This window comes from Canis lupus, chromosome 38, assembly GCF_048164855.1.
Source record: "Canis lupus baileyi chromosome 38, mCanLup2.hap1, whole genome shotgun sequence".
NCBI lineage: Eukaryota > Metazoa > Chordata > Mammalia > Carnivora > Canidae > Canis > Canis lupus.
The window spans coordinates 17,200,341-17,272,429 of NC_132875.1; the positions used below are offsets into that span (position 1 = coordinate 17,200,341).

The window sequence follows — 72,089 nt, forward strand, 5'->3', positions numbered from 1 at the left end:
CTACCCACATCTTGCCCACAGGTCCAAAGAGACACTCATAGTTCCTTAGCACAGGCCCCACTCAGACAACATGACAGCTCACTCTATCGAGGTAAGCAGAAGAATTTATTTTTTAAGGGATTACCTAATTAAATCAAGCCTACCCAGAATAATTTTTATTATTTCAAAGTCAAATGATTAGGGACCTTAATGATATCTGCAAAATGTCTTCAACTTTTAATATAATATAACCTAATCACAAGAGTGATATCTCAACATATCCACCACAGGTCTTGTCCACAATACAGGGGATTGTATGTGGAAGGTACACTAAGAGCAAGAACTTTAAGGCCATGTAATGCCTACCATCTATTATGAGAAAGAACCTGCGTCACTTTAAGGGTCCTGCCCTGCCATTCAATGCCTGGCCCATAGTTGACTTCTGCTCACAATGCATTGGCTATAACTAGACTCACATCTCCACTGAAACATAGGATGCCATAAAATTCAATCCTCCCATATTTCTGAAAATGCTAAGTCTAAAAATGCTATGTTTCTCACATAGCCTACAGATAGAAAAATGTGTATAAATCACTAACTATCCACTATCTTGAAAGAACCATCGACTCTGGGCAGCCTGGGTGGCTCAGTGGTTCAGCGCCACCTTCAGCCCAGGGCATGATCCTGGAGACCCGGGATGGAGTCCCAGGTCGGGCTCCCTGCATGGAACTTGCTTCTCCTTCTGCCTGTGTCTCTGCCTCTCTCTCTCTCTCTCTCTGTGTGTGTGTCTCTCATGAATAAATAAATAAAATCTTAAAAAAAAAAAAAAAACATAGACTCAAAACCAGTGATGTGAGAAGGCAACATCTTAGGTTTTTTTTTTTTTTTTTTTCATCTTACATATTAGTCTGGATGTAGAGTACAGATCTGGAATATGGAAGAGAAGGAAACAACCTCACTGAGGTTAAAGAACTTGACTTTGGTCATTCTGGGTATTAGTGATAGAGATACCAGCTACCATTTAACCTAGTTTGCTTATGCTCTGTCCATTGTCCAAGCCATTTTTAATGTATGTAGACTATGCAGGAAATTGTTATGTTAATTGCCAGAGTGCTGGAAATTTGAAGCCAGGATTTTTTTATGCTTGATAAGTAATAATCACCTAGTCATTTTTTTTTTCATTGATTCATTCATTTACCAAATAGGTATTGACTATCCATCACATATCAGGTATTAGCTTTTAAGTAGAGGTAAAACAACATTAAGATACAAACAAGTACTTTAATTTTTTTCTTAAATTTAAAGATAAATGTGTAGAAGACCTCTGAAGTTTCCTAATAAGAATTTTTCATAGTTTTTAATTGTAAAGGCAAAGACAAGAAACTATCATACCTTTGCTCTCCCTTTCCTTATTAGTATGAGAACTCTTTTATTCTGCAGTGTAGGAACATAACTATGTTCTGCCTGCAAGATGTAAGTAAATGTCTTAGAGTCTCCAGTTTAATAGCCAAATATAATTCTGATACCCCTCTACCAATCAATGTTCTTGTCATCATTCTTAGAGATTTCAGTACCAACGAAAATGATTTGTGCAATATCATGACTTCTCAATTTCTTAGTCTTATCAACCCCAAAGATCTGTGTTTTCTCCTGATCTTGCCCAGTCATCCACATCCCTATCTTGATTCATAGCAAGAATTTATGTCTTAAGCTTCTTTTCATTTATTGTTAAAATGTCACATTACTTCCTTCCTGCATCTTACTCTCAGCTGATGTCCCAACATAATCATTGAGCTTTTGCACTTATTCAGTTTGCTTGGGTACTTTTCTCCACATATCAACATGGCTGGTTTCTTCTTGTGATTTGCCCACAGAACCAAGAAAGAACAATGACTCTACGTAAGCTGGAGCCACAGTTGAATGAAGCATGACCAAAAGCCAAAAGGGAGAAATGGAATTATATCCAAACAAAACCCCTGAAGTTAAAAAACAATGCAACAGCTTTCTTACAAAGTAAACAATAGTTGAATAGACAATTCTGCGACTAAAAGATAAGACATAATAACACCTTTGTGAGAAAGATCGAGAAAGATTGGGAAAGAAAGAAAGAAAGTTGATGAAGATCCTTATTCTACAGCAACAGAGATGAGCTGTGGAATTCCACCTCAACTATATAATTGATTGCAACCCAAATGTTAAAAACATGTTTATTGATCTAGAAAAATGTCCCTCATATGTTTTTAATGAAAAAGGCTTATAGAAATCTATATAGTATACTCTCCTTTTTAAATGCCAGAGAAACAGTGGAGGTCCATATCCCAATATTAAAAGTTAATAACTTGGAATAGAAAAACATGGGCAATTTATTCATTTTCCATTCCTGAATTTCATATTTTGCTTTAGACTGAATGTATTAATTATGTAATAAGAAGTCATGAAGAACCACTAGTTTGAAATAAATCATTCAAGTGGTCCATATGGATCCTGGCATATGAAAATTATACATTGAGATATAGCAGATGAGAAGGACAACTCAAGATCAAGAGTCATAATCCTCATTGTATGCATCAGCTATACTCTGATAGAAAATAATATCCATGTGGCCAGCCAGAAATGTAAGAAAATAACAAGTTCATTTTGTACAGAATTCTAGAAAGATTTACTAGTATAATAACAATTTTTTAAAAAAAGCATTCTCCTAAAGGCATTCAGTGCCCAGTCATTTTTATAAGTATTAAAGCCCAAAATAACTTTGATAGATCTTATAGAAAGATAGATAACTACTCTGATATATTAGTGTTTATTTCAGTTCTTCATACTATCAATTCTGAGAGAGAATTTACTTACTCTGAGGTATCTTTCAGGGATGCCTTCAAAACCTAAAAATAATTATATTAGAATTATGTTTTTATTGATTTAATTTTTATTGTAGATAGAATTATTATTCTACCTTTTTTTTTTTCAATTTGACTATTTATAGGATACCTGGAATATAGGCTATTACCAGAAAAGAGTGTGGTGACAAGTCGAGGAACTGAAATCTTATAGCCAAGGCTGGTTCCCTGGGAATACAACCTTTGCAGTGACACAGGGCCCAGTGCTCAGAGTGTCCCCACACTTGGTTTAATGCTCGATGTTGCCATCTTTAAATTTTTTTTTAAGATTTATTTATTTATTCATGAAAGACACAGACTGAGAGAGAGAGACAGAGACACAGGCAGAGGGAGAAACAGGCTCCTAGCAGGGAGCCCAGTGCGGGACCGGATCCCGGATACTGGGATCATGACCTGAGCCGAGGGCAAGTGCTCAACCGCTGAGCCACCCAGGCATCCCACACATCTTGAAATTAATAATTTTTGAAAAATAAGCACTTGATTTTATTTTTCCCCAGGCTCCACCAAATTGTATAGCGGATTCTGCTTATAATGTGTTATAACTTGTGATCTACATTGTTCTGGGATGAAAAGTCACACAATCAAACACAAAAGATTAATTCATTGGACGTCAAATATACAGGTATTAGAGATAACCTAATGACTATATGGTTATTGACCAAATTTTGTTTCGAAATTGCTTCAATTATTTATTTCCTGTTATAAAATAACACTTTTGTGAAGGATTTAAAGTAATGGAATCAGGAAGTAAAGTAGAATTTCTAGAATTGGTTGGATTATTTGAACATGACTTTGTCTATGTTCAGGACTTGTGACCATCAGAAGCTGGCAGTTATAGGCAGCCCCTGGATCTTTGAGTGGTAAGAAGCACCTGAAGAATTTTACATTTATTCATTGCATGCATTTACCCAAGTATTTGTTCCTGCTTCTTTAGCATTTTTCAAAAAGTCTTTGGAAAGCAGGCTATAAACTGACAATGGTAGTCTTTAAAGAGAGCTTCTTCTTCTTTTTTTTTCTTTTCTTTTTTTTTCTTTTTTTTAATGTGAGAAGAAGGTGAGGAGAAGAGATTTTGTTTTTCTAATAAAAACAGCACAGCTTGGTGAATATGATACCTTCTCATAAACCCATAAAGAACTGAAAGTTTATGCAATTTTAAAATACCTCAGGAAATGTTCATGAATATCTTTTAATTCCAAGTCATTTAACTTGCATTTAAACATGCTAGCCTAGCAAAATCATATTGGTAATTTCATTGGTACAAATGAAATAGATCTGAATGCAGTGGGGTTTGGGGAAAAGAAAGAAAATTAAAATTATTGCCTTTAGGAAATAACACTTTTATAACATAAGAAAATTTTAATAACTTTAAGTTTATCTACCAAAAAATCTTTTTAAAGAGTTTGAATCCAAGCAATTAGTTGAGCTGGAGAGACTATTGTGAAAATCCTCATTCTTTTACATAAGAGCTGACTTAGGGTATGTGGTATAACCTCCCTTGGGAGCACATTGTTTATCTAATTGTAAATTTTTTTTAAAGATTTATTTATTCATTCATTCATTCAGAGAGAGCGAAGAGAGAGGCAGAGACACAGGCAGAGGGAGAAGCAGGCTCCATGCAGGGAGCCCGATGTGGGACTCGATCCTGGGTCTCCAGGATCACACCCCAGGCTGCAGGCGGCGCTAAACCGCTGCGCCACCGGGGCTGCCCTAATTGTAAATTTTTTAATGTTATATGAAGATTAAGTGTGAAAATATATGCAAAATGATTGGCAGGTTGATGCACAAAAGATGCAACTCCTTGATCTCTATTTTTATTTTAATAAAATAATTTATTCATATATAACATGTATAAACATTTGCTTATCAGTTTATTATCTATCTACTCAATTGGCATAAAAGAGAACCCAAGGTACATCTCTCCCTCTTCTCCGCTCCCCTCTTAACTCCTAAACCTTCCCCCAAGGTCTGACTTGTTCTTTTTCTCAGTCTCTAGCCTACTTAATTCAGTCCTGTCAGGTACTGGCAGGGTATGAAGGGTTTTAGCAACTCCAGGTAGGAGGGGAAGGAAAAATGATAAATTTTTCCCAATCCAAATTTAAAATGAAACAACTAGTAGGCAAATATATGTTACTATACCTATTATCTACCACTTAGCATTAACTTTGGTATGTTAATATGCTAAAAAGAGTCTCTGTTTTTCTTTTCTAAACACCCCAGAGGCTCCCTCCTGTTCTCCTAGATTGATAAGCCATGGCTAGAAGATAGTGTGGTAGTACCCTGCTCTGAGAAAGAGATAATTCTGCGAGTCAGAAATTCTAGAACATAAGCATATAGAGAAAGATGTATATATAGAGTATATTTTATATAATCAATTAGTTGGTAAGTGAGATATATCTTGGACATTTAATGGATAAATGCACTATTCTGAGGGAGTTGGATAGTTTTACTGCAGGAAGATGAACAAAGCAAAGTGAACTCTATAAATATTGATCTCAGTGGCAACAGACACGGACTCCACACTATTTAAATCTTCATAGGGTCCAGACTTCCCACTAAAAGTACAAATTATTTACACTAGATATCAGACTAAAAGCAGTAAGGCTTCTTACAAATATTATTAAGACAGCCTTAAGGAGTCAAAGAAAATAGCAGTGGAAAATAATAATTGATTGTATAGTAGGTTTCCTCTTCGAATCTAAGCATGTAAGTACTAGGGAATGTATTAGGAAAAACTGCTCCATATAAAATTTTCATTTGTCTAAAAATGACAAAGACAAGCAGTTACACTCTAAAAAAATTACTTGAACAATTTAATGTAGGAACATTTCAGTGTGCTTTGTCATTAGGACAACACAGTTTGGATCATAAATTACATGCCTGTGAAATGTTATGGTTTAGTGAGATTATTTTTTTAATGTCACACAATGCATTGATATTGCAATCTGCACTTGTGTTTATGTGCTGTTTGTGTAACAGAGGCCTTTATGTTACTTTATATATAGAAACTGTTTGAACTTTTTCTGTGTGGTTAATTGCCCTGATATTCTTGAAGGAAGAATCTTTATAAGGAAGCTCCCTTTCGATCCCATAGATGCTACATCAGGGACTGTGCTAAGCTACCTAGGTCCCAACTTTGGGGACGCTCTCCATTCTAAGCAACATATGCAGATTCAGATACCAGCTTCCACTTCCACATTTTGGGAATTTAGGAAATGTGTGTCTTTTTTGGTCAAAATCTAGTATTTAATTAGTTCTCAACAATTAACCAATGAAAATAATAACTAAAAATTTTTTAAAATCATGAAAAAATATCCAAAATGTGAAATACCTTCCAAAGTAATAATAGTATATCTCCATAGGTGTGTATAATATACACATTAATAAATATTCCAAGACACATACATACACACACAACACTCACACACATAAGTGAAATAACATTGTTTTCTAGGAAATCAACAGCAACTATTTTAGATATTAATTATAATCAGATATGCAAGTGGTCTAGTATAGCTTAGTATGTTTTAGTACACATGTTGAGCCTTATTCTAATTGATTTATGTATTAATTCCTCATGTAAATTATTTCTACCCTAAGAAATTATTCAGTGTGGTTAATATGCATGTTAAAAAGTCTTGATGGGAAATACAGAGAAAGTAATCTCTTCCTCTGTCAAAGGATTTGCATTTAAGATTAGAAAGTAATAAAGAGAACTTTTATAAAATAATAAAAAAATAATGTTATTAAAGGAATTGTCAAATGAAATTCAAAATACTAAATTAAAGTGACTTGGTCACACTCTTTACAAATTATTCCTTTGTTTAAAAATATTTTTAAAGCAATTATTCATTAATTTTACAAAATTGTTGGCATAAAATAATATTAAATCCTGTAAATGATTTTATACTATCTAGAAATAAGTAATTTATTTTTTCTCTCACTCATTTCCATGTAGTGTTTCCATTGATTGGGGACAAATAGGAATATGTACACCTAGAATATTATTATGAAACTTATCCTAATGCTTATATCTAAAATAGCATATGGTTATGGTCTAGCAATTCCACTTCTAAGTATATAAGCAAAGAAAATGAAATCAGTATCTCAAAGAGATCTATGTACTTCCATATTCATTGTAGCATCACTCACAATAGCCAATATATGGAAACAACTTAAGTGTCTATGAATGGATGAATGGATAAAGATTTGTATATATACAAAGAAATATTCAGCCAAGAGAAAAAAAGAAATCCTGCCATTTGCTACAACAAAGATGGACTCTGACGGCATCATCTTAAGTGAGATAAGTCACATAGAGAAAGACAGATACTGTAGGGTATCACTTCTTTGTGGAATCTAAAAAAAATCCAAGTCATAGAAACAGAGTAGCATAATGGTTTCCAGGGGCTGGATATTGGAGGAAATGGGGAAATGTTGGTTAAAAGACTAATAAGTTATGGGAATCTAATGTACAACATGATGATTATAGTTAATAATACTATATTATGTACCTAAAAGTTGCTAGGAGAGAAGTTTTTAAATGTTCTCACCACAAAAAAGAAATGGTAGTTTTGTGAGGTGATCAAAGTGTTATCTATGGTGGTAATCATTTTACAATATGTAAGTGTATCAAATCAACGTATACACCTTACACTTACACAATGTAATATATTAGTCATATTTCAATAAAACTGGAAAAATAAAATAACATGATTATAATAAAAAATTAAAAGGTAGATTGCTTGCATTCACCAGCTCATAGTTATTACATGTGGCCTTAAAAGCATTCATTCATTAATGTAGGTGGTGCATGTTTGCATTCTTATTCAGGATGTGACATCATGATAGAGTGATAAAATTCCATAAAATGTAAAATTATGTAAATTTTACTCCATGCTATAAAAAGTACTGTGATTTACTTAGTCTTTCAGAAACTTAAAATACATTCAAAAGTAAGTTTGATTTGAATTAAGCTATAAAACAGAATCTAATTCTTTTTTTCTTTTTCTAAATTCTAGATCTCCATGTGAGCCAAGACCCATTTTTAAATCGCGTTCAATAAAATTGCTAAATTTATGTTATTTTCCAGTTAAGAATGATGTTTACAATCTAAGACAACTATCCAAAGTACAAATTGAAAATTTTACGTGCTAACATCTTTAAAATAATACAAGATGCATTGCAAGCATTAATATGGTCTGTGAGATGTTCAATGATTTCTCCTCTCCCTACTTCTCTATCCTTATCTCAAGTCCTTACTTAGCCCCTGCTTCCTTCTTCATATCAGGGTCTACAGAAACAAAAGTCTATGAAGGTTTGACAGCTTACCAAAATGAGTTCCCAACAGTTGGTCTCTCCTCCCTAACTCCTAAACACACCTCTGAATTCACCTGCAGCTATAGAAAAACAGTTTTTGGCATGTTGATAGAATTTGACTCTACATACTGCATCTCTCTCACACACAGCGTGAGCACTAACTCTAACCCCATATAAGCTTGCTAAGGGTAGGTACAGCTGAAGTTCTTAAGAGTGATTGCTTCAAGGGTGAACTTCACCCAATGGCATATATGGAGGGATGGAAGTCGGTAAATAAATGCCCCAGTGTCTCCATCTTCTTGTGGACCAATTTGGAAGGTTGTTCTCCATGGTTTCTCAGAGATTCCCAGTCTGGGCTTCCGTTGCCCAAAATGGAAACTACTTATTAACACATATCTGTTTGCTTTTCTTTCTTATTGTTTCTTTTTCAACCTTTTTTTTTTTTCATTTATGCTTCCTGAGATCATCTCTCAAGTATTTAGTCCCAAGTCCTTGTTCCCAGGTTTGCTTAACTTAGAAGGAATAAGCAATAAGGAATAAGGAATAAGGAATAAGGAATAAGCATTGATTCTGAAGAATCAATGACCAACATCAAAACATTTGATTTATTTTAAACAAACCAAGGTGGGGGTGGTGGGCTCTAGAGGTGTAAAGCCCCTGTGATTAAGCTTTCTGATACTGAATCGTTATAAGTTCCCTGCATATATCATTTCACTTCATGTTTCTGTGTCCTTTGTGCTATTTTATGAATGAATGTCTTTTCTCAGCTTTTCTGTTTTTAAATATTTTTAAGATTTATTTATTTATTTTAGAGGAGACTGTATATAAGTGGGGGGAGGGGCAGAGGAAGAGGAAGAGGGTGAGAAGCAGACTCCCAAGGAGCCTGACTTGGTCCTCGACCCAGGACCCTGAGATAATGACCTGAACTGAAATCAAGAGTCTGTTGCTTAACTGAATGAGCCACACAGGCAACTTCCCTCAGCTTTTCACTCAGGTAATTTCTTATCCTCAAAAAGCAGTTCAGAGACTCTGATAAGCTCAGAGCCAAGCTTCTTCCATAGAAACTGGCATGGATTTCCTACTTTAATCCTTAACACATTATATTGAGGTGATCTGGGTAACTTCTTTGAGAACAGGGGCCACAATGTATTCCCCTTTGAGACTCCAGGATTACACAGTGCCTAGTATGAACTTGGCACCTATGATAATAAATGAGTAAATACATTTTTTCCCAAAAAAAACACTTACATGGCAGGCAATGTCTCTTATATTAACTCATTTAATCCTGATGACACCCTCTTGAGGTATGTACTATTATTGTCACTATTTTAAAAATGATGAAACTGGAACAGAGTGAGGCTAAGTGACTTGTAGGTCATATAGCTAGTGATTTATGAGACCAGGACAGGCTGAGACTAGAATCTATGTTATTCACAGCTCCCTGTCAATGCTTCTCTTGATTTAAATATCAAACCATAACGTCTAACCAATATAAACCATAATTTCCTATCATTTTGTTACAGATCTTGGTATCTAATCTGAGATAACCCTTATTCTATGTGTCTACCTAGTTTTGAAAAGAAGCTAAAATTCTTTCTCAAATTAAAATATTATTTACATGTTTTTTCCTAAACATCATATGATTTGTAATCAATGTAGATTTCCTGTATGCCAGAAATTTACTTAAAAAATTTGTTTAACATCCTATGAAACTAAGATGCTCTGTTTAGGTGTTACTGATTGTTAGAGGTCTCTACTCTTTTAAGAAAAGATTCAATGATTATTTCTGAAAAGTGAATGATAAATGATCAATTCTCAATGCATCGTTTAGCTATGTAAATAAAACTAAAATGTTAGGCTCCTACTACAGATGCTGTTAATAGCAGTAGACTTGGTAAATTTCAGAGAACAAGCCTCAAGTGACACTGCAAGTCCTGTTTCACACTGTGTGCATCCTGTTTCCTGTCGAATGTGGCTATAATGGGCACATAAACTAAAATTTACACACTATTTAATCTGCAAATGTTCTGTGTCCTTTGCCTTTAGCAATGGAAAGATGCCAGTCTCTTTTTCTTATATAATACCCTGTCTCTATCAGATTTGAAGCAATTTTATCTATCATGGAATTATAAATTTTTAATGTCATTTCTGTATTTGTAGGCTCCTAATAATCTTAAATTCAGATATACAGTTAAAGTAAAAGTATACCACAGTCATCTGATCAGAAAAGCCTACAAGATGTATCTAAAACATATTCCATTAAAAACAACTATAAATGTAACATCTACATAAACTTGAGGAAATATTTAAAATTTAGGAGTCCTTGGCCAAATGTCAACTGAAAGATGAAATGTCCAAAAGAATTATCTAAATGAATAAGACAAGGTGAGGAGATTCATTTTGTTAGTCAAACCATATAATTTAACATTGACCTTTACTTTGTTACTAACCTAAATTTTCTGTAATCTCATTTAAGTCATTATTCTAGGTATATGAGTTATTTGCCACATTCTTCTGCCCTAGGTAAATCTCAATAAGCAGATAGGACTTTTTAAAGGTGATGATTATTTAAAATTTCAACTTCTCTTAATTTTTTTTCTTTTTTTTTAAGATTTTATTTTATTTTTTTTAAAGATTTATTTATTTATTTATCATAGACAGAGAGAGAGAGAGAGAGAGAGAGGCAGAGACACAGGAGGAGGGAGAAGCAAGCTCCATGCCGGGAGCCTGACGTGGGACTCGATCCCAGGACTCCAGGATCACGCCCTGGGCCAAAGGCAGGCGCTAAACTGCTGAGCCACCCAGGGATCCCCTCTTAATTTTTTTCTAATGAATATTCTAGTAAATAGTTGCTTTACCAAAAAGTACAAGAGAAAAAGGAAATTTAAATGAAAGGTTATGACCATACATACATACAGTGTGATATTTGCCCATTGGTAATTAAGTTTGTATATCTCACCAAATACATTATTTTTATTTTTCTAAAAGTTATTTTCCAATTGTTTCCCATAAAACACAGTAATCTCTCCAGCATAGAGAACTTCTCAATGAAACAACTTTAGGTTTCAGGTAGAAATTATAGTATTACTATAAATACCTATAAATTATTCTTCACTTGTATTGAACTGGGGTTTATCATAAGTGGGCATCCTATTTTTTGAAGGCTTACAACAGGAATAAAATGTAAAGGCACACTAAGCTTAACAGTTTTAAGAATTTGATCAAGAAGTTATGGGGTAATTATCAAGTGGCATCTAATGAGCATATTTTAATTTTGTAAAATAAATTAACTTTAAATTATTTCTTTATCTTATACTAGACAACTACCAGAGATGGGAATGAAAAATCAATTTATTGGCACATTTCTATTTCAGAATTTCTAACACTTTTTCCTTGTAAGTTTCTGGGTTCTTGCTTCTTTTTAAGTGTCAAAATTGAAGCAATAATATTTTGCATTGCTCTGAAATATTTGAACAAAAAATGTGTCGTTGTTGGAGATTAAGAGGATAGATTGGAGAGGTTTTTGATTTGTCAGAAGTAGTTTGCAGTTAACAACAAAGGACCTATGAACCTGAATGTATAAAGCTGCATAAAATGAATAGGCAAATAACATCGTATGCTTCATGTTCCTTTGACCAAAACATATGCATGTATCATGATAAATCGTGTATATATTTACTTAAAACTTTAATTAAACCATAGTACTTTTTGGTGTGATATATTTTTCAATCAGTAGATGCTGAAAGTATCACAACTAGCTTGGTATAAAATTGCATTGATATTATACAAAATCTTCATGTTCAAAAGCTTGAGAAACACTGGAAGGCTTGCCACCAAGGGGATAATTATTTATATGCTTCAATTTCAGAGTGTTTACTGTCTATTTTGATTGTGATGTAGAGAATAACTTTAATATGTTACTGTAGTGAAAGAACTCCTTTCCACTGGGACAGGTGAAGCACATGAATGAATTATAAAGACAAAAAAAAAAACCTCCTCATTCCACATTTACATTTTTACTAGAGATCCAGACTGTAATATTTAGGCATCAAAGAGGCCATAGAAGAAAACTATTTGAGCAATGAAATATATGAAGACACAAAATCACTTTTACTTTCAAAATTATATATTCTCATTAACCCAAACTCTTAACTATCAGGATAATTTAATTTTACCCTCATTCTGTTTTCTGGGCTTTTCTTATTATGAATTATGTCAAGGAAAGAGACTAATGGCCATCCAAAGATGCCTAGGCCCCATCCTCAAAAACTTGTGGATATGTTACATGGCCAAAGGGAATTAAGATAATAGATGGAATTCAGATTGCTAGTCAGTTGAGCTTAAAATATGGAGATTAGCATGGATTATCCAGGTGGAACCAGTGTCATCACAAGGGTATTTAAATGTGGAAGAGGAAAGCAGAAAAGTCAGTATCAAAATGATGCCATGGAAAAAGACTCAATTGGACATTGTAAGCTTTGGACCAGGATCCTGAGCAGCTTCCAGAAGCTGAAAAAGGCAAGAAAATGGATTTACTCCTAGAGTCTCCAGAAAGGAGCACAGCCATGCTGACAATTTGATTTTAAACCAGCCAGGCACATTTTGGACTTTCAACATCCAAAACTGTAAGAAAATAAATCTGTGTTGCTTTAAGCCACTAAGTTTATAGTAATTTGATATAGCAGCAATAGGAAACTGATAAGGTATGCTAAGGTGTATGCATTTGATAAATATGTAAATTTTCATGAACATAGAAAGAATTAAAGTGAAATAACAATGAATTAGGTTAGCCCTCTCCCAATATAATTGCTTAAGCATAATTACTTTTTTGATATAAAGAGAAGAGATGCCCTGCTTCTCCTCAGAAAACACCATTTAAGCCAGTAGAATGAGGCAGAAATCTGGATAGGTGCATCAGGTTGATGGGGGTGAGCAAAACACTGGGCCAAGAACGTTCAGTCCAGGCCCTTTCAGGACCGCCTGGTCTTTGACTTGATCATCACAGCCCTGATTCTGCACAGACATGGGTAAAACAGCTAAAGATATCACATGATTCATAAGCAAGTATGAGTACTTCATGGGAGATTTTAGGACTTTCTGTGGGAGAAGAATTCCTGGGTGGGGGGAGGTAAAGTTAAAAAGGAAATGATGGATTTATTCTGGAAAAGGCAGTAGAAGCTCTAGGTAACTATAATTTTGCTATTTAAAAACCCTAATCTTCAAGGGTAGACAGGGCTAGTCATTTGATTTACATTTGAATTTTTCTCTCTTAATGGATTAATTAGGGAGAAAAAAACACAAAAGAAACCTTTGTTCTGAAAAAAGATAGTTTAGAGGGAGGTTAGCTGATAACTTTGACAGAGCCTCTTAAGGTGAGAGGGTAAGTACAAGTCTTAGGACTAATATTCATTTTGTCGGTAGCCCAATTATGACTGTACAGTCCAAGTTGGTTAGGCTGAAAAAAGGACTCCTACAATCAAACTTAAAAGGGAATGATAATAAACCAAGAATGTAATTTATGTCTTCAAAACCAGAGCACTTCTTCCTTGTGTCTTCTGTCAAGAGCACTTCCTTCTCAGTGTCAAGGCAACTGAGGTACTTGAAAACCTGCTTTTCCTTGATGGACAGAGAATAAGAACAAAAGAAGTACAAGTCCTGATAGAATATTTTATCTGGCCGTGAAAAGCTTGATGAATCATTCTTGCTCACAAACCTAACTTTCCAGTAAGCCAAATACTAACATCACTCAAAATACTATTTGTCTCAATTTCTTGGACTTGCACTAACCTGGAAAGAAAATGTCAAATTTTAGTGTTTAAATTGTTAGAGTAAGCAGTTAGTTAAATTCTAACAGGATGCCTGGAGGGCAGCAAGGAGGAAGTCATGGCCAACTCTGAGAAAGTCAGAGGCCTGTCTTGGTAGCACTCTAAAAGCAAACCACAAACCAGATCAAACCAGATGGGACTAAGCTGGCTGACAAAACATCCTGGAAGCCCTTGACCAAACAAGGAAGAAAAGGCAATAACTCACATTACTGCAAGAGACTACCCTGCTTCCAAGAAATCCCCACCTGAAGTGATGAATATTCTATCTCCTTGCAACAATTATCAATAAAAGAGGGCCCCCCAAGCCCCAGCATGCAGCTCTCCCCTGAGATCCCTGCTTTCCTATCTCAAGAGTATAATTTCACTTTAATAAACTTCCCTGCTTGTACTGCTCATCTGTTGTTTGTCCTTGAATTCTTTCTCCTGACAAGATCAAGAGACTTTGGCAACATCTTTTGGATGGCTGTGTTGAAGCCACAGGGCCCAAGTCTCCCCAGTCCATCCGGTAACAAAATCACTTTTATGAACTTATATGAATTATTTAAACACAAAGTTTTGAAAAATGTCTTCAAATACAAAAACACAATTTATTTGTTTATATTATTTTTAATTTTATTTCTGTATTAAAGATAAAATCTGGTCACCTGGAATTTGGGAGTCTTTTGTCTTCATTAGGAATTCAATTATAAGCAATATTTCAAGTTGGATTTCTGAAGATTGTCTGTTTCTCTCTCTCTTTCACGTTCACTCTCTCTCTTTCTCTCACTGTTTCTCCCTAGATACACGGGTACTTTGATTATTATCAGTATCCTTCTCAATTTTGACATCAGATCTATATCTTAGACATACTTTATTTTAGCCATCTATATTCCAGTATTAAAAAAATATAGCAAACAAACAAGCAAAACTCTTTTGGCTAATGCTTGGGGAACATGGGTATGAATGTTGCCAAGTTCCAAGAGCAGAGTGAAACTAAGACCAAAGAAGGTTTTCGTTAAAACCATTTCTCAGAGGTCACTTATTCCATACACTCCCTAAAAATGACGACATACTCATCACAGAAGGAAATGCGGGATCACAGGTAATCACTGATAAACACCAGCACGTCCATTCAAGACCACAAAGGAAATGTAGTAACATCAAAAGTACAGTGGCCATCTTTACCCTTAAAAAAAAAAAAAAAAAAAAAAGTGGTGTGAGCGAATATATGCATGTGGAGCTGGGAGGGAATTTCATTATAAAAACACTCCAGGACTCTGTGTGAAATGTTCATGAAATTAAAAATAACAAAATTATGTAGAAATTTCCAACAGAGATGCCTACAACTACAATATACATTTAGTCATTACTGGCCTCCTCTGATTGAGACACTTAACTATAGCAAATATGAAAAATCACCATAATCAAGCTAAAACACTTATCCACCCCTCTAAATAGTTACCATTGTGTGTGTGTGTGTGTCCAAAAGATTTAACATCTGTTTAGCGATATATATCATCACCATGCTGCTCTTTAGATATCTAGAACTCATTCATCTTGTATAACTGAAGATTTGTACCTTTTGAAGGTTCAATATAATTAACTGAATTATAGACTTATTTGGATTTACCCAATATTTCCATAAATATCCCTAAATGCTTGTTTAGTTTTCCCTTATCCAATTACTAAAATTCAGCATAGTTTCCTGTATATAAATGCCAGTTGCATTCATAGCTTCTGGCATTTCCACCTTTCTGAGTTTTAGGAGCTCTTTAAATATTAGGGATATAGGGGTGCCTGGCTGGCTCAGTTGGTTAAGCATCCAACTCTTGATTTTAACTCAGGTTGTAATCTTGGGGTTGTGAGATCAAGCCCCCACAAGGGGCTCTGTGCTCAGCTCAGAGTCTGCTTGTCCCTTGCTCTCGCATGTGGCCCCTGCCCCCACTCTCATACACACTCTCTCTCTCTTTCTTTCCAGCTCTCTGAAATAAATAAAGAAATTAAATCTTTTAAAAAGATATTAGGGATATTAGCCCTTTCCACGTATTTTATCATTTATTTGTCCCACAGTTTGTCTTTGGCATTTGATTATGGTTTTTCAGTTTATATTTTAATAAAATTCTGTTTTTATTTTAATATACCCAAATTTATTAAATATATTTAAAAAATTGAAACATTTTTGGATTTTGAGTTATATTTAGGAAGAATTCTATCCTCTCTCAGATTTTAATGAAATCTAATTAGGTTTCCTGTTAATCCTGTAAAAGATTGTATAGTTTCATTTTAATATTTAAATCTTTGGGGCATTTGGAATTTATCATCTTATAAATAGTGAGATAAGGATCTATATTTATCTTTTTTTAATGGTTATATATCTGTCACATCATAATTGTTTTAAAAATGCCAATCTTTTCCCATCGATTTAAGAGGCTACTTTTTATTAGATGTTAATTTTCTCTAATATTTAAGTCTACTTCTAAAGCTTGGATTTTTTTTCCTTGGTCTATCAGAAAATACAGCAATCAGATTTTTTGAACTGTGGAAACTTTATAATTTGCTAAATATAATCTTCTTCTCTTTGTTACAAGATTTTCTTGGTCATTAATATTTATTCTTTTTGTCTGTGTCAATCTTTAAGTTAATCTAACACTGGGTTGGCAGGCAGGGGCTCTGTCTGTATCTTACTGAGCTTAAGACTGTGTCTAATTTTTAAATTAAAAATAAAGTCTTTTTTGTGTTTCAGGAGTGTTTTAAAGTTTTGCCCCAGATGCATTTAACACATTTTTGTTATTTTATGTTATGTTTCAAAAGGGGGAAAATAAAGTCTAGAATATTATTTTTTGTAAATTATCTACAGATGGGAATGTTAGAAATCGTATCACAGTGGTAAAGCGATATAAATACTATGCATCAAAAAATAACTGAATTATTTTTAAAAAACAAGGACAAAAAGAATAATAAAGTGTGGCAAACACTGCTAATTTTAAAACTAAGGATTAAAGTGTATGGGAAATTATCATATTCTGTCTACTTTCAAACTACAGTGAACATTGTATTTTTTTTCCAAAGATTTTTTTATCAGCAAAAAATTTCAGTAATTTAAAAATTCCTTTACAGGATTTATTGAAATCTAACAATTTTTTTTGCTTCCCATAGTGACAGTTGAGAAATTAAGTGTGTTTTACTTCTTAAAAAGCTTGAAACGAAGAAACTAACTTGAATGAGCTATGAACTAATTCAAATGAGCTACTAGTGATGCAAACTAGATCAATTGTACATCAAAATAAATATTGTGGTACTAGATTGTAACTAAAAATATAAATATACATAAGTTTATACTGATAGAGTAAATTACTGAATAAATAAATGGAAGAGAAGAGATAAATCTTCCTTACAAAAGATTTAGAAACATGTATTTGTATAAATACTCCCTCCTCCAGGAGGTAGAACTTAATTCTTAATTCCCCCTTCCACTTGAGCGTGGGCTGAACTTAGTGACTTGTTTCCTAAGAATAGAGCTTATAAAGGTCAGAAAAATAAGTTTTCCATGGAAATATCTGGCAAACTACCTCACCCATGATCAAAGTTAGTATCATCAATGCAAATCATGTTGATAGTACTTACATACTGATATATTGTGATGAATAGGCACTCCACTTCTTTGGTATTCTTTTCCTAAACTCATTCAGTCTAATTTAGTCTAGTGATGAGAAGAACATCAGATAAACCCAAAGGGAGAGATATCCTACAAAATACCTAACCAGTGCTCCTCAAAACTCCCAAGGTCATGAAAAATCAGTAAAGACTGAGACACTGTCATGGATAGAGGCAACTAATCAGACATGACTAGTAAATACAATGTGGAAAAAAAAAATAAGAGCAATGTGTAATCTCAGCTGGATCCTGGAACAGGAAAACAAAAAGACAAAAAATAAAAAAACATGACATTAGTGGAAAAAACTGAAATCCAAATAAAATCTAGTTTAGTTCATTGTATAGGCATCAATAGGGATTTCTTAGTTTTGACAAATATACCTGGTTGTGTAAGATGTTAACAATAGTGGAAACTGGGGAAATAATATATGAGGGGGACACCTGGGTGGCTCAGTGGTTGAGCTTCTGCCTTTGGCTCTATGCATGATTTCGGAATCTGGGATCTCGGAATCTGGGATCGAGTGTTCCTGCGATAACACTGCTTCTCTCTCTGCCTATGTTTCTGCCTCTCTCTATATCTCTCATGAATAAATAAATAAATAATCTTAAAACAAAACAAAATTTAATATATTAAAAAAGAATATATGAGGAACTCCTATACTATCTTTATACATTTCTATAAATCTATAATTCTTTCAAAATAAAATGTTTATTAAAAATAAAATGAATAATCTAAAACCTTACAATATATTATTTGAGTCCTAGCAAAATTAACAGTTGAGGATCAGAAATAACCCTTTGATGGATCTTCAGGTGGAGAAGAACACCATCAAACTATGTAATAGGAGAGCATATGAAGTGGGAGAATTGTCAGGGGACTAGGGACTAGAAGAGAAACAGACTCATGGTAGTCTTTTGTATCTAGCATTTTTAAAACTCCAGCTGCAGGTTAAATCCCCAGTGGAAGAGAAAAAGGAAACTTGTAAGAGATTAGTAAAGTCACAAGCAAAAAGGAATGCTGGACATGGGACAAAAGAGTAGAACATTTTCCAAGTCAAAAGTTTTAGTCACTTGCAGATGAGCTTAGAGAAGGCCTGGGAGTTATAAAAATCATATTCCAGTTTCAACTCTGCCAGTAATATGCTGACAGTTAGCGAGTCATTAAATTTTTCTCATTCTTGGTTCTCTCAACTATGAGTTGAAATCCATCCATAGCTTTGATTCTATGAATTTACAAAGACAAGTTTTTCAATCCCTTTGGATACATTAGATGAAGTTTTATATTTGACAACGATATAAAAATTAAAATATATTGCAATCTAAAAAGGAAAAAATATTTTGGGTCAATATATAAAGGTTTAAATTCACATTTTGCTAAGTCCTTGGATATGGTCCAAGCTAATTTATCATACAATTACAACGTAGGCAGGTTTGACCATAGATAGTTAGGCCTTTAATTCCTGAAGTATTCATCATGTTTTCTGTAATAATACCTGAAAGTATCATTCATAAACAGAAGAATATGTTGAACTGCACCATGAATGTGCAATCAGCAAGATTCAGATGGTGGGGAAAATTATAGCTCAGTTTTTCCACAGACAAATTGTAAGGAAAAGAAGAGAATTGATGAGGGACCTAGTAAAAGAGAGTTAAAAGTCACAGTAAGTTGAAAAAGGAGAGGATAAATATAGTATCAAAGGATACATATCTAGGTTATAAAATTAAAAATGAAATGATCTTTTTGAAATTCAGGATAATAGTTACCCAAGAGAAGACAGAGGGCTGGTAATTGTGGTGGGACACATGGATGAAGCTTCTGGGTGGCTGGCAAAGTACTACTTTTTACCTGAATAATGATGACAAGGGGGTTAACATTTTAATAATTTTATGGCATGCATTTGTTTTGTGTGTGTGTTTTCAGCATATCTTTATGTGTATTACAATGTATAATAAAATGTTCATGTGTCAGTAGCAGAGTGCTCTGTGCTACATTTACAAAAATAGGTAAGAAACTTTTCTTATTGTCAGATGCTAGAATCCAGTAGACAAAAAAAAAAAATACAGGGGCGCCTAGGTGGCTCAGTCAGTTAAGCATCTTGCTTTCAGCTCAAGCCAAAATCTCAGAGTTCTGGGATGGAGCCCTGCATTGGGATCCCTGCTCAACAGGGAGCCTACTTCTCCCTCTCCTTCTGCCCTTCCCTGCCCCTGCTTGTGGTATCTGTCTCTCTTTCAAATAAATAAATAAAATATTTTTTAAAAATACAGGTAACAGAATGAGCAACAGAATCTGACAATTCTTATTATAAAATTATATATTGGGCACAGTGGAACTTAATGGATGGGGTATTCAGTTTTGCCTAGCTAAGTTATGAATACTTTGAAGAAGAGATAATACAATGCTTAAGCTTAATATTTAAAGACTAATCACTTGATTAATGAACAAGAGGCTAGAGCCATCTAGAAAGAAAGGGTTGATTATTCTGTTAAAAGATATTTTCAAAAAGGTAAAGTCATGATTCTTACACAAATGTAAAATAAATATATATGTAAGATTTTATTTAACTCACTAAAGAGGGAATCAGTAAGTTATAGGGGGTTCAAGAACGCTAGAATGAATTTACACATAGATACAAAATTCATCAGTATCCGTAGGGCAGTAATCAAATGCTTATCTATAGGTATAATCTGCATTTATGTGAACAGGAATCACAGGCATTACTATCAATGTTCAATTCATATAATTATACTTCAAAGACAATGAAAAGGGAAGATAACTCTGAAGGGTGAAGTGGAAAGGACACTCAGTAATCTTTTCCCTTTTTTAAAGTCTTTGACTACTTTTCCTGACAATATAAAGACTAGGTGTTGCACAGCGGCATGATCCATTGTAAGAAGGGCAATAATGCTGTATAGATGGGGCTGACAGGACAGAAGGGATGGGGTGAGAAATGGGGTTGGAAATATGGGCAGGGCCCAAATCATGAAGCTGAGTAATACCTTTTATTTTGTTTGTCATTAGGGAATAGGAAAAGATAAATGTGAATGACCCTGGTGGTCATTCCCTCTTTTTTTTTTTTTTTTTCTGTAGTTTAAGAATAATTTAGCATAGTAGTTTTGAGTTAGTTCAGTAGAAGAGTGTAGTAAACTATGGAGATTCTCTCATTTTAATAAGGATATTTACTCAACCAGTACACTCCCACTGATACACAGATGCTATCTGTCCTCCTTTCCTTATAAATATTTTGAGTAATTGAGGTAAAATCTCCATCTTGGTACTCTTCCATGGAGTTGTCATGTGCAGTTATATCCATGGAAAGCTTGCTTTTAGGTGGAATAGTGCAAGTGCAGAAGATCCTGTGTACTTTGCTGCTTCCCCATCTAGGAGTTTCCTCAATAAAACATATAACATTTTCACTGAGAATCTTAGAAATGTTTGTTTCTTTTTCCCCTCTGCATTAGAGGTAGTCAATGAATTTGTTTACTGTTTGATTTTTTTTATTGTTATTGCTACTAGTAGAAATCTTTTGATTTTTCCAGTTAGCAAAATCAGATAGAAGATTGGAAGAACTAATGTGATCCAGTATCACACTGGGCTCCTATGTTGAAAAATCACCAAATTACTATGATTGAGAGTAGTTGGATAATTATAGAAAGGGATATTTGATTAGTTTTCTGGTGTGCAAGTTCTTGTAGAATTCTCTTACCTCATGATGTTTATACAGTTGACTCTTAAAATGGCTAGTAAAAAAGTATACCAATATGACTACTTGATTAGTAGTAGAACATGGGTGTTTTATAGATAAAAATCAAACATTTAGACTTTCAGGTAGAACTAATTGAGCAATTAGTCTTTTATTTGAGAAAACATATTTGGCTTATAGATTGATATTTTTCAGTCAATCAATCCACAGAGACAATTCTATTTCCCACTTATTTCAATCTTCTGCTTTTCCTTACAATTTACCTATTGAAAAATGGGGCTGTAGTTTCTCCCAGTCTGGATCTCACTGATTGCACATTCATGCTGCAGTTCACCATATCCCTCTGTCTTCTCCCATTCCTGCTAACTGGCAGCTGGATCCAGAGACTGGGTCCAATCTGATTTGATCTCTTTGGAAAACTGTCTGTAGAGTATGGACAGGCTATAAGGAGCCTATAATGTTTGATTGTCTTTTTTTGTGATCTTAACAACCAGTGAAGTTAATGCCTATATATAATAATTTATTGGTTTAAAAAGTTGAAATTTTGATGCTACTATTTCACTTTTCTTTGTTGGTTAGAATTCTTTTTAAATAAATACTTCCTCTTATCTACTGTTTGGTTATTTGTAGTAGAATTAATTGGAAAGGCAAGATATCTGCTTAATTCTTCCCTGTATTAGCCAATTTTCATTAATGGCTTGATTTTCTACAATCTTCTGAAGGTAGACAGTTCTTTTAAAATAATGCGATATAGGGAAACAGAACATGAAAGACTCTTAACTCTGGGAAACAAACTAGGGGTGGTGGAAGGGGAGGTGGGCGGGGTGGGGGTGACTGGGTGGCCGGCACTGAGGTGGCACTTGAAGGGATGAGCACTGGGTGTTATTCTGCATGTTGACAAATTGAACACCAATAAAAAATAAATTTATTAAAAAAATAATGCGATATACACCCCATAGATAAAAAGAATTTTAATCTGTTCAATCTATTCTAATTATTAAAATTATTGAAATTTGAATAGTCTCATTTTGGTTAGTGGAAGACTTGCAATGTCAGCCCTTGAATATCTTTTGAATTGATGCTATTAGTCTTTGATAGCTTTCTTGCTAACTGATATAACAAGAGTGACCAGTCTCAGCTTTTACATCTCCTGTCTCAGACCTCAGCAATGTCTCCAATAAACCTACATAGCTATTAGAGAGAAGTGACATTTCAAGGCCACAATCTGGGTTGTATTGCTAATGTATTAGTAATTGTATTTGTATTGTAAATGAGGTCTTTATAGTGGAAAGAGAAAATATTTACAGGTAAGAAAAATATATATTCTAACTATGTCCAACATAAAAGACTAGAAACTATGACCAACCTAGTATCAACTTGCTAAATTTATATTGATACTTGCAATTGAATTTCAAGACTAAAGAGATTTTAACTCTTTCTTATTGCAATTATGTGTCCTTTATTTCAACCTAAGAATTAAGTTTCTCTCTCTCTCTTTTTTAAAGATGTTATTTATTTATTCATGAGAGACACAGAGAGAGGCAGAGACACAGGCAGAGGAGAAGCAGGCTCCCCATGGGGAGCCCAATGAGGTACTCAATCCCAGGACCCTGAGATGACGATCTGAACCAAATGCAGATGCTCAACCACTGAGCCCCCAGACACCCCAGAATTCAATTTGTCAGTGGCACAAGGAATGATAAGTTAGAACATCCAATAATTATTCATTTTAAAATTATTCTCAGAATAATACTAATATCACCTCAACTACTACTGAATTAAATAAAACTTGAAAAGCTTCATTGAATCCAGATTCATTCTAAAAGTACAAGAAAACTAATTTCACAACAGAAGTGTGTCAACAGAAAATAAACAACAGAAATGTATCAAGTTCAAATTCCATAGGAATGTATAATAAGGAGAATTAGCAGCATAGTAGTATAAATTGTGTAAGTTCACAAAAGATAAGTATGAAACCCAGCCTCATTTTATTTATTAGTATTATTTTTAAAAGATTTATTTATTTGAGAGAGAGAGAGAGGGAGAGAGAGAGATAGTTCAAGTTGGGGGAGGGGCAGAGGAGAGACTCTGAAGCACACTCCCTGCTCAGCATGGAGCCAAAGGATAGGGAGCTCAGTCTCACAACCCTGAGATCATGACCTGAGCCAAAACCAAGAGTCACTTAGCCAACTGAGCCACCAGGCAGATAAAGTGAGCCATGCAACTTCAACCACTGTCTTAAAAGGCTTTAGCACAGGGAAGAAGTATCAGTTTTATTTACAGACTGATACGTTTACAGGGATATTCTTTAAATAGAGAAAAAAAAAATACTATTTTAAGTCACAGAAATAGAGACAGCAAGAGAACTGAAATTCGCAAGACAAAGTATTAGAAAGAGTTCAAGAACTTTGTGCAAGGTTACCTTTGAGTCTGGCTTAATACCAAGCAGCTCACATGCACGATAAAACTCCATGAGTACTGGCAAAGAATACTTATCATAAGATATAAGTTAATAATTTTCAGAGCTCACACAGGGCTGAGGGACATTCAATTTCTTAATATCCAAAATAGGAAAGTTTTAATGAACACCCTGGGAATTAATAAATTTAGAAGTCATCATACTTTAGTAATTAAGGCTAATCTATGTCTACCATATCAAAGTTTAAATAAAAGTCTTTAAAGACAAAACTGATAAATAACTTCTGGGCAATGTCAACTGCATCATCATTAAATGAAGACTAACAAAATCCTGATACTTAACATCATAAAATTCAACTGTTCAGCATCCAATAAATAATTATTAGACATCTGATGGATTGGGGAAATGTGCCATCATGAAGAAGAAAATCAATATGAAAGAAGACCCAGATCACGGAGATGAAATTTTCAGAACTTCAATATAGTTTTTCTCAACATCTTCAAGAATAATACATAAAAAACATAATGAAGATAATCAAATTATTAAAAAATAAAATCTCTAGAACTGAAATAAAAACATTACTGGATAAGCTTAACAACAAATTAGGCACTGTGGCAAAAAATAAAAAAAGAAATAATAAAAAGTGAATATTCCTGTGAAGGTATAGCAATGAAAAATGTCTGAGAATCAAAGAGAAAAGAGGCAAAAATTTGAATATTTCCCAAGTGATTCGTGGCGTTGCATCAAGGGGTCAAATATATCTGTAATTTGAGTCTCTGAGAATGAGAGAAATGGCAAAAAAAAATGGAGAGCTAACACCAGAAGTTTCCAACTTTGGCAAAAACTATAAACCCACAAATCCAGAAAGTTCAACAAATCCCAAGTAGAACGGACACCTCTTCTATCTTAACCAAATCTTTAAAAATCAGAGATAAAGGAGAAATCTGAAAAGCAGTCACACTCTTATATTCGAATGTAAGACTATTAAACAAACTGTCAGTGACTTAACAAGAATAATGGAGGCCAGAAGACAACAATGCAATATCTTAAAAATATGCTAAAAAAAAAAGCAACTGTCAACCTAAAATTCTATCCTGTGAAAACATCCTTCTAACTTAAAAGCAAAAAAAAAAGAGAGAGAGAGAGAGGAGAAAGAGAGAGATTTTCAGGATAGCAAGAGCTGAGCAAATTTATTTTCAGCAGACCTTCACTACAGAAAATGTTGAAGGTTGTCAGACTAAAGGACAATGTACCAGATGGACTTGTGCACTTTTGCACAAGACATGAAAAGAACTGGAAATGAAGAGAACTGGAAATGATAAAATATAGGTAGATATGAAAGACAATTTGTTCCCACTTAAAATACATATTTAAGAAAAAATTGTGCCCAAGAGTGATTATTAGCTGGTCACCCTGCTGCAGCCGCCTTTTTTCTTCCTCTCCTGTTGGCATACACAAAGAATAAATCCACATATCTTCTAATTCTTTTTCATGCCTTTATACAGGCCTTTAATGCAGTTTCCATATTTTTTGTCCATATTTTCACAGTTTCTCTCACCATAGTTCTATCAGCTTGCTGGTAGCACATCTTGTCCACAATTTCAACCAATCTTATGAAAAGCATCAGTAAGTTTCTGTCTCTCCTCTGGATATGGTACTTCAGATATAGTCTTTTTACAGTCAATCTTCATCCAAGGTGAATTTAAAAATAAGTTCAAAGTAAAAGCTATAGAATCAGGAGGGAGTGTGTATAAATACACACTAAATATTCTTTAATTTCAGTTCTGCAAATGTTTTGAGCTCCTAGGCGGTAGCCCTGACAACTATTTTCTTGAAATTAATAACTTGAACAGACTAAAAATAAAACAGGTCTCTTTTACATTTGTTAACTTGTTTTTTAATATCTACAATTTTAGAGGAATTAAACTAGTCAGTCCTGGAGATCAAAAGCTCTTCAAAAGATTAAATCACATGCTCCTGGTTTTCAAAGCCTCTAATAATTCCAGATCTTCTCTTCCACTGACTTCCGAGACTTGGCAAGAATAAATCACTTAGTATCTATCATTCTTAGTTTCCTTTTCTACAAAATGTGAGTTATGGACTGTATCAGTATTTCTTAGATATTTGGTTGTCATGAAACAGTAAAAGAAGTGGAGGCTAATCAACTTCAAGTTGCCATTTCATTTTTAATAAGGACATAAAATAAACATACAAACTGCCGTCTCTAGTTAATATCTTTCATCAAAAACAACATTTTAACAATTAAAAAAGAGAAAGTCAAATTCAAAATAAGGAATTCCTTCATATTAACATACATAGAGTTTAAGAAAAAAATTTACAGGGAACATGGGTAGCTCAGTTGGTTGGGTATCTGACTCTTGATTTTGTCTCAGGTCATGATCTCAGGGTCCTGGGATTGAGCTCCATGATAGGTCTGCACGGAGCGGGGAGTCTGAAGATTTTCTCTCTCCATCTCTGTTTGCCCCTCTCCCTGCTGGCATGCTCTCTCTCTCATTCTCAAATAAATAAATCTTTTTGTTTAATTTATATATTGTCTTTTTCCCCATTTTCACCATGGACTGATAGAAATTTCCTAAATATCTAAAATCATTCCATGAACCTGTGTCTAAAAATTATTGAATGAAATGCTTTCTATAGTCTCTTTCAAATATAAAACCCCGTGATCTATATTCTTATTTTGATACAAGATGTTAAGCAAATGTAATTTACATTATATAGCAGTATGTCAATTAAATGTAATTTACTTAATTCATTGTCATTAAAATAAATTTAAAAAAATTAAGAACAGGGACGCCTGGGTGGCTCAGTGGTTGAGCCTTTGGCCCAGGGTGTGATCCTGGAGACCCGGGATTGAGTCCCACATCGGGCTCCCTGCATGGAGCCTGCTTCTCCTCTCTCTGCCTGTGTCTCTGCCTTTCTCTCGGTGTGACTCATGAATAAATAAATAAAAATCTTAAAAAAATAAAAATAAAAAAATAAAAAGTTAAGAACAAGGAAAATTATCTCCTAATGTTCAATGTGGTACTTCACCACAACATATTTTACTATACACAATACATATTTAAAAACTTTTTAAAAAGTTCCTGTGGGAAATGACAGTGTCATTTGGGTCTATTAAAGCACCATTCTGGTTGCACAAACTAGAAAGAGAAGTTGCACTGTGGTAATACTAGTCTTTATCTTAGAGACCAACAGTCATTTTGCAAATTTGTAGTATCATTTCCCTAAACAACTCAGGACCAAATTGTACTTCAGTTCCTCAGTTCTACTTTTTTGTGGAGACAGAAACACAGCTCTTGGTTCTATTTGTTTTTCTTTTAGGCACTGCTAACAGAGTTATGATAACTTATTGTACCATGAATAATTATGAAATAGTATTGACAGGTGAAGGATGTAATAAATTAGACATCTCTTCATTTTAGAGAAGATGGAAACATCATTGGTTTTCTTTTCTCAATTAAATATGTGCGAATCAAAAGAAAAAACTTTTTTCAAGTTAATACATGGTTCAGGAAAAGAAGAAACAAGCAAAGAAGCCAAAATCAGGTAAAATCATGATCAGCTTTATACTTTTAAAAACATGATTGATGTTGAATATTTATTAGCACTTGTTTTTAAAATATCTGATTGAAAATATACTGAATATACTGTTACGACTGGGGAAAAAAAAGTCTCTTAATTAGGAGTAAACACCTGTTAAATCTAAAGTGCTTTTATTTTAGAAAAAAGTACAATAATTTTAACACAGAGAAGAACTAGTGACAATCTTAATTGAAATATAATCTCAAATACTTTACAATCACTCAGGGAAAAAACAAAATATATTTCCATATGCTATCCTAATTCTTCCACAGACTGAATAAAATTCACCAGGAAAACCATTGAGTCATTGAGTGTGTGTGGGAAGTAGATGGTGGGTGAGAAGGGATGTTCAGGTAATTACCAATCCCAAATTTGTTTGACAGTCAGAAGGAAAGATTTTAATTGTCATCCAACTTGTCCTGAAGCTAATGCCTTTTTTGTTACAGAGCTAAGGAAAAAAGAAATAGGCTAAGTCTTCTCGTGCAGAAACCTGAGTTTCATGAAGAAACCCACTTCAGTAGATCTGGGCACTTGGCCAGAGAAACAAGGTGAATAACTTTTAATTATTTGAAGGAAGATTTTTGCTGATTCTATCATTAAAGGTTTAAGAAAGAGGAAATTAGGGATTTCCATTTTATTGGAAATTATACAGTAATATAAGGAAGGTTAGAGATCTCATTTCAAAAAAGTAAGAATATTCCATAAAATTAAACCACTTTAATAGCTTGAATTAAATAACCTTATAAAAATTTAAAGATGCTCTTTTAAAATTATATACCTGCCAATTTTAAATGATATATTTTACTTCTTATAAACTGATGAAATACTCATTAAATTAAGAGTTTTCACCGTGTAATATTGTCATAGAGGAGACCTAGTCATCTCTTTCCTTAGTGGTTTGGAAAAAGTGCCTTTAGGAATAAAGGCAAAAAAGCATGAGAAGGAAAGTTTTGTCATTTTTAGCCATTTCTTTAATTCAAACAGAAAATTAAGTGGCCTTATATACTAGGATAATAAAAATTCTTCCAAATGAAAAATGACCAATAAAAGATCAAAGACAAATATAAACAACTTTGTAAATTATAACTATAAAATATTTGTTGTATTACAACTTTTTAAATATATATTTTATCCCTTTAGAGCTTCATTAGCCAAACTTCCTGTATCTGTTTAAAAAAAATTGCTGCATTACGTGGTGAGAGCTTAAAGGAAATTGCAGTTTAAAATATTTGACTACAAGATATTATCAGTTAGGTTCTTCTATTTGCTGAAATAAACTGGATATGCAGAGATAAATAGTTTTCTCAAGAAAAAAAAAGATAATTGATTTCTTTTTCTTTGTTCTTAACATAACACATGATTAATTTTCTTTTTTTAAGATATTACTTATTTATTCACAAGAGACACAGGAAAAAGGCAGAGACACAGGCAGAGGGAGAAGCAGGCTCCCTGCTGGGATCTGATGCAGGACTCTATACCAGGACCTGGGATCATGATCTGAGCCAAAGGCAGATGCTCAACCACTGAGCTACCCAGGTGTCCCCATATGATTAGTTTCAAATAAAGTAATTCATACACTCATGAGAAAATACTTAATGTTATTTTAACATATTGTTTGAGAGGAAAAAATCAATAAAAATGTTGACCAATATTTTTGAAGTTTTCAATATAAATACAACTTTCATTACATAATAATAATAAAAAAAAAACCCTATGGCTGAGAAGAGCAGTGTTACAGCATATGTTCGTTCGAGCAGATCCATAAACAGAATTTCTGCATACTCCTTTATAAACATTTTGTTTCTTGAACAGAGTCTCCCCTGAAGAAGCAGTGATATGGGGTGAATCATTTGATAAACTGCTTTCTCATAAAGGTTAGTGGTCTTTTTCCCAAATGCTTTATGTCTTAATAGAAAATTATGCAAAGTATGCATGTAACTCTACAAAGCAGGCTGTCATAAAAATGTAGTCTGATTAGTAATTTACAGCAATCCAAGTTTCTGATCAAAAGAAATAACTAAATTATAGAATAGTCAACAAATGGCAAATATTTTTTAAATATTTTGATTTTATTTTATTTATTTTTTTTTAAAGATTTATTTATTTATTCATGATAGACATAGAGAGAGAGAAAGAGGCAGAGACACAGGAGGAGGGAGAAGCAGGCTCCATGCACCGGGAGCCTGACGTGGGATTCGATCCCGGGTCTCCAGGATCGCGCCCTGGGCCAAAGGCAGGCGCCAAACCGCTGCGCCACCCAGGGATCCCCAATATTTTGATTTTACTAAAAAATAATAATTGTGGTTGAAATAATATTATCTCTTTGTGCTGTGATTAATAGTTTCAAATGTTTTAATTTATTGATTTTTGAATGAAATCCTTGGTTTTTAAGTACCCAATTATCCGTGTTATTTTTATTGTTAAGTGATCTAAAATCTAAAGTAGTACTTTTTTAAGTTATTTATTTATTCATGAGAGAGAGAGGCATAGACACAGGCAGAGGGAGAAGCAGGCTCCATGCAGGGAGCCCGATGTGGGAAACCATCTGGGGACTCCAGGGTCACACCCCGTTTGGAAGGCGGCGCTAAACCGCTGAGCCACAGGAACTGCCCTAAAGTAGTTCTTTTATTCGAAATTCAGGAAACCCTCTTGAAAATACTTTTTCTCAAATTTTGTAAATATTTCACCCTTCATATCAATTATCTATTTTTAAAGCAGAATTTCATTGAAGAGTTGAGAATCAGATGGGTATTTAAGATGAAGCTCTGTAGATGAAGTAGAACATGAGGACAAATATTGACTTCTTGTTTGTTCAAACTATGATAAAGCATGAGTCAGAGGACAGGTTGTCTAGATTATTACTCTTTTTATTATTTTTTTTAATTTGACAGTTTATTGTAAGGAAACAGATATCTTTTCATATGTGGATGCTCAAACCCAGCACATCACCTGATAAATATTAACTGCTCAAATAATATAACCAAATTTGTTGCTAGGAAAAAGGTAGCCCAGGTTCCTTTGAGGGCTGAATTCTGGTTTTCCTCTGCTACATAATCTTAGCTAAGCTTCCTAATACCTCTGACTTTTAGCTTCTTCAACTGTAAATGGAGATAACAATGTCTTTAGCTCCAATAGGAATGGATTTCTCTCAGGATTAAATGAGATGAATAAGAAACCAATAACTAACACTACACAAATGTAAATTAGTACTTCTATTAAGAAAAATAATAATTATCAACAATAAATTTAAGAATCTTTTTCTATTTTTCAGTTTATTCCCAACTGGGTAAAATTACTTAAAAGATGAAATTTCAATTTAAAGAAACATATAAGTTGTACTTATTTGTTGAACTTAGTAAATTGGTACCTAATCTATTCATCATACTCTCATGACCCATACAGAGAGAAGAAATATTCAGTGAGGATAATTAGACCTACAGAAAATTTTCCCTTGGCATTCTGTAATCATTCCGTTTTACAAGTAGTCAAAACTGGGTGGAAAAAATTAAATCTGCTGCTCTCTCTTTTTTCTCTGCTGGTGGAAATATTAAAGAGCTATAAAATAGCAGCAGTTTGAATCAAGAGGGTTCAACATGATAACAAAAGTCAGCACTGACCCACTTGGACATTATTATCATTGCTCTTGATCAAAGTGCTAATTAAATTATATCGAATTCACAAAAAATTATGTTACCAGTATTCTTTTAATCAATCCCCCTCAAAATCCAATTATTTTTAATTGCAAAGCTTATTATAATATTAAATTATAAAGCTTAAAATAATCAGCTAAAAAAGTCTTTTGTTTGCAGTGGTTGAATTCAGCTCATTTCCACTGTCTTGACTCCAGGCAAACAAAAAAAAAAAGAAGAAGAAGGAAAGATCTTATACTCATTAGTATACACACACACACACACACACACACCCCAAGAAAGACCTTATTCTATCAAATTTTACAGAATTCCCCTTTGGTTAAATGAGTAAGTTTCTCAAATTCTGTATGTCATGTCTATATAAAGGAGATAGAGATTGTATTAAATTATTCAGATGGGAAGTGCAATGAGAAATCAAACAAAATATAAAATCAAAATAAAATAGAAATTTGAGTATTTAGTTTGACAAAAATGGCTGATATTAAAAGCAGTGTATGCTGATTATTAGCATCTTTAGAAATAGAGCCACAGAATAGATGGTTCTTACTCTAGATATTAGGGGATTAAACAAAATTCACTAGCTGGACAAGAAGAGAGACCATCCAAGTGAAGAGCCAACATAGGCATGGGGCAGTAATCAGTGCAACTTATTTAGGGAGTTAAAAAGAAAGTAATTCTTTGTTGAGAAACAATTTGAAAAAGGAAGAGTGTCTTGGGATGACAGACAATAGATGAGATTAAAACGGAAAGAGCATGGGTTTGTTATATTTCACAGAACCAACAGAATCCATGGAGTGTTTTGATAATCCTACTATTTTATCCAAATCTCAATATTCAAACATAGTTTTAACTCTTTTAAAAATTAAAAAGAACAGAAGATAAAATCGAAGAAAATCTAACCAAAGTATGGGCTTTAGTTAATACAGTGTATAAATATTTGTTTATCAAGTATAACATATATACCTTACCAATGTAAGATGTTAATAATAGGAGGAAACTGGTTGTAGGATGTAAGAAAACTGCACTATCTTCATAACTTTTCAATAAATCTAGACCTACTCAGAAATAAAATGTTCCTCATTTGTTTCTTTACAGATATTAGGATACATTTTTTTCATCATCACCATTTGACAAATTTGTCTGAAATTGTAAATGAACCATAAAAATCTATAATTTAACCACATATATAGAAATCAATAATTTCTAATGCTATATTTAATAGAAACAAAAATTATGAATAAATAAAAAATCAATATCAGATTATATCTGTGTTTCATAATCATCAATTTCAACTAATTTTAGTTATTAGTCTTATTGATTGACTTTATCAATATAAAATTAGTCAATTCCAATAAAATTATATTTATATGCATATTACACTTAAGCATATATGTGTTTTTGTATACATGCATGATAATGTTGCTGAACAATATATGTTTGAAAATAATTAGCTAGTTATAAAAATGCTATATAACTTGCAATGTATTGTGTAGCCTTTTAGAAATTATTAAAAGAGATTAAATAGATGAGTGCAAGATTTCAACAGGCGGAAGGAAAAATATTCCTGAGCCAATAAAGAGGCAGGAGAATGACAAGGGAAATAAGAGATTTTGGTGTAACTTGGAAAAGCAAGCATTTCACTTTCACTAGGGTGGAGTAGGGAATGAACACATTGGGAAATCAAGTTACGGACAAATTTTGAAAGAGATTGTTAGAAAACTCTGATGGACAGAAAAATAGAATTCTATACATGCAATGTCGACTCCCTGCAAGATTGTCACAAATATAAAAGCTAACCTCAAGGTAAGGGCTATTTTGGAAAGAAAACAAATGACCTTGGTGACTGACTGTGCATGTATTATAAAGTGAGATGATGAAGAGATAAGAGATGAAGGAAAAGAATGAGCCACAGATCTCTAGATTTTATTCCATATTAGCAAGGGGATGACAGCCTTTTATAGTTGAGCGAAACAAGATTTGTGAGAAATAACAGGTCAGACTTTGAACTTATTTAGTTGCTTGTAAACTTTATCAGAAGTTTTGCAGGGATTTTGTAGGCACACACCTAGAATATGGAAGAGTAATTGATTATGAATAAAGATTTTCTAACCATCGCATCTTCAATTAATAATTGATGTGATGTGAAAGGGGCTGTTATTTCCTGCAGAGTCTCTATCGATAAGAAAATCTTCCAACTACTACATAACTGTGTATTTTCCTGTGTATCCTTTTTTTCCAGTCATTGCAAATAATTCCAATATTTTTGACATTTTCATTAATGAATATTTACCTGGACTTTTTTGTAACCTGTATTGTGGTTCTACTAAACTTAATCCTGAGAATAATTCATAATAGTTGAGAGAAGTAGAATATGTAAGTCATTGCACCCGCTTGCTTTAAAAATATAAACTGATTATACTGTGGAAAATACTAGTGCCTTTGAGTAAAGGCTGCAAGGAAATGAGCACTTAACTTTTGGGGAAGGAAATGAGTACTTCTCCTTACACTTTTTACCTTGTGGCTTTTCAACTTGCCCTTCCCAATTTTCAGTTACTGATTTTCTGCAAAATAAGGGATTCCAGTGTTCTACAAGTTAAATTTCTGAATTGAGCTAACCCATAACAAATAGTTTCTTAATCTGTCTCAGAATAAAAGTAAGTAAAATCCAGTCTAAATTTTAAATGGATCACATAAATAAATCATTATTACAAAAGTAACTACAACATTCTGTGTCAGGTCAAGAACTATGAAGCTAAACATTAAAGGGAAAACATGCAACCTAGTAATACTGTACTTGGGTTTCCAACTTGAGAGTTTCTTGACTTTTTGTTTCATTTGGTTTCTTGGCATCAGAAAAATTTTCCAACAGATGCCAGAGTTTCAATTTAGAAACATGCAATCACAAGCGTTTCATATTTGTATGACACATTGAGCCAGCTTCTTCCAGTGTGAATTCTAAACCCAGGTTCCATCAAGCACTTTTGGCAGCTGCAATCACCACTGCTGCCTTCTAAAGAACTGTCTGGTAAGTGACTCCTTCTGTGTACGAAATGGTTCCATTGTGACCTGACTTAATATAGCCGCCCAAAGTGGGTAAAAGAAACAGGAAGTAACTAATGTGCTGTGATAATCTTGCACAACATTGCATATTACTTTTTAAAAAGTAATTTACTTAAACTTTTAAATAAATGAACTATTCTCATTTATTATTAATTCATTTCTTTTAAAAAAAAGATTTTATTTATTTATCCATGAGAAACAGAGAGAGAGAGAGTCAAAGACACAGGCAAAGGGAGAGGCAGGCTCCATGCAGGGAGCCCAACTCAGGACTTGATCCTGGGATTCCAGGATCACACCCTGGGCCAAAGACAGGCACTAAACCACTGAGCCACCCAAGGATCCCCATTAATTCATTTCTTGAATCAGTATTTAGTCTTCTTTATTATATTCATATTATGCAAACAAGATCCATTTTCTTTGATTAACCCATTATAAGCACTTTCAGCACATAGTACTCTCCCTAATATTGGTGCTATGGTTTCATTCCGAAGGTTTGTATCAAACTCAAGACTAATTATGGTAAAAAAGGCCTTTTGCATGATATTCCAGAGCACAATGGCTGGGACATAGTTTACAGTCATGTTTTGTGAACTAATAAAGGGCTATATATTAAAAAACATTTATGTTATTTTTTTTTGAGAGACTTCTATTTGAATTCCATGCAAGTTGATTTTCCTCTGCTCCTCCAAACAAAAGAAATAACCACCAAAATGTCCTTACTTAGCTTTTAGTATATAAATGCCTCTCTTGCCCATCCATTAACCTTCATATTCCTCAGAAGTAAAGACTTTGCTCTTTGATGGCAGTTTATAACTTTGAACAAAATATATCTGGGTTCAACATTATGCATTGTATTTTACCAGCTATAAATTTAGGGCAGCTTCACTCTTGGAACCTCAACTTCTTCATCTGTAAAAATGGGTTACTCAATAGGGTTGACATGAAAATTAAATGGAACTGTGCCTATATAAGGCAATGTGCCAAGACCTTAGCAAACACTCAAAACTTCTATTACAATGAATACTATTGCATTTTCAGTATAATACAATCCTCATATTCATACTAGGTGTTTCATAAACAAAAGATAGGTGAAGAAAGTTATTTTTAATATGTAACAATTTCAGTTGCCTGGCATATGGGTGATTTCTTTTAGATGCTTAGTGCAAAAACACTTTATTATAATTGAGATCTATTAATAGGAAAAATAATGATCATATTCTCCCCAAATTATGAAATTTATTAATTCAATTTAAGAATAATTTGGCATTTAAAAACTGATCGATCATACTTATACATGACATATGGATAGAATAAGTTGAAATCAGAAAAGTTTTTTCCTTCTCTCTGGTCAATGTAACTTTATTCACAGACTCCATAATACTTATACTTAATTTCCTCTTTCCAAACTAGGTTTAACCTAGAACAGACTATTATCTCATTGCAAGATTGCAGGCATTTTATTTTGACTTTGAAATATATACATTTTTCAGGTATTTGGGGAAAATCTTCTGTGTATCAAAATGCTTCAAAGAATCATTTCCCATTTAAATTTCCCTTCTGGGGAAGCTGGGCTGGCTCAGCAGTTTAGCGCTGCCTTCAGCCCAGGGCACGATCCTGGAGACTCAGGATCCAGTCCCATGTCAGGCTCCCTGCATGGAGCCTGCTTCTCTCTCTGCCTCTCTCTCTGTGTGTCTCTGATGAATAAATAAATAAAATCTTAAAAAAAAAAAAGTTGTGTTTAATCAGGAATTATCTTATTAGCATCTAATGACTGCAGACAAGTTCTGGCTTGTTTGTCAGTTTTAAATAGAGCTTCTCAAATTTTTGTAAGCTTGACCTTTGTCTGTCTTCCTAGTTTCTTCATAAACGTTTAACCATTAACACCTGGTACTCAGGGTTAATTTATGAGGAAAAAAAATCCCCCCTTATTCTAGTGAAAATGCTAATGAAAAAAAAAAAAGAAAATGCTAATGGAAGAAGCAGTTGAATAGAGCTGCATGATTCTTTTGTCATGGTAGTGGAAGTCATCACATATGCAATACTTTGGAAATGTCTATAGGTTGCCATGTCATTTTCTGTTCCTGTATCTCTAATATATTTTTAAAAATTGTTTACAACATTAAAAATGGTGCTTCATGGCAAAGAGGACAAATTGTATATATTAAGAGAAATAAATGGTGAAATGTAAAGCATACTTTGAGGATTTGTATTAGTTTCTCATTGCTGCTATAACAAATTACCATAACTTTAGTGACTTAACACAAATCTACAACCTTACAGTTCTGTAGGTCAGAAGTACAGTATAGGTCCTATTGGGGGAAAAAATCAAGGTTATTGTCCCTTCTGAAGGGTCTAGGGGAGAATTCCTTCCCTGTCCATTCAGATTTTTAGTAAAACTCAGTTCTTTGCAGTTTTGGAATGAGGTTTCCATTGTCTCTCTGACTCTAAACTCCTGACCATTTGCACCTTCTAGAGGCCACCTCATTTTTTGGCTCATGACCATCTTCTTCCATCCTCAAAGTCAGTAACAGTCCTCGCGTTGTATCTCTCGAACCACTCCTCTGTCTTACTCCTCCACATTTCAGGAGTCATACACTTAGACTGGATTAGATTATTCACCTAGATAATTCAGGATACTTTCCCCATTTCATGGTCCCTAACCATACTCACATCTGCAAAGCTCTTTTTCCCATGTAAGGTAACATATTCACAGGTGCAGTTCAAATCTGAATTGTTCAAGGGTCAACTCTAGTAAAATATCACAAATAAGATAATGATATACCACCATTTATTTAACTATTTACCCATTAAAAACATAAAGAAGTGTTTTTTTTAAATTTTATTTTACTTAGACATTTAACTTTTGTTTGTCTTAACATCTCTTTATTGCTCCTTCTAATCAAAATGATAGCCTTGCTGTATAGAGTATTCTTGGTTGCAGGTTTTTTCTTTTAGCACTTTGAGATATCATGCCACTTTATTCTGGTCTGTAAAATCTCTGCTGAAAAATCAGCCAATAGACTAATGGGGTTTCCCTTGTATTGTAACTGTTTTCTTTTCTTTGGCTGCTTTTAAGGTTCTCTCTTTATCTCCACTTTTTGCCATTTTAATGACTTTGTGTCTTGCTGTGGACCTCCTTGGGTTGATTTTATTGGAGGCTCTCTGTGCCTCCTGGATCTGGATTTCTGTTTCCTTCCTCAGATTTGGAAAATTCCCAGCTATTATTTCTTCAAATAAATATTCTGCCCCTCTTTCTTTCTCTTTTTCTTCTGGGATTCATATAATGAAAAAGTTATTACACTTGGTAGTGTTGCTGAGTTCCCTATTTTTCTCATTTGTCCTGTTCTTTGGAGACATATGCCTCTGTCTCTTCATTTTATCTAACTCTCTGTGCCTGTTTCTATGTTAGAAAAGTCAGCTACATTTGCTCTTGAAAGTAGTGGCCTTATGAAGAAGTCCTATGGTGCCTTGTAATGAAATCTCCCCTGTTCACCAGAACCTGATTTCAGGTGTCTCCTATGTGTGTTATGTGTTTTACTGTTGTGGCTGAGCTTGGGGTGCTTGGCACGGGGGTCTGTTTTTGCTACTTTCTGTGTGCGTGCAGTATCCCTTCCTCCTGCAGAGAGTCTCATGGGTCCATTTGGCTCCCAACTGTGTCTCTGCCCTTCCTACCCTTTTCAACATGGCCTCTTCTCTATATTTAGGTGTGGAGTCTTTTCTGCCAGGCCTCAGATCATTCTCTGGGTTACTTACACTGATACAGGTGTTATCCAGTTGTAGATAATAGGTGGAATAGTTTCCTGGCTCTGTAGAATAACCCCCACACCCCTGAGAAAGACATTGAGGGACCTGAAAGATACCCAAAACAAAGTCCTGAGCAGGGATTTGTCCCTCTTACCCAGTTCTACATATGATACTGGCCTCATTTCAACAAGAATGACACTTACCTTTCATAATTGTGAAGATTAAAGCTAATTTATATGAGATCTCTCATGTATATTATGCAGATATGTATTACTTCACTACATTAGAGGGAAGACATAGCTATTCTGTTAATATCAGCAGTTATACTTTAATATCAAGTACTACTTTACAGAAGAGGAGGTGAGTGAGGGGATGGATAGGTGATGGATATTAAGGAAGGCACTTGTTGTGATGAGCACTGGCTGTCGTATTTAAGTGATGAATCACTAAATTCTATACCAGAAACAAATATTACACTGCATGTTAACTAACTTGAATTTAAATAAATATTTGGTGGAAAAAAATATCAAGTAGTATAATTCCTCAGCATTAATATTGTATAGTTAAGATATATAATTTCTTTTCTTGGTAGATGGACTGGAGACCTTTACCAGATTTCTTAAAACTGAATTCAGCGAGGAAAACATTGAATTTTGGATAGCCTGTGAAGAATTCAAGAGAAGCAAAGACCCTCAACAAATTATCCCTAAAGCAAAAGCAATATATGAGAAATTTATACAGACCGATGCTCCACAAGAGGTATAGTAAAGATGATTATAAAAATTTAAAACTCCTTGAAAAATTTTTAAGAGAGTCTGCCTTTATTAAATTGGTATCTTCATACATTCTACAAGAAAGGTCAAGATTTTATTGAAGCAAAAATGAGTATTTATGTAAATTCCTACATACAAACAGAATGCATTTAAGGCTTTGCCATGGAAGCAAAATTATAATTGAAGTCATTCCTTGGGGTTATTTTTATTCTACACTAAGAATGAATACAATTACTTGCAACATTTAGATTCATTCACTTATCCATATTAATCATCTAAGCATAAGCAATGTGCCATCAAAACTAATGATTTCTATATGTGAGGAAGGCAAGACAAATTGAAAAGTTTGTATAATGTACCATTATGTGGGAGCACATCTACCTATGCAAAGTTTTGATTATCCCCAAAATAATTATTCTCTTTGATAGACTAAAAGAAAATTTTATAATTGATAGATGAGGGAAATCTAATTTAACAAGGTTCAAGTGAAAAAACAGTTGTGATTTTCTTTGATTGCAAGCTCAATGTGAGATAACTTTGTGATACAAATACTAAAACTATAAAACTAGCAAATATTACCTGATTACCCTCAAAAATAATTTAAATAGAGTTTCTGTATCTTTATTATGCATTCAATAAATAGTGTTTCTTCACTGGAGTGGTAGAACTGGTAGTCTATCACTATTAAAATTTATGTTTCACTATAAATTAGTATTGTCCATAAAGTAGCATTGTCTATGTGGATATCATTTCACATGGAATGATGACTGTTTTTTCTTGTTTCAATATGATTCAATCTGTTCTGTGTTTCAATACATTATTCTGTTTTTCCCATGGCCACTTTTATACACAGATTTTATTTATAAACAGCTAGTTGTATGGTGTTATTCATGAGGGAAAAAGAAGGAATCCTAACTGAAAACTTACCTCTATCAGAATCAGATATAGCAGTAATGTTTTGATAAAAAGCATTAAAGAATTTTTTATCTTTAAAAGACATCCATTTTCAGCACATACTTGATGGTAAGAAAGCATCATAATAAAATGAAAAGAGCATGGAAATAAAACAAAAGCCCCACATTGAAATCCCAAATATGCCCCAAACTCACTGTTTACCCTCATTCAAAATAATTTAATTTCTATGAAGTTTTAGTTTCCACTTTGAAAATGATTTAACCTAAAGGTCTGTATGATATTTACAATGTTTCATTATTCTAAATTAGCAGAGAGTGAAAAGGGCCAGGATTATAAAAAGAGAAGAGCTAGATGAAATGCCAGCCCAGAATAAACCATTGGATCCCAAGATTTATAACCAAAAAACAAAAACAAAAACAAACAAACAAAAAAAAAACAACAACAAACACACAAGCATCTAGATGCATTATGCCCATTCCAGCACTGGATCAATCCCGCACTGTTTTTCAAAAGTGTTTACTTAAGTAGATTGACCATAATCATACTTTTTTATTATTATCATTCCAGGTTAACCTTGATTTTCATACCAAAGAAGTCATTACTAAAAGCATCACCCAACCTACCTTACATAGTTTTGATGCTGCACAAAGCAGAGTGTATCAGCTTATGGAACAAGACAGTTACACACGTTTTCTGAAATCTGACATCTATTTAGACTTGATAGAAGGAAGACCTCAGAGACCAACAAATCTTAGAAGACGATCACGCTCATTTACCTGTACTGAGTTTCAGGATGTAAAGTCAGATGTTGCCATTTGGTTGTAAAGAAAATTAATTTTGCTCATTTTGATGGCCAATTTGTAGTCTGCTTTTAAGATATAACATGCTTACTTTTAACAAATAGGTACATCTTTAAAATAAAATGCATCATGTCAAAGGATTTTAAAAGTGTAAATGAAAACTTAACATTTTAACAACACCTACTATATCTGTCAGTGTATTCTGTAAAGCCTTCCATTTGACTTAATTCCATTCATAATCAGAAAAACCTATTACATAATAGAAAGGAAGTAAAAGAGTAATAACAATGTTTTATAGAATGATTCATAAGACTGTAAAGTTGAATAGAAGTTAAGCCAATAGTTAGACCAAATACCTAGTTTGGATATTTTTTTCTAGATGTAAACAAATTAATGCTCAGATATCCATATATTCAGAATACATTTTTCATAATGATGAAGATTCTTTTTTTCTCAGTTATAGAGAAGTGGTCCTGTTCTTATAATAGGAGAGGGCAGTCATCTGTTCTGCGGTTACAACCCTGGGTTTGAGAATAAACAATGTATCACTTCTAGTGATAAGCCAGAAACAGAAACCCTGGGGAACAGATTCACTTATATAGAATTTCCAAGTTAAACATAATCCACATCGAAAACTGATAATAGGATCCATGTTTGGGCTCATTTTTAAGTAAATATGAACATGCTACTGTAAGTGGAACACATTTCCTCTTTTTTATTTTTATTTTTTTTATTTTATTTTTTTTGTGGAACACATTTCTAACAGTCACAGAACCATGACCAGATTCTACCTAACTCCAGACTGGGGCTAGGAACATCTAACCTGCTAACAGAAATTACTACTAAAGTACTAAAGTAGTGGGCAGTCAGTGGTTTGAATGAGGCCCAGGGAAGATTTATCCCAGCTGTATTTAGGTTTCATTTTTGGACTTTCAGGAGTGGGATAGAAATTAGAAATGAGAGGAGGTAAAGAAGCAAGGAGTCCAAACCCTGGAGACTCATGTATCTGCTACATTGTCTCCTATAAAGAAAGTGTTCCCCCATTGAGCATGTTCTTGTTCCAAGTCTCATTGAATCATTTCATACTGTATTATTCAAATAAGATTATGCTCATAAGTTATATATATGTCTCTACTTTAGGGAAATATTTAATTTTAGATGTGTGTTGCATGTAAATGTCTATATCTAAAGATGTCATACATTTGGCTTTGGCAAATGTTGTTTTAGTTGAAATGTAAAATATAAAAACTGAGAATCACCTATAGTAATAAATATTTTTAATTTCTTCATTCATATAGTTAATGTTTATTTGACCACTAAGTGCTCTTCCTGACTGATTATCCTTTCTGTCATCAAACTACACATAGACATATTTTCTTATTTTAGAATGATACCGGGATAGAAAGTACTCATTATTTTTTCACTGATATTAATGCTAATTCAATTCTTTATACTATTATAAATATGAAGACAAGGTGTCATGCATTTCAAAAATCCACTAAGAGATGATTTTTAATTTTTCTTTGGCTGATTTGTAGTTTTCTGTGGAAGTGTCTTTTCAGAATCTGATTGCTTCATGCACAGTTAAGACATGATATACAAGCTTTCTGATCTCATTAGAAAAATCATGGACTGATTTTAACAGCATTATTCAGGACCACAAATACATATTATGTTGCTTTCTCATTTGTAATACTTTTCAGATGTGTCCAATATCTTGTTTAAAGTATTCAATGAGACCTTTCAAAAACACACCAGGACTTTCTGATGAAGTTAATGCCTGACTTCAAGGAACTTCTATCCATGGGAAGGACAATGTGGTCACAAACAGGAAACAAAACAAACAGAGAAGTGAAAGAAGCCAAGTAAAAATGTGCAGACAGTACTGAGCATTGGCTGAAGGAATTACAGACATATGTAATGAAAGCCTGAGAACTTGAGAACCTCAGTGTCTGGGTTCCCGGAACAGATATGTGAGCCTCAGAAGCTCATTTAACTTCTAAACACCTTTACCTGACACATTTTATATATACATAAAGGCTCAGGATTTCTAATTCGGATCCTCTAAGGTCCCTACATTTACTGATTCTAAGTAGACCACCTGATATTCTGCAAAGCACCTCTTGATTAATGCCCAAGCAAGGAAAAGAGGCAAATAAGTATGGCTAATGAAGGAAAACTTCTGACTAAAGATTAGTATGGGCTATTGGTCTAGGAGTAAAAAGTCACATTTTGTGTCTTCACAATATGTCTGAGTATACTTTGTAGTATGAGATTAGATATTGAATTGTTATCTTTCCACTGTAACTTGCTTTAAAATGCTTATCTCAGGGATCCCTGGGTGGCGCAGCGGTTTGGTGCCTGCCTTTGGCCCAGGGCGCGATCCTGGAGACCCGGGATCGAATCCCACGTCAGGCTCCCGGTGCATGGAGCCTGCTTCTCCCTCTGCCTACATCTCTGCCTCTCTCTCTCTCTCTCTCTGTGTGTGACTATCATAAATAAATAAATAAAAAAATTAAAAAAAAAAAAATAAAATAAATAAAATGCTTATCTCGGGATCCCTGGGTGGCTCAGCGGTTTGGTGCCTGCCTTTGGCCCAGGGCATGATCCTGGAGACCCGGGATCGAATCCCACGTCGGGCTCCCGGTGCATGGAGCCTGCTTCTCCCTCTGCCTGTGTCTCTGCCTCTCTCTCTCTCTCTCTCTCTCTGTGTGTGTGTGTGTGTGACTATCATAAATAAATAAAAATTTAAAAAAAATAAAAAAATAAAATAAAATAAAATGCTTATCTCTAGAAAACTGATCAGATCTCACAGAAGAGATAGATGGAATTCATTCACATAATTTGATTCATTACAGGCCCCCTTTAAATAGTTTTCAGAAATGTATTTATGTTTAATTGACAAAAAATTACATAACATAGAGGCTTTGAAAGTAAATATTTGATTAAAAAAAGTGACATGCAGAGTATTAAGAGACTCTGATAAATGAATATCAACCAAAAGATCAGGTGAATAATATCTGAAACTATGAAATAAATTCATTAAAACATCATGATTCAAACCATAAAATTTTATTTAACTATTATTTATAAGCATATTTATTGTGGAATAAAATAAACATAGTCTTTAAAAAAAACACATGCTTCTGAATAAATAAATAAAATCTTAAAAAGAAAACAAAAAAACTCAACACAAAGCTAAATTCTTTCCAGGCACCTAGGTGGCTCAGTCAATTGTCTGCCATCAGCTCAGGCCATGATCCCAGGGTCCTGGGGTTGAGCCCTGCATCAGGTTTCCTGCTCAGTGGGGAGTCTGCTTCTCCCTTTTCCTCTGTGTGCGCTCTCTCTTTTTCTCTCTCATTTAGATAAATAAATAAATAAATAAATAAATAAATAAATAAGCTAAAAAAAACCTAGATTTTTTCCTTCAAATTTATTTTTGCTGATTTACATAAGTATATAAATAAAGGTGTATAAATAAATATATGTAAATATTACTGAATATACACATGTACATACATAATTGTTGAAAGAAATACAAACTATACCAAATCAATTTTTAAATTTTATTTATAAAATTCTAAAGAACTTACAGTTAAATTGAATGGTTATCTTTATAGCAATGAAAATTCACAGAATTTTATTTTATGGAAAAAATGAAGTAAATTAATTACAGGCATATCTCAGATATTTCTGGTTCAGTTCCAGGCTACTGCAGTAGAGTGAATATCACAATAAAGCAAGTCAAATGACTTTTTTGGTTTCCTAGTTCTATAAAATTATGTTTACACTATACTATAATCTATTAAGTGTGCAATAATGCTTTTAAAAACAATGTATACACCTTAATTATTTTTTATTTTATTGTTTTCTTAACTAAAAGATATTTTATTCCTAAAAATTGCCAGCCATCATGTAAAATTTATCGAATCATAATCACTGATTACTCTAACAAATATAATAATATAATGAAAAAGTTTGAAACATTGAAAGAATTATCAAAATATGACAGAGACATGAAGTGAGCAAAAACAGATGGAAAAATGGCACTGCTAAGTTGTTCAATACAAGGTTGCCACAAGCCTTCAATTTCTAAAAAACCCACAAAGCATAATAAAGTCAAATACAATAAAACCAGACATGCCTGTGTATTAACTGGTCTAGAGTCTGACTTTATCAGTCATAATTCATAACATTATTACAATTTTAATTATATGTATATGCATTTATATATGTGCAAAATTCTCAATTTCCAGATTTTGGAAGTACTGAGATACTTAACAGTATGCTTTATATTAAAATTGTATATCTAATTTATGTAACTACTCAATTATAAAATACTAAGTTTAGGTAGTTTGGTATTTGCCTTTTATACTGAGAATATGTGTCATATACTAAATGAGTTAATTTCTTAAATTCATTTTAAATAGAAGCTATTTTAATTGTTTAATATTTGATTGAGTTTTAATAAAACAACTGGAGCTGCTGATTTATTATTTTGTTTTATTAAAAAATCTTATTGCTTCTTTCATACTTTATATATGCTACATATACCTGAATGCCAGAATGAGTAATGGCAGTTAAAATTAATGATATAAAAAGTGAACATTTTAATTGTAAGTTTTGCCACAGAAGTTAATTTTTCTCTTCTACGTTATGAGACTAAGTCTTTAGCAAGGATAAAATGGGTTGTTTGCTCAAGTCTCTTCAAAGGGCAAGTGATTATTCAGAGCAGACTTGACATCAATGAGGAAAAAAAAGAAGGATTCAGATATCCAATGCAAAATCACAATTATACATTTGAAAGTTTTTGATGAATATATCCTCTTTAAAGCCTCTAATTCTGCCACATAAAGTAAAGGAGCATTTAACAATCTAGTAAAACATGGATCATACAGAAGGAAATGTAGCCTGTGACAGAAATGGGAGGGAAAAGAAAGGAGGTTGGAGAAACAGAAAATTAATCTCTATGAAAAACTTCTTAAATGGGAAAGAATCTTGTATATATATTAATATGTTACATGTAACTGAGATAATTTAATAAACAATTATAGAATCTACAGATATTTTTGTTTCCTGGGCCCTGACATCAAAAACTTGCCAATTTCATGACTTTATATGTGATCATTCTTTCTTCTACATCTGAAAAAGAAAGATTCCTGAAAAAGAAATTGGGTCTCTTAATTCCATAGGCTTCGTTATTTTATCTCTCAGACTTCATCTTCTTAAACTAAATAATAATTTATTAAGATTGTTCTAAAATCTATAAACTCTGTCTTTACAGGTGTGATCCCTTTAAGCCTAGCTTATAAACAAAACTTTTTTGGGTGGAAAAATAAACACCAATGCTTCTATTTTTGATTCCATGCTTGATGTTACATTAAAAAACACTTTAATATGAAAATTGAATCAGGATGTTTAGATAAAGGAAGTAAAGTCCATGTAATATGACTTCAGAGTGTTGAAAATAAGATGCAATGTGAATTTAAAATAAATGGTGCATAGGAAGCCCAAAGTTTTTCTCCTTCTTTAGTATACAGGACATCAGTGCCAAGAGGCATCATAAGGTTACATTTGCAAATTTTAGGAGGCAGCTGAGATTTTTGTGAATAGAAAATACACAAACTGGAATTTTATTTTCCTCAGAAATCATCAGAGGTTAAAAACGGTTCTGAAGGGGCTCCTGGGTGGCTCAGTCGCCTAACCATCTGAATCTTGGTTTTAGCTCAGGTCATGATATCAGGGTCGTGAGATCAAGCCCCGTGTAGGCTCTGTACTAGGTACGAGTTTGCCTATCCCTCTTCCTCTGGACTTTCCCCTACTCATGCACCTGCTCTCACCCTCTCTCAAATAATTAAATAAAATCTTTTAAAAAAATGTTCTGAGAGCACTCTCAAAATAGAAAATAGTTTGTTATTTGTAGTAACATGCAAAATTTTGTTTCTAGGAATTTTTTTAAAGATGTTATTATTTATTTATTTATTCATGAGAGACACAGAGACAGAGAGAGAGGCAGAGACATAGGCAGAGGGAGAAGCAGGCTCCACACAGGGAGCCCGATGTGGGACTCGATCCTGGAACTCTGGGATCACACCGTGGGCCAAAGGCAGGCGCCACATGGCTGAGCCACCCAGGCGTCCCTGTTTCTAGGAATTCAAGGTATTTTTATCCTAATAAATGAATTATTGGAAGTACAAATAGAGGATTTTCAGACATTTACAGAATCTAAGTGTCTTTGTTTCAATATGTGTTTCACCAATTTCAAGCAGCCTGAGGAAAATGTCAAATAGGCCAGTATATGGTTAGAAAAGCATCTTGAAATCCTGAAAATATTAAGAGCTAATTGTTGCAGTTACCTTTTTCTATTCTACTCTATTCCAATATTTTAAACATTATTATTTCATTTTCATCCTGAGACAAACCAAGTATTTTAATTTTCTATCAATTATCTAGGTTTTCATTTCATTATATAATAGGATTGATGACTTGGAATGCTAAAGGCTCTGTTGAACCTCAATAATGTAGAGGAAGAGACTTTTTTTGAAAAAGATTTTCCTAAGCAGATTCATTTTACAATTTAATTTCCTTCAATGAGGTAAAGGTCAGTGTGAGGCTATAAGAAAGTTAATTTGCATGAGGTATGCACATGGAATATGAAAACAATATAATATGAAATATTCATAATTCAAGCTTTAAAAACCAACCTCAAGGCTAAAAAAGCAATTATTATAGGAAATGGCTCAACAATTACAACCAAGTTTTTGTGATGATGTCAAATAACATACTTTCACTCTTAGAGACATTAAGAGACAATATTGTAGAATAATGACAAAGCCTGAGTGTAAGCGATTGTTTTTATTGCTCCTTTTATATATTTATCAATGCTAAGTTTGTTGAGCACTAATATAATTCCCTATGCAATTCTACTAATCAAGTAATTCTATGTCAGTTTTACATTTATGCCAATTGTCTCTTTGCCACCCATCAAACTTCTATTAGTATTTTTTTGACCATGGCAACCAATGCACATGCCTTTATTAACTATGTTCCATGTTTATCGATTTGAATAAGATTAAAATTGCATTCTTATTCACAGTAGTGTGTCAGATGTCTGTGGATCTGTTTCTTCTTTATATTAAAATCAAATTAGTTTAATAAAAGTATCATAGAATTACAGCCTCTCTCCGGGTCACTCAACTGGTTCCTACCCTGTTCCTTTTAAGCCAGAATAACTAATAATAACTAATAAAGAGGTCTGAATCTCATGAGCCTTACTGAGCATGTGAAAGAGTTTCTTGAAACTATATAAAGGGTCCTATAAAATTTTAATTCAGAAACATGATCCTGTTTCTCTGCTGCTCAGAATTGACATAATACCTTTAAAAAATCACATTTCATGACATGTCTTGCTCCCAGCTTTCTTCCTGCAGCATTTAGGTTTTGGTTATTAAACTTCTTATAGTGCCTCTTTGCCTCTCACAGCTTCCTCTCTCAAGACCTCCATAGCCACACAGTTCCACTGCTTCCTACAATCAGCTGTTGGGAACTGGAGAGGACATTGCCCAGATTTCTGTTGGAAAAACCAAAATCGAGCTTTGAGAGAAACTACACATCTTCTTGCATAATTTTAGTTAGCTTCTTTACCATGAGATCAAAATTAGGTTATGCCATTAAATGAAGTGTGGGTTAAATGCTTTTCATTCACTATATTTTTTTCTTAAAATGAATGGAGATCTTACCTGTAGTGGTTTGCTTCTGTTTTCATTTTTATTGTCTTTCTAAGCTTTTGTCTTTTTTTTTTTTTTTTCCTGGGCTCCCTTGGTCAATATTGAGATAATCATTGCTAAACAGAAGTTACTCAGAATTAGAAGTTCTTTCCCTATTTGATTTTATACTACTCTGGGATAGATTCTATCCTAGAGTAGTTCTAACATAAAACGGCAACAGTGCTAGTTAAGTGAATGTGTGTATTTGGATCCTTTTGGTTTTTCTATAGTATTTTCTTTTCTAAAAATCCAAAACAATAACCAAATTAATAGCTATTTATTGAGTATATAATATATGTCAAACATAATATCATATCATTGCCACTTACCAGTGTTTTCTTTGTGCATGTTTTCTATTATAGAAATATTATATATATTATTCTATACTTTAACATATTCTCTATGTTATTCTATATATTTTAACATCCCATCATTGCCACTTACCAGTGGTATGTTTGTGCTTTCTATTATTTAAAAAATAGTATTAATGTTGCCTCTCTTACAGTTTCTGGGGGTTTAAATGAGCCAATGTTTCCAAAGAATTTAGGTGAGTGTCTGGCATATAATAAGCAGTCAATATATGTTAGCTATTATTCCATGAAACAAGTAAACTTCAAATAGCTGAATTACAGGTAGAGAAGAATCACCATTCCTTTTTCCTTCTCTGTATTTCTGAAAGAAAATAACAATGACAAAATGGTAACAATATTATTTTAAAGATTTTATTTATTTATTCATGAGAGACCCAGAGAGAGGCAGAGACATAGGCAGAGGGAGAAGCAGGTTCCATGCAGGGATCCTGATGTGGGACTTGTTCCCGGGACTCTAGGATCATGACCTGAGCCAAAGCGAGAGGCTCAACCGCTGAGCCACCCAGGGGTCCCAGTAAAAATATTTAAATGAGGAATCTCTTTGATTTTGCCTCAGATTGTGTGTGTGTGTGTGTGTGTGTGTGTGTGTACATACTTATTTATTGTAGTGGGCAGAATTCTAAAATGGCCCTCAAGCGTCTCAAGATTCTTGTTTCCTGGCATATAGACCTTGTATAATCATCTGCACTTGAATGTGAGTGTAACCTGTGCATGTGGTGGATACTCATTCCCTTGGTAGTTTATATTATATTGCAAACTATGATGGGATAGTCATTCCCATAGCTATACAACCCTGGCCAATTCCTTGATTTCAGTCTGGTGAGATCCTGAGAAGAGAACCCAGTTGAGCTCTACCCAGAATCCTGACCTATCTTTACATTTGTGGTAGTCTGTTATGAAATAATAAAAACACTAATACATTTCTTTAAATTTCTAAACCCTTCATATATACCTTTTATGGCATTTACATAGTCATCATCTGATATTAATTCAGATATTAAGTATTTATTGAAGAACCACTATTACATATCATAGACATATAAGAAATGCTTGAGATACATGAACTGATAAATTTGACATGATCAATTACTCCTTTTTAAAACATTACACCTAAAATTGATCAAATACATTAGATGATTTCAGACCAGTGCAAAGTTCAATGGGACCATTGATCTGACTGTACACTTTGACTCAGACAAAGGGAGCAATAGATTTTCAGGGGCTATTTATTCAATGTTAGGTCATTTATTCCCATAGAGAAAATTCTTTTTACAATGACATTTTTAAAGAGATGTTTCATTTTTCACAGAGTTACTGTGAAGCACTACAAAGATATTTTAAAAGCACTTTCAGCCTCTTGAAGGAAGCATACCTTATAAATGCAAAAGATTACTGTTAACAAAAGACATTTTATTACCTTATTTATAAAGTCACCCTTATCCAAATATTTTGGACACATAGGGCCCTATTTATTTAAGAACAGACTTAATTTTTAATAATTTCATCATATCAAATATCTTCTTCCATCTTTGAAAATGTTAGGCAATGATTAGTGCTAGAAATGAAAATTAAATTACATTTTCATAAGCATAATAGTAACTTTAATTTCAACAAGCATCAGGCTCAGTTGATTATGATTTTATAACTTCAAGTAGTATAGTAAATTAAAATACAACCTTATGTTTAATCTTATCATTAATATTCACACAGATTTCTTGAGACAAATGCCAGACTGGAATATTGTCTAACCTAATTATTATTGTTTTACCAGCAATTCCTGTAGGTCTCCAAAAGTGACAAGTGTTACATTAAAATTCTAATGTCCAATTGCCGGCTGCCATACTTAATGACCATAGGAAGCAAACCCTTTGGGTCAGATTGTAACTCGAGTTGAAATAAAGGAGCACTATAAAAGAGTAGGCAAACAGTTTTTCAAAAAGTCCAATGAAATCTATGATTTGATTTGAAAAAGAACATTGGTAAAAAAAAAATACTTGCTTTTCATATCCCATATATACACACCTATCTGTCTTTAGCTTGCAGTAGAATAGTAAAAGGTCAATTAGAAGCTACTATTGGTGTTTTGGAGTGAATCTAAACCTGAAAGCAGTGGACATTTCTAAAAATACATATTGTTATTGTGGTTTGGAGACTGATGCATAGTAAAAACTATTTCATAAGCACCTTGCACCATACTAGATATTTGAACTTCTGACCAATGCTTTAATGTACATTGGAATTACTAACCTTTAAAATAACTCTATGAACTCTGAAAACAAATAAACAACAAAATAAACTAGACATGATTTACAAAGTAAAGGTTTTTCATGTAAAGGCCTATGTTTTTTCTAGTTTTTTATTATCCTCCTCTCTTGTCTTATGACGAAAATGTGTCTTGCCCACTGGGAGACACATTGCAGGAAAATGAGGGGAAGGTTTGCAAGGTCCTAGGAAGGCAACCAAATTATTCTGATGTTAGTTCCCCCAAATCAGGAGGCTATCAAAAAGAATCGTATATGGGGGAAAGTGTTTATGAAACTATGCTTACAACATAACTGTAATATTCTGGTCATTGTGACTCATGACTGTTTATTCGCCTGCCTTTCCATGAAATCCAGGAATTCCTCAAGCATAACACAGTTTGGCAAAAGAGAAAAACAGACTAGTGTTGAAGTCACTCAGATCCATGATTTGTCCTGTTCACTTTCCACCTGTGTGATTTCATTAGCCAAAAACTAATAGTAGCTTTAAAAAATAACAGCCTCATTTTTCTCACATTATAAGTAAGCCATGATGGTCTATTGGCTCAGTCTGACATCAATGAGCTAGGGTCCTTTTATCTTATTACTCTATTGTTCTTATTACTCTATTGTACTCTTTTGTCCTTGTGATTGCAGTGTGTTGTGGCAACAACAGTAGGCCAGAGAAGACAAAGGGGAATGAAGAGTGCAAGGGGCTTCCTCTGGGTACAGCTATCCCTCCTGTATGGAAGGGCAGCCTCCCAAGGGACCTCTGCCTAACACCATGGGCCAGAACTGTGTTTCATGGCCACAGGTGGCATAGGGATACTTACTTCAATTTTATTATTTTAATAAGGGTAACATTTAATTTATATAGGTGAAAAACTAACCACAGCACCTGACTCCTTCTGATACTGATGCAAAATAAATATCAATTTACATAAATTAATACAGAGAATATATTTATTTAGAAATTAAAAAGTATTTGCTGAAGTATTGTGTTTTTGGTTTTTTTTTTCATGTGGTAAAGGTGAGGGTGTTGGGATAGGGTATGGTGGTTTGTATTTCAGTATTTCATTAGTAAGCTGGGTTTTTAGAACTAAAAATAGATTTTTCTAATCACACAGCTCATTGAGTAGCCTATTTAACACAAAATATGCATACTTCTATTTAACCTGTAATATACTCTAACTATGCCTGCAGAATTATGTATATGTTGTTTCTGAGTCATTGGAAGCTGAGCTAAAATGAATCACATCCAGATGTGGGGGAGATATCTTAGAAAGTGTATATTGCGATACTTGTACATTTATTTATGGAAATATTTGTAAAATTTGTATAATATTTTTACATATGGTATAAATTTATGTGCTTGTATGTCATTAACTGTTTAAATGGCAGTGTTTCAGTTTTTATTTAAAATGTAGATTCCATTTATCTCAATTTATTCTTATATTATCCTTTGAAAGTCATGAGTTAGGATAAATTAATAGATTTATACCTAATAAATGTAAGCTAACAGATCAATTAAGGGTAGATTGAACAGATCAAGTAAGGAGAACTCTTTACAGAATGACTCAAACTTTTATTTCTATACAAATTAACTCAATAAAGATGCTCTGAACTAAGGGATAACAATTTTGGTTGTTCTAGCATTATTTACAATAGCCAAATTATGGAAGCAGCCTAAGTGTCCCCTGATAGATGAATGGATAAAGAAGATGTGGTATATATAAAATGGAATATTATTGAGCCACAAAAAATAATAAAATCTTACCACTTGTAACAACATGGATGGAGCTACAGAGTATAATGCTAAGTGAAATATTCAGAGAAAGATAAACACCATATGAATTCATATATAGAATTTAAGAATATGAAGAATTTAAGAAACAAAACATACGAACAAAAAGCGGAAAAAAGGGAGAGAGAGACAAAACCAAGAAAGAGACTCAACGATAGGGAACAAATTGACTGTAACTAGAGGGAAGGTGGGTAGGGAGATGTGTGAAAAAGGTGAGATTTCCAAGCACACTTACCATGATGAGCACTGGGTAACGTATAGAATTGCTAGATCACTATATTGTACATCTGAAACTAATATAACACTGATGCTAACTAAACTAGAATCAAAATTAAAATTTTAATCTAAAAAATGCAATTTGGGCTGTTCTAATTGCTTATAGAGCTTACTACAGAGCTTACCTATAAATATCAAGGGGGAAATACAACCACAGGTAAGTAAATCATTGACCCCACATGAAGTCATTCTTGTGGTAGATCTGAAAATGACTTTGGTACATCACTGGCCTCAACTGATTTCTCTGCTTTACACTCTCATTCTTTAGGGACAAGTACAGCTTTGGGTCTGTAAGTACTATGGTATTTGAATTCCCTTCCTGAGGTACACAGGAATGTACAGTGTTTAGAAACGTAGAAACTGAAATATAAGGAAGCCAACTTTAAATCTCTGTTCTAAAATTTAATTGTTGCATAGATCTGCTCAAGTTGGTAATGGCTTTTTACTCATAAGTTTTCTCATCTATAAAATGAAAATAATTATTCCTACTTCATTTAATTGTTTAGAGAAGGGGATCCCTGGGTGGCGCAGCGGTTTGGCGCCTGCCTTTGGCCCAGGGCGCGATCCTGGAGACCCGGGATCAAATCCCACGTCAGGCTCCCAGTGCATGGAGCCTGCTTCTCCCTCTGCCTATGTCTCTGCCTCTCTCTCTCTGTGTGTGACTATCATAAATAAATAAAAATTAAAAAAAAATAATAATTGTTTAGAGAACTAAATAATATATTTATCTAAGTAATATTTGTTTAATATCCACTATGTTCAGGGCTCATAGTACAGGAAAGCTTCTTTAGCTTATTATAAATACATCTTTCTTTATCATCTGGCCTACTCGTTATCTCTTGATTTTGCTTTTTGCTGTGTACTGGTGGAAGCGTCATATTTTTTCTAACCTTATATCACCATTCTGATGCAATTATCCTCAATCACATTTATAGTTATGTCTATTATATCTCTCTCATCCTCCTTATATAGAAGGCTCATTGAAGATTCTAACTATGGTTTATTCATTTTTGTATTCACCATAAGGTTTCATATACAGTAGAAGTTGAAAAAAGTTTGAATCAATGAATCAATGGGCCAAAAAGCGAAACAAATATTTCTAAAGCTTTACACTAAAAGCTTTTAAATATCCACCTCCTGTTTTAAGCATTTTAAGATGATAGTGGTTGAAATGGTATTAAAAGTCAGATTTCAGGGGTGCTTGGGTGGCTCAGTCTGTTAAATATCTACTATCAGCTCAGGTCTTGATCTTGGGGTCCTGGGATCGAGTCCCACATTGGGAGTCCCTTCCCAGCAGGGAGTCTGCTTGTCCCATTCTCTCTGCTTCTTCTGTCCTCATGCTCTCCATCTCTCTCTCTCAAGTAAATAAAATATTTTTTAAAAAAGTCAGATCCACCTCAAATCCAATGACAATGTCCCTCCCTATTACTTTTCCTAATTAAAACAATAAATGAGAAGTACGAAAACAGAAACATTTAAAGGTACAATTATAGTATTTATTAAAGGGCTTTAGGGGGGTTTAAAGTCAAATTAATTTTATATAAAATATTTTTAGTCTTGTACTAAATTAAAACTAGAAAAGAAATATAATCAGAACTGTTTTTAAAAGAGGAAAAAAGTAATAGGTAATTTTATATGCATTGTCATACATCAGACCCGGCATATTTTGTTTTTGAGACTTATAATGTGGAGGTGTCTGATATTCTTGTTCGTATTCTGCCCAAACAGCTGCCATTCACCACCTGCTGTGCAAATCCCACTCATACTTTTAAAAGCTTCTAGAATTATGTTTTAAAAAAAAACCCTCTTCTTCCAAATCAGTTAACGATACTTCAAATGTCACCCACACCTTTGCTTGGCAGTCAAAAAAAGTATCAAAGCGAGAAGGTAAATAACACTAAGATTTACTTCTTACTCTCATCCAAACCCACAAAATCTTTCACATGCTAGCATAATTTACTTTGAATTATTCTGAAGAGTTAGAGAGTGAAATGAGTACAGGAGAAAAATGTGTACAAGAAGCCACCTATATTTCTATAGTCATGTCTACCTGGAACTCAAGTTGTTAATCCTCAGAAGACATTAATGGATCCTAGTTTTAGGACTGCTGCCAGCTCTGAGGAGGAGACCCTTGTATCTATCAGCTTTATAATGCTTGTACTACTGAAGCCAAGTTTACAATTATTTTCATGTAAATACCTGGACACTTTCGTGACATCAGCTTTTCAAGAACAATCCAGATGCTTCCACCAATATCTCAAAGCTGGGGTAAGCACGGGTTGCATGGGCTCTGGGTTCAGCTTAGCTACTCTATCCCCAAATGAATAGTACATGTTTTTAGGGACATAAAGAGATTCCTTTCTCTTTCACAGTTATGACACTGCTCCTTCTTCAAGAGCCTTCACATGCCGGGGACAAAGAGGGACAAAAGGTGGTCAGGTGGAGAAGGCTTGGTGTGGAAAAGATAGTGGCGATTTATTTTAATGGATACACACACATACACATAAATCTATATAAATTTGAGGGTTTTTAAAATATTTTATTTATTTATTCACGAGAAACACAGAGACAGAGAGAGAGAGAAAGAGAGGAAGAGACACAGGGAGAGAAGCAGGCTCCATGCAGGGCCCCTGACGTGGGACTCGATCCTAGGTCTCCAGGATCAGGCCCCGGGGCAAAGGCCGTGCTAAACTGCCGAGCCAAAGGGCCGCCCAAATTTGAGGTTTTTATAAGGATAAATTTTATATTGTTTAATCGGTTTCCCAGGATAAGTAGCAGAGGACAATAGGAAGATGGCCCAGGACCCAGGAGGTTGGCCCTGACTCTTTTTACTAAAAATATATCAATATTATTCTATTATTTTCCACACACATGGTATCTTACTTGCAGTTTAGAAAACTAATAGGAAGCCATTTCCTTTCACACTTCAGAAGAATTGTAATACTATATGAATAAGGAAGATCATTTAAGAGTAAGGTTTTTCCTAGAATTTCAATTTTCAAATATTCAGAAATTCAGATAGCTATTCTCATAATCTCCAAAGTTCTACTTATGCAACATTGACTTATTCCACCATAGGAGATTTAAAAAAAAAATTATAAGGTTGCCAAAAATATTGGAAGCCCATCAAATTGGGGAAGTCCTGACAAAGTGAATGAAACATAATAACCACAAAGAGAATTAATTCTGAAAAGTAATTTCCTAGCAAATAATCTAAATACCTTTTGTAATATCAAAAGAAAGGATACACAGTTTTCTTTCATTTCAAATATGCTAATAGGCACAAACTGCTGAAAAAAAATAAAGATGTAATGCTCTTTCAAAGAAAAAAGATTTTAATCTAATAGGAAGTTATTTGAGCCATAAAATTTGATAAGAATAACAAAGAATGAATAAAATATAGGCTCTGTACTCTTATGAGGTTGTTGTCATTTGTCAAAGTCTCTAATGTTCAATGTATTGGGTGTCATATATAAAAAAGATTGGACCACTTCTTCCCTCAGAATTTAGGAGGTGACAGTTTATGCTTTGTTTCTGCCTTCTTTTATCAATGGACTATTTTGTATCATTCTTTGTTCTTACTGCTTACTATGCACATTCAGAATAATTACATTCTATTTCTGCTATAACAGTTTCAATAATTCAAGGTGAAAGTGGGAACCTTTATAAATTAAAGCTACCGAGAAGATAATGGGGTGACCAATAGAAGAGAGTCAAGGAAAACTGATGAAAACAGGCAACCACCTTCACTTTTAGGTAGTTATTATGGATAAAGGTTTTGTAACTGCAACAATCAATAGAAGTACAAGTTATCACTGGACAGATGTAGATTACTATCGTCACCTGCCTTCTTTATTCTAAGTTCACGATATCTCCAGTTGGGATCTCTCTTGACTATGGTAATCGCAACTAATCCCTTGGCACAGTAACACAAAAATCCTCTGTGAGATGCTTATACAACATGTGTTTTTACATTTATGTTGAACAGCCTGTGGATATTATTGTATAGACCTCAAAATCATCATTGCTCAAATACTGGAAGCATAAGAAATGTTCGAGACTGTTTCAAAACCAAAGTGATATTGAGACACATCTTGGATAATGGGCAGAATTGCATAGATGTGGAAGATGGAAAAGGCATTTCAGGTGTGTAAGAAAAAGACAACCCAACCAGACATTTCAAAGTGCTTGTTATTTTCTAAGAATGGCTACAACTGGAACATAATGGTACATGAAGCTGAAGGGGAGGAGTTTTGTGGATGTTTCAGCTGCAACGAGACTTAGGAACAGATTGTAAAGGGATTCAATGGTCGTTGAGTTTTAGAAAAGTAAAGGATTTTAGAGTCCATTTTTTATTCTGTCAATCATTTAGAATGTCTTTGGTATATCTATTAGGTATTAAAGATTTTTTTTTATTCATGAGAGACACACAGAGAGAGACAGAGACATAGGTAGAGGAAGAAGAAGGCTCCCTGCAAGAAGCCTGATGTGGGACCTTGACCCCAGGACCCCGGGGTCATGCCCTGAGCCAAAGGCAGATGCTTAACCACTGAACCACCCAGGCGTTCTGTTCTATTAGGTGTTAAATTATTTCAATTGTTCAGATCCAATAATTTAAAAAAAGCCATAGTGTTCCATAGACGCTAGAATGCGATTGGAATGACAACAATTAGGCTATTAATTATAATACATTTTGATAAATATATGTCCCATGCCAGCCAGCAATATGAGGACACTCAACATTTGAGGGTGTCAGGAACAAATTTCTGAGGAAGTAACATTTAAACTATGAATTGAAGCATGAATCATTGCCCTCTGGAAAGGAAGAAGAAGGCTAGCATAAAAGGATATTGGATTCCAGGGAAAAAAAAAATAAACTACTACAAAGACAAAAAATATTAAGTATTGGCGAGGATGTGGAGTAATTAGAACCCTTATAAGCTGCAGCTGGAAATGAAAAATGGCACAGCAGCTTTGAAAAACTGCCTGGTAGTTTCTTAAAAGGTGAAACATAAAAGTTACCATATGACTCAACAGTTTTATGAAAATGATACATCCAAGAAAACTGAAAACATATGTCCACACAAAAACATATGCACAAATGTTCATAGCAGCACTATTTATAACAGCAAAAAGTGGAAACAACCCCCAAACCCATCAACTGAGAAACAAATAAAGTGGAGTAATATACATACAATGGCATGTTATTTGACAACAAAAAGGAATGAAATACTTATTCATGATATGATATAGATGAACCTTGAAACCATTATGTGAAGTGAAGGAGCAGGGACACAAATAATAATTATGTGATTCTATATATGACATGTCCACAATTCACAAGTCTAAATAGACAGAAAGCAAATTAGTGGTTTTTAGGGTTGCAAGGGGGAGGGCTAAAGAAGAGAGCAGTCAAGGGAGATAGAGAATGCTTGCTAATGAGTTGGAGCTGTTTTTGGAAGTGTTGAAAATGTGCTTAAATTGGTTGTATTGATGATTGTACAATTCTGTAAAAACACTAAATGCCATTGAACTGTACACTTTAAATGGATGAAATTTATGGTGTGGATGTTATCTCAACACAGCTATTAAAACTATTGCAAAGCTCAAGATGAAAGAAAAACATAAGCCCTTCAAGAAACATAAAAATCTGAAATAGTTAAAACTAAAGTATATGCTAGGTAGTGATACTAGAGATGTGAGCAAGGGTCAGATATTTCTGGACTTACGAGGCATGTTAAAAAGCTTGGATTTTTTTCTAACACTCAAAGAAAACAATTAGGTTTTATGAACTAGAAGAATGACAGAATTGAAAAAAAATTTTAGATAGGTCATTAAGGCTGGCATTAAGAAAAATAAATTGGAAAAAATAAAACAAGGGATGAGGAGATCATTAAAATGCTGTAGCAATAATCCAGAAAAATGATGGTGAATGGTCGAATGTATTAACAATGGAGACATAGGAAATGAATGTGTTGAGAGCAATTTAGAATCAGGTACAATGAGGCTTGGTAATTACTTAGAGGGTACAGTGAGGACCACAAAACAGTTACAAACTACACTTTGGTGGCTAGGTTGGCTATTTGGGAAGATATTAAAATAATTCACAAAAATTAAAAATGAGAGATTAGGTTTTATGATGCTAAGTAAAAGAAGTTTACAACATTACACATACTTACTTTCAAACACCCATTAGGGCAGCCCTGGTGGCCTAGCAGTTTAGCACCGCCTTCAGCCAAGGGTGTGATCCTGGAGTCCCGGAATCGAGTCCCACGTCGGGCTCCCTGCATGGAGCCTGCTTCTCCCTCTGCCTGTGTCTCTGCCTCTCTCTCACTCTCTCTCTCTCATGAATAAATACATAAAATCTTTAAAAATAAATAAATAAACACCCATTAAATGATCAAGTAATATAGGTGAAGGAGTAAAATGGCTCCAGAGCCTATGGATTAGAGATGCATTAAACCCATAAAATACAAAAAAAAAAAAAAAAAAATCATGATTTACAATTTTATCCTTCACAAGAACACATATACTAAAGTTTCCTTTCTATTTCTCGATAACATTTTGCATTATTCTTTATGAATCATAGAATCTGTAAAACTTCCATTTTGAAAACATATTGTAAATATAATTTTTAAATTATTTTTGTTGGGTCTATGATACTCTGTAAATCACAAGTTGACATCAACATGTACAAACAAGGCAGTAAATTAAATATTCAGCATTTGATATCTGTATGCATTTTTAATGCCATTTGTTTTTCTATAAACCTATCTATCAAGCTTTTAGCAATCTGAAACAATATAAAAACCTTGTTTATTTTTATTTATTCAAGTAAAATATCAAGTAGAGGTGTTTACTGAGGCATAATGATAAATTTCTGTCACATTAAGATCTTGGCCAATTTCATAAATAACAAAATAACAGTGGAAAATGTTTTCCAAGTCTAAATTTAAATCAGTAAATTGTACTTAATCTTTGAGCCAATATATTTGATAATAAAAATATTGTTTCTATTCTGCCAATAAATATGGATAATCACTATGTAATATGGTATCTTGGAAAAGAAAGAATGTTTAAATAAAGTTTTTAAAATAAGTCTCTTCTATTTGATGATTGACATGCAAATAAAATTATAAATGTAATTATATTTTAAAAACAAGAATAATAGTATTAGATGATAGTGATTTTTTAAGGCAACATAAAATTAAATGTTAAGTAAGTACTACAATCAGAATAATAATAGTAGTGACATGATCATTTGAACATCCATTATGTACCAGGAATTAAACTAAAAAATATATACACATATATTCCTTACCCTCACAAGAACCCTGAAGGAAATGTACATTTTATAACTGAGAAAACTGAGTTGAGAGAGAACAGTGGAAGTATCAGATATCTAAGAGAAGTAATTGGATCACAATAGCTATATTTACTCACTCCTCCTTATCTCAAATTCCAAAAGACCAAGTCTCCTTACATTGCATCATAATGTTTCTAGAAAACAGTGGAGCGGATTCTGTTTTATTTAATAGAAAATAGTGAGCACGGTTGTATCTCTGTTGTTGAATATACTTATTATAAACTTAAAATCATGCACTTTCTTTATTCAAAGTCTTAGAGCTTTAAATTATTGTAATTTTAATCTTAAGTTTATGTTTATTCACATTTGAATTGCAAACTTTTACCAAACCTAATGTACATTTTGCCCATCTCTTAATTTTTAAAATTTCTTTGTATTTGGTTTTGGATATGTATGTGTATATGTAATCACAAGTGCAAAGATGATTTTCTTGAAAATCATTATTTCTTGAAAATCTTTGTTTTATAATAGTCAAATATAAAGTAAAATAATTTGTTTTTATCCTGATTATTATTTGGATTAGTCACATCTCAATTCTTTTTATTTTTTGTTTGTGTTTTACCCTTAACACCAGCCTTCTATAATTGAAAAGTAACCTATCTTCTATGCAAAACTAATCTAAGAAGTAGGTATTATTTATTTCTCATTTTCTCCTTTCAAATAAGTGCATCTTAAAGTTTTTAAAAGATTTTTCTCTTAAAATTTTATAAGCATATTTATATTTATTTAATCTTATATTTAATTCCAGAGATGTTAAAATCTGCTAGACTTCAATCTTGTGAGAGAGAACTCTGAGGTCAATCTCATTTTAATTTTTGGAATTTTTTTTTTTTTTTTGCTTTTTTACTTCTAGAGTATTTAAAAATTATTCTTAGAAAGCAAAATACAGGGATCCCTGGGTGGCGCAGCAGTTTAGCACCTGCCTTTGGCCCAGGGTGCGATCCTGGAGACCCAGGATCGAATCCCACGTCAGGCTCCCGGTGTATGGAGCCTGCTTCTCCCTCTGCCTATGTCTCTGCCTCTCTCTCTCTCTCTCTCTGTGTGACTATCATAAATAAATAAAAAATTAAAAAAAAAGACTTGACTTAATTTAAAAAAAAAAAGAAAGCAAAATACATCCACTGTACAATAATCATGGACTAAGCAATTCAGTTCAGAAAACTTCTGAAAACAATTTAAAAAGATAGAAGTATAGAAAGCATCTTCCTTAAGTCATGGAAAAGCCTCAAAAGTCAGTAAAAAATTATGTGATCAAGATCCATGAAAAGAAAACATCCCAGAGAAAATATATTCAACATTTTATGGCCTTTACCTGTACGAACTTCAAGCCTGTTGTGATGTTCAAATTGTAAGAGGCATTTTTAAGGAGCTATACAAACAGAAATGGAATCTAGGGCACTAAGGGAGAGTATACCTGATAAAAACAATCTCACAGAATTTGCACCCTGAAGGCCTCCATGCAATGGTAAAGGTGAAAGCCAAGCTAGGAATAAAGTGAATGCTAGCTTCTAGATGTCTCAACCTCAAAAAAGTGAGTTAAGAACATCTGAGATGACCAGTCAGTCCTTTAGTAACTCAGATCAAAAGCAAAATAAATCTTCTCTAGGGGCAGATAACATCATCTTAACTCTCAAATTATCTTGATGAGTTTTGATATAAACTATCCATAACTCAATTCAAAATAAGAGGATGTTGTTAAGATAATAAAAGGATAAACAAATAGGAAAAAAAGTCTATAGAAATAGATTAAGAAACACCACCAAAAATTGAGATACTATACACAATGATTTAACGACTATTTTCAACATGTTACAAAATATAAAAAAACAATTGGGCAGAAAATAAAGAATTACAAAAATATAAAATGAGAATTCTAGGACTAAAAAAATGAATGGAGAAAAAAGTGAACATTGATGGGAAGATTTAACAGGAGATTAAACACAGATAAAGATAAAATTATTAATCTGAAAGGTGAGTCAAAAGAAAATATCCAGACCAAAAGTGGAAAAGAAAAAAATAATAGCAATTTCAGAAAACAATAAAAAGAACCCTGAGTAATAGAGTAAAATGTTCTAATACTTATTTTACTTAAAGTACACTTAAAAAAGGGACAGAGGAAATAGGAAAGAAAATATTTGAAGAGGTAATACTTTCAAAAGCTAATGAAATGTTAGTAGACCTATATATCTCAAGCCAGGGTTATTATGAAATTAACCTAATTGCACCACAATAGAACTGCTGAAAATCAAAAACAAAGAAAAAAAGTCTTAAAAACTTCAACAACAAAACAAAAACATCATTGCTGGTGGGAATGAAAAATGGTGCAGCTTATTTGGAAGACAGAGTTTGTCATTTTCTTGCAAAACTAAACCTACTCTTACCTACTATCTAGCAATCACATTCCTTGGTATTTATCAAAAGGAATTGAAAACTTATGTCTACACAAAAACCTGCACACATATGTTTATAGAACAGTACTGTATTGTGGTACAATGGAAACAATGGAATTTTATTCAGTACTAAAAAGGTATGAACTTTCAAACCACAAAAAATACATAGAGGAATCTTAAAGGCATAGTGTTAAGTGAATGAAACCAACCTGAAAAGGCTGTATATTATATGATTTCAACTGTATGACAGTCTGGAAAAGGCAAAACTATGGAGAGAGTAAAAGGATCAATGGCTACCAACAGTTTGGGAAATTTTAGGGCAGTTAAACTATTCAGAATGGTACTATCAAGGTGGATACACATCATTATATATTTGTCAAAGTATATAATGACTCATAGACCATACAACAACAAAAGTCAGTCCTAATGTCAGTCCTTATTGACTTCAAGTTATAATGATGTGTCAATGTTGGTTCACCCATTTTAACAAATATACTGGTGTGGGATATTGATTGAGGAAGGTGTGTATGTGGGAGAGGGCAATATATGTTAATTCCCTGTACTTTCTGTTCAATTTTGCTGTGAGCTTAAAAATGCTATAAAAAAAAAAACTCCATAAAAAAGACCCCAAATAGAAAGTCAGTATATTAACCAGTTCCTAGCTACAGAAACTACATAATCATTTGAATAAAGAATGTTTAATTTAAGTAATAACTAACTGTAATAGGGGATTAAGGTAATGAAGAATTGGCTGAGAAGTAAAGAAAAATCTAACAAAGCAGACAAAGCAGATATAAGGAGCAGCCAGTATAATAAAACATCCCTTCCCTATACTGAGATCAAGACCTCACTCAAAACAGTGCAACTTTAGCACATGGAATATTAATGTTATTAATATGTAGTGCTGGTGGAACTAGCTAGAAATCTACCATCAAGAAAGGTGAGGGAAGCTGTTCAAGGGAAGTATCACACCTAAGAATTTGATGCAAAACCACAAGACAAGTGGTAAGCCACTAATGGAGGTGGCTCTCCCCGGTGAGGTCACCCAGTGGCATGCGGGGGTTGGGTGCTGACAGCTTCTGTGTGTGCAGGAGATTGTGCTGGAGAAGCCCTGCATGCCCACAGGAGCCAAGCACTGGAGAACCCCTGCACAATGCAAACACTGGTGATAAGGTCACCTTGGAACCAAGAAGAGAACACCTTCATTCCCCACTGTCTCTTCCATGCCCTCTGCTGACAAAGCTTAACATCATGTCAGCTTCAAAGAGAATTCCAGAGTTTGGCCATGTGATCCCAGAACAGGCAACAGTGAGTGGTTTTGGAGCTGAAAGGCAATGAATCAATAACTGGCACCCTCAGAGATGTTTGTAGGAATCCAAAGCAATGCAAATAATAAATAAGTACATATAAATCAATACTGACTGTACAAAGTATAATAATCATTTATTTTCAGCTTTAAATAACACAGAGAATGAAAATAGCATCACTTACAGTAGCATATATGCTCCTGGGTATGAAATATGATATAAGTAATTCACTCACTATTGAAATGGTAAAGGAGGAGCACCTGGATAGCTCAGTCAGTTAAGTGTGGGACCCTTGATTTCAGCTCAGGTCAGATCTCAAGGTCATGAGTCTGCTTGGGATTCTTTCTCTTCCTCTACTTCTTCCCCTCTCCCTATTCCTGCACTCTCTCTACCTCTCTCTAAAACAAATAAATAAAATCTTTAAAATGCTAAAGGAATATCAATAACTGAGGTAATAGAAGGAGAAAACAAAACTGCTAAAATATATATGTATTTCAAACGAAAAGCTGAAAAGATAAAAGAGAATATGAAAAAAGTCAGTACAAATAAAAAGCACATTGTAACATTGTAAGTTTAAGCCCAAATATATCAATAATTATATTAAGTAAATAAACATGAATAAATAAATGTGAACAAATTAAATATTGCATTTAGGATTGCTAGATCATAATTACTTTAAAAGCAAACATAGCCTGTTTTTAAGAGACAAAGCTTAAACATAAAAGCACAAAAAGGTAAAATATAGAAAGATGAGAAAAAAACAACTGACAATAACTACTCCAAAGAGGCAGTAGCTATATTACTATTTCATAAAACAAACTTTAAAGAAAAAATATATCAGAATACAGAGAGATATTTCCTAATAGGTGAGAGTTAAAACTAACCAGTATAATATAAAAATTCTAACTTTTTATGCTTCTAATAACATGGCTTCAAAAAACAAATCAAAACAAAACTATAGTGACTGAATAAAACAGCTACAGACAGAACAATAGTCATAGCAAAATATCATTATGCATCTTTCAAATAAATAAGGATTAGTTATTATTTAGAAGTGAATTTAGGAAAGTTTCTGATACAATTTCAATAAAGAAGCAACACACTCTTGAAGAAAACAAGTTGGGTGGACATTCTTACCAGATATAAACTTATTAAAAATATGATAAGTTAAATATTATGGCATTAAAAGAAGTAGATACAAGCAGTCCAATGTTAAAGACTGAAAATAATTTAAGGGATCTTTTTATTGATTATCCATTAAAAAAAAAGTTAGGCTCAACATTCAACCTTAAACAAATTTCAATTCCACATATTCCATCTATATGTGACAAATAAAACAATAAAACAAACAAAAAAGCTACCAGACAATAATTCAGTAGAATATCCCATGGCCTTGGGATAGAAAGAATATATTCTAAACATGACAAAAGAAGGATTAACCATAATAAACATTGATATATTTGTGAACATTAAAATTAAGGATCTATTACTCACAATACCTGTAAGGGAGTGAAAGGCAAGTCAAAATGAAAGGAAAAGACTTTTGATACATCAAAGTTAAAGAGCTTACATCCAGATTATATATATACATTTTTTTAAAGAAAATAAAGTCTATTGCTTCATTAAACTGAAAACCCAATATGAAAAAAGACAAGCATCATGAACATACAAACAGAATAGATGGTAGCCAAATAGCAAATAGATGTAAAAATGTGTTCAACGTCATTTTCCATCAGCAAAATGCAGATTTAAATTTAAAGTACAATGGTACATATATGCAACACATGTATGTGCCCATGCATGTGTTATCTACCAGAAATATGGCTAAAAATAAAAACTAATGAAAATATGTAGCTAAAGAGCAATGAAAACTTTCACATAGTGTTGGTAGAAGTACTAATTTGTAAGTGTAGTCTTTTAACAAATGCTGAAAGAGAGGTGCTGATGGACAGAGAAGTACTATTTCAGGAAGACATTTTCATGGAGGAATTGATATGGCTTATCAAATGTCTAGTGTAGCATTCATTTCAGCCAGGTCAGATCCTAGGGGCTGGGTGTTGGCCTCCAATGGTGGCTCTTCCACTAGGTATTTGATTTCAGATTGGTAGAAAATATAATGACTACTATTTATATCCTTACTTCTATGCCAGAGAGCTTTGATACAAGAATAGTTGTTCCTGGTTTCTACTTCATAGATATTTTATTCTTTGTTTTCAGTATGCTTGAAAGTCTTATTTCCTTTGTCTTTCCTTATGTGAGCTTCTTTTTCTCCCCTTATAAATGTCTTTTTGTGCATCTTACACTATTTTGGGAAAAAGTCATCAAGTTGCCTTAGCTTGTTAACAACAGCTTAAAAAATAAGTTACCTAAGCACATTTCAAAAAAACATATTTTATTATGTTCTTTTTATAATCCCCTGAAACCCATGCAAACATTAAGTGGGCAGATAACATTCTGGTTTCTACTTCCCTCAAGTAGTGAGGGCTAGGAATGCTTCAAATACTACACATACTATATTTTCCCACATGTTAAGAAACTGCTTAGATTAAAAAAAATATATTTGACCCTATCAAAATAATTGTCATGCACATTAATCATTTTATTAGCTAAGTATGATTAGTTATATTTCATTCTAGATTATTCTCTTTAGCTCAAAAAAATTGATAGAGTGGTATCTGTCATCATATGCTCTTTTAACAGGTTAAAATAGTTATTCTTTGAGAACATTTTGTTAACTTCACTTATAGAGATATAAATTCCATCTAAGCCAAAAAATATGATAAATGAAAAAAGTCAATTGGAAAAATAAGTAAGTAGTGTTTTATGTTGTAGAAATAGACTCTAAAATAAAATTGCAATTTCATAACTTTATTGACCTTCCCTTTTGGTAGGATATATGTAGAACAAAACTCAGTTGTCAGATGGAGGTGAAAAGAATATGATATATAGAAATAGTGAAGGCTGTGCCTTGTCCTCAAGGGACTGAGGCAAAGAGGAGAAAAACATTCAGTGTCAAACACTGCAAATACAATGAATGGCATTTAAGACAAAAGAATAGAGCCAGGGTGTGTTCTGAGAACGTGAACAGTAGTGCTATGCATAAAATACACTCAGAAAAAGACTAAACTGCTTATAGAATCTTTGCAATTGGTTCAGAAAATCCCCCCAAACAACCTGGGCTGAATAAATTTATTTTCTCTCATTCAGATATATTTACACATGTTTCTTTTCATTATGGTATATATTTTTAATTTTTTAATTTTTAGTTATATAAATCTTCTCTTGTGGTATAATTTTTTTTTCTGAAAAAAAATTCCCAGGTATAGCTACTAGGTTCACCCTAGAGGAAAGTTATATGCCAGTTCTCTGGTTGATTTTACTCTCATCTTTCAATTTCTAACACAGTGATCATATTTACAGATGCAGAGGGGAATTCATCGGAAGCAGACTGTCATCCTTAAAGATGATGTAGGTGAAGGAAATGCTAGTGTCAAGCATGATAACATTTACAATTGTTTTGACATTTTATTTTGAATCAAGAAAACAGAAAATCAAAACATATCTTTCTCTTATTTTGCTAAAAAAATTTATTTATCTACTTGCTATCGTTACTCCAAAAAGCATCAGAAATATGGAAAAGTACAAATACTGAAGATTATTTTTATGAGAGTAATTGTATAATTAAGTAAAGCATATGACACTACAATATAAAAACTATGGACTGCTTTCATTGAATGATCAGAGGGTTGATCATTGTTCATTGTTCTATTCTAAGAACTAACTTTTTTTGAAGATTTTTTTATTTATTCATGAGAGACACAGAGAGAGAGAGGCAGAGACATAGGCAGAGGGAGAAGCAGGTTCCTTGCAGGAAGCCTGATATGGGACTTGATCCCAGGACCCCAGGACCATGACCTGAGTCAAAAGCAGATGCTCAACCACTGAGCCACGCAGGCATCCCTCTAGGAAATAACTTTAAACACAGTTCTTGAAAGCAGAGCCTCTAGGTTTTTAGTTGTACTTGGAAAATTTGATTAAAATTTAGGATGTCTTTCAAGCTTATCATCTTGAAAATATAATTTAACAAGTAGGATGAGAATGTTCAGTTCGTTGAGGTTTTTTAAACTTTACCTTGTTTTCTTTCCTCTTTTCTTTCTGAACAATTCTCCTTTCTGTGAGATTATTTGATTCAGGCATCATTTCAGTCTTGGTTGCTCTAGAGACATCACAGGTGAATGAGAAAGCAGTAAAGATCCAATAACTTGGCAAAATATTTATAAATAAGACATCTGGTTCCCAGTCTGACATATATAAAGCTTGGAAGTCATCACTTCCATCCTTACAACAAGAAACCAACTGAACAAACTGAAAGTCACCTCTCTTTAAATCCAGCAGAATTGAGGTCACAGGACAAACTACTACCCTGAAAACTACACAGATGGATATGGAGAATGACAACTTACCAAGAGCAGAAGCCCAGAAGCAAAAGCCCACAGCTAAGCGAATATCAGTAGGAACATTTTAACCAAAATTGACTGGTTGTTGAAGCACAGTGAGAGTCAAAAACTTCAAAGGGATCTGGGCTTAAAGGAGCTCCCACATTTTACCCCACCACCTCAACAGAGTTACTGTAAAATAATAGGGAATTACAGATAAAGAACCACAAGCTTCAGATTTAACTTAAGTTTTTGGGAACACCTGAAAACAACATGAGATACAAAAAGGATGATGCAAGAGAAGAGCTAAGCTTCTGACAACAAGGCTACAGCAAACAGTAAAAACAACCTAATTTCTAGAAAGATAACCATAAAACTCCATGCTTAAGGTCTATCTACATCAGTTCCTTTTACCTGACACATCATCCCTAGTTTCAACAAAAAAATTACAAGGCATGCTAAAAGGCAAAAGCCGAAACTAAATGAAATAAATTAAGTCTGAGAACCAGGTTCATAAATGGCAGAGATTTTAGAATTATTAGACAAATAATTTAAAATAACTATGATTGGGCAGCTCCGGTGGCCCAGCGGTTTGGCACCGCCTTTGGCCCAGGGTGTGATACTGGAGACCTGGGATCGAGTCCCGCGTCAGACTCCCTGCATGGAGTCTGCTTCTCTCCCTCTGCCTGTGTCTCTGCCTCTCTCTCTCAGTCTGTCATGAATAAATAAATAAAGTCTTTTAAAAAATTAAAATAACTATGATTAATATGCTAAGGATTTGGATGGAAAGTGTACATAATATGTGAGGACAGATTGGAATAGAAACGGTGATGGAGACTCCAAGAATCAAAAGGAAATGTTACAAATCAAAGATATTTAAAAAAATAAAAAGTATAGTTGAAGAGTAGACTGGACTGGTCAAGAAAAGAATCCAAGAACTGAAGACATGTCAGTAGGAAGTTCCAAAGCTGAAATGTGAAGAGAAAAAAGAATGAAAAAGATGGAATAGAATATCCAAAAATTGCAATGGAAATCCCAGAGGAAGAAAATAAGAAAGGAACATGAGAAATATTTGAAGAAATAATGACTGAGAATTTTCCAAAATTAATGACAGCCACTAAACCACAGATCCAGGAAGCTTAGAGAACATCTAGCATAATAAATACAAAAAGAACAACAACAAAAAACACATAAACAAAAGCCCTCAAGGGATAACCTATTCAAATTGCAAAAATCAGAGACTAAGAGAAAATCTTGAACTAGAAGAAGTTGTCCCTCTGATTCATCTAGATATTAACTATCTTTGACAGGACATGGGAAAAAGTGATTGAATAAGATATTTGACATATGGAATATGAGACAGGTAATAAGATGTCATATGATCAAGTACCCAAGAGTACATTAGGAAAACAGAGATTCAGAGGAATATAGTATACAGCCATAGTCTAATAAACCAGGTAAAATATGATATTTCCTTTGGCTGATGCATAGGATTTTAGTTAGGGGTTGGTCAAAAACTTGGATCTTCCAGGAAGGAGAGCTACATGATCAATTTACCAACCAAGAAGTGTGTATTTTGTTTCTGTTGTTTGCAAAGTACCTGGCAAAGTGCAATGGATCATAAAAATGCATCAGCCAAAGACTTATTTTTCAGTAATTTAAAATCTATTGGGAAAGAAATGGTAGCCATCATATAAAAAGAACATGCTACAGTTAGAAGTCAGAGATCTAAGAATCATTTATACTTTCTGAAATTAATACGTTGTGTGACTTGGGGAAATTATTCTATCAGTGAAAGTTTATTCCCTTTTAAGATGAAAACAATTACACATATTTTATTTGTGTTTTGTGAGGATTAAATAAGAGTGTATGTGAAATTACCACTTAATTAGTGGTTTAATATTGTTGAATTTGTTGAGTAGGGCATTAAGGCATGAAAATTAAAAAACAAGAATTTAAGAGCAACTCAAGGCAGCCACAGAATTGATGTCAGAAGATCTCAGGGTCTTATGATTGAGCCTGCAACCAGCTCAGAGCTCAGGACAGAGACTCGCTCCATCTCCCTGTTTGCTCTCTCTTTCTTACTCTCTCGAATAACTAGATAAATAAATAAAAACATTTTTAAAATGTTTATGGACATCTAAACCAAAGAAGCATTGATTTTAATGGTCCATTAATTAAAAACTCGAAGTGAGATTTGGAAAGATGCATTTGTAATAAAAGATACTAATGAGCACACGTTATAGGCTTATATTGGAGGAAGAAGCAACTGGAAGTTCCCACCCTGGGAGTTATTTGAGGAATATAATTCTTGCTGCCCTGAATAGGTTGTATTTAATTCAGGGGAAATCATAACAAGAGCATTTAGCAGGGAGATGATTGCAAACAGCAATCTGACAGTAAATGCTTGGGTCAGTGATGCTCCTGCACATTATTCCCTATTCAAAGCAACTGTGGAAGCTGCATTTCTAGGAAGTGACATTTAAAAGACAGGATAAAGTTTTCAAATGTGTAGTCTTCTACACCTGTAGTGAACATTTCAATGATAATTGCAATGGTGTGAGCTTAAAATAAGGTAAACAAAATTTCATTTTCATACAAAATGGTATGAAAAAATAGAATCAGAAAATGGGTAAGCTTTATATTTATTTTAATTGGCTTATTATCTATTTTACCATTTGCACAGAATATTTATCAACATCTGTGGTTTGTATTTTCTCAGTCAGTCCTTCTTTATAAAGTAAGAAACACTTCAGAGATTTTAGGTCTCCCGCTTTTTTTTTTTTTTTTTTTTTTCACAATGAATCCCATGGGCCCACTTCACATGTGAAAAGCATGCTAAAAAGATAGGTAGATAAATTCCTTCACTTGCAAACTTTCAACTTCAAAGTTTCCACAATAAAGAACACAATTGCACACCAGAGTAAAAAGTGAGTTAACTATTCCTGACACCAAAAAATGGCAATATTGGTCACTTGGTCAACTTTAAACAAATGGCCTTAAGAAGAGCCATTGGGAGAAAACCTGCACACAACTAAAAGGGTCTTATCAATTACCATTGTCAGTTCTTAACTCTGGTAGAGTGAGATTCATTCCTCCGAGTCTGGTGTGGGTCATTTTCTGGTCCTTTGAGCACAGCCGTTCCAAAGACTGAACACACTAAAGGCAACTGCAAATGAAGATTTGCAAAAAGCTTTGAGCAGTGGTACCATCGTTTCAATACGTATATAGAGCAGACATTGTTGATGCCTCACCGCATATTACAACAGTCCTTCATGTTTATCTGCTGCTGCAACTCCCAGCACAGCAACAGCTTCTCACCTTACATGCCTCGCCCCACCCCTTCTCTGCCTTAGGTTTTCTTTGACACCCCAAAAGATTGTTCCACTTAGTCCAAGAATTCATCTCCTGGGAGAGCTCTTCAAACAATGGTAGAAGGGGACAATGGATAAATGTTCCAGTCTCCCCACCATCTGGTAGAACAAGTGTGATATTTGCTTCTCAAGATGTTTTCTGCAATATTGAACCCCAACTTCCCACAATGGTAACCCATTTAATAAAACATTCTAATATTTCCTTTTCATCTTCCCCTTAACCTACAGTCCACACTTCTCCATTTGTGCTTTCTGAAAACATCTCCCATACAAAATACTTAAAATCAAGTCTTTTTATCTTAGGTCTGTTTTTGAAGGAACAAAATTGAGAGTTGGTGCCAAAAGTAGTTCCTGAAGATAAGATTCAGGAATCAGTCCATTTTCTAGTCAGAGGACAATAGGGATCACATTCCTGGGAGCTACCTAGCAATACTGTAGAATCATAAT

At 33.6% G+C, this 72,089-nt stretch overlaps 1 protein-coding gene across 1 annotated transcript; it reads left to right on the top strand.

Annotated features, from left to right (window-relative positions):
* Positions 1-26,937: 26,937 nt before the first annotated feature.
* RGS18 (regulator of G protein signaling 18) lies at positions 26,938-41,601 on the top strand. Its single transcript, XM_072814343.1, has 5 exons — positions 26,938-27,334; positions 27,817-27,918; positions 29,183-29,244; positions 38,417-38,583; positions 40,080-41,601. The coding sequence occupies exons 1-5, from the start codon at positions 27,216-27,218 to the stop codon at positions 40,335-40,337; spliced, it is 708 nt and encodes a 235-aa protein (XP_072670444.1). The 5' UTR covers positions 26,938-27,215; the 3' UTR covers positions 40,338-41,601.
* Positions 41,602-72,089: the final 30,488 nt, after the last annotated feature.

Excerpts from the sequence above, each read along its gene's own strand:
- RGS18 (XM_072814343.1), top strand. The coding sequence starts at position 27,216 with ATGGAAACATCATTGGTTTTCTTTTCTCAATTAAATATGTGCGAATCA. Across the intron at positions 27,919-29,182 it reads CACTTGGCCAGAGAAACAAG|AGTCTCCCCTGAAGAAGCAG; the intron begins GTGAATAACTTT and ends TTTCTTGAACAG. Across the intron at positions 38,584-40,079 it reads AGACCGATGCTCCACAAGAG|GTTAACCTTGATTTTCATAC; the intron begins GTATAGTAAAGA and ends TTATCATTCCAG.